The 72089-nt window shown below is 32.4% G+C and overlaps 3 protein-coding genes across 3 annotated transcripts; 2 read left to right on the top strand and 1 right to left on the bottom strand.

Moving 5' to 3' along the window:
• Window positions 1-19193: 19193 nt before the first annotated feature.
• LOC107901721 (uncharacterized) lies at window positions 19194-22136 on the top strand. Its single transcript, XM_016827825.2, has 6 exons — window positions 19194-19508; window positions 20032-20085; window positions 20546-20649; window positions 21498-21536; window positions 21628-21777; window positions 21873-22136. The coding sequence occupies exons 1-5, from the start codon at window positions 19424-19426 to the stop codon at window positions 21769-21771; spliced, it is 426 nt and encodes a 141-aa protein (XP_016683314.1). The 5' UTR covers window positions 19194-19423; the 3' UTR covers window positions 21772-21777; window positions 21873-22136.
• A 31834-nt stretch (window positions 22137-53970) lies between these two features.
• LOC107900374 (sphingolipid delta(4)-desaturase DES1-like) lies at window positions 53971-55964 on the bottom strand. Its single transcript, XM_016825996.2, has 2 exons — window positions 55745-55964; window positions 53971-55066 (listed from the first exon to the last, which is right to left on the bottom strand). Exons 1-2 carry the CDS (start codon window positions 55913-55915, stop codon window positions 54245-54247), a joined length of 993 nt encoding a protein of 330 aa, XP_016681485.1. The 5' UTR covers window positions 55916-55964; the 3' UTR covers window positions 53971-54244.
• A 3767-nt stretch (window positions 55965-59731) lies between these two features.
• Window positions 59732-60061, top strand: LOC107900105 (uncharacterized). Its single transcript, XM_016825812.1, has one exon. It carries the CDS (start codon window positions 59732-59734, stop codon window positions 60059-60061), a length of 330 nt encoding a protein of 109 aa, XP_016681301.1.
• The last annotated feature ends 12028 nt before the right edge of the window (window positions 60062-72089 follow it).

Raw genomic sequence — 72089 nt, 5'->3', positions numbered from 1 at the left:
GGAAAAAGTGAGGATATTAAAGAGATAAGGTAAGTACTTCAAGAATTTTACTTTATTTAACTTAAATCAAGAATAGAGTATGCTAAAGTGGTTGAATTAATTGTGAATGTGAAAATTTTATGTATGAAATTAAATTAGGACAATGAAGATGTTAAGGTGAAATTATAGAAAATAATGAATTTTCATGATGTTAGGAATTAAATTGTAAACTTGTGAAATTCATAATTGAAATAAGAGAAGTTATGATAAAATTATATGTTGATGTAAGTGGGTTTTAAGGACTAAATTGAATAATAATCAAAATTATAATGATTATGTATGATTAAATGAAAGTTAATGCAAAGAATCAAGAAAAAAAAAGTAGACATTATCACTAAAACAATTTTAGACAGAACAATGGTTCAACTTTGAAAATTCACCAAAAATTGTAGAAATCAAATTAGTGGTTGAATCAAATATGGAAATAAAGCTTATTGAGTTTAGTTTCGCATTGTAGAAATGGTGTATGCAATGAAATTGTAGATTATGAGATAAAATAATTTTTGTGAGACAAGGTCAGAATGATTTCGGGATCCCCTGTTCTAACTTTGAAAAATCATAGTTAGTTGTACAAAAATGTTTAGGTGATGAAATTTATATGAATAAAAGCTTAATGAGTTTATTTTCAAGGAAAACAAACAGAAACATATTAATTTTTAGTGAAGAAAGGTCATTGTTGCCTAGAAGCAGAACATGAGAAGATTTGAAGAATAAACTGTATTTATTGGCTTAGGTATAAATTCTGAAATTTTTATAGTAAAAACTTCAATGGCTCTAGTTTCAAAAATAAAAAGCGCATCTTAATTTCAAATTTTGCCGATTGAGATATAAATAAATTAGTGATTGTTACTCAAGTGGACAACTTTGTTAAAATTATGTATTTAGTAAAATTGAAATTAATGTTGCATATAGGCATATAATAGTAAAAGCCATAAATTCTTGTATAAATACACGTACGTAAAGGATGTAGAATGGAAAGGAAGAGGAGGAAAAATAGTAGAAGAGGACTTTTTTTATAAAAATAACCAAAATTTGATTAACTACATAAATGATTGAGTTTTTTTGATTAAACACGTAAATGACCTAAAATTTACAGTGAAAATTGGTGGAGCCAGAGAGTTTGGCGCCACCAACGTGACACGTCAGTAACCGAGATAAAAATTTTATTTTTTTGGTGGAGCCATGTAAAATGGTGTCACCTGTATAAATACTATGAAAATACTGCAATTTCTGAAAAATTAGAGGGCTTTTAAAACATATTTGTTTTTTTTTGTGGAGCCAAATAATTTGGTGCCACCAGTTTCCAATGTTGCGTCAGTGTCTTTTTTAAACCTTTTTGCAGTGTCATTTTTAAAATTTTTTCTTTATTATTTAAAAAAAAAATTAAAATCTATATTCTTTTTGGTGGAGCCATTATAAATGGTGCCATCAGTACATTTCAAGGCTTTTTTTAATTTAATGTTTTTTTAAAATAATATTTTATTTGGTGGAGCCATTCTCTTTGGCGTAACCAAATTGGTATATATAAACCTCAATGGCAGATTAATCTGAGTTGAAGGAAAAAAATTTACTTATACTTTGTTACAGGATGCATGGGAGAGATATGAGAAGCGTTTTTTTACGTATTTGTGTTTTTTTTAATTTAAATGTATGTTTTGTTTAATGATAATCTGGTAGAGCTCCGACACCTGTAAATTTAATGGTTATTTTCGAATGCCAATTATTTATTTGGTAATAGGTTCAAATTGGTTATGTAAGTGTTTCCGTTAGTTGTGGTAGGATGATAACAGGTTCAAATTGGTTATGCAACCAATGGGTGGATTATTTCTGATTCCCTAGGTCAATGGGACATTTGAAGGTTTTAAGGAATCCCAAACCGAACGGCACGGGTGAGATCATCAATATCAGCAGCATTCAGGCTAGAATTTAATAACACTGAGAAAGTCGCTCTTGTTGCGGTTAAACAACTTATTTTTCAATTTGTAAAATAGAATGATGTCAATCTTGAACAAAATTGTTTAAATTTTTTTTTAGTATTGAGAAAGTTGTTTGTTTTGTAAAATTATATATTGTAAGTAGTGAAACTATTTAGAATGTTTGAAATGTAAAATTATATTTTGTAAAATATATTATTTGAATTATGTAAATTGATAGTTATTTTGTGAAATATAATTTTCATGTAAATCATTTATGTAATGTGAAATCAAGAAAATTAAAGAGACATTTTTAATAGAAATAAAAAAATGGAGAACCAAAAAATAAAGAAAGTTTGGAAAAAAATGAGAAAAAAAAGTGGGGGTTGAATTGACTGAAAAAAAATGAGAAAGAATTTATTTATAAAATAATAAACTATGGCATTTTTTAAAAAATAAAAGGGTTAAAAATAAATATATTGACTGATCATATCGCGTCTGTTGCGTCAACAATGTGACTGGTCAATGGTTTAATAATTGCTACTTTAAAAAAAAAGAAATGGAAGGAGAGAAGAGGAGACGTTGGGCTATATATAAAAAGAAAGGTGGGGCTTTAGTCCCCCTTCAAATTTTTTGTAGAATAAGAGGAAGAAGGGAAGAAAAGAGAAAAGCAAATATATAGAATAAGAGGAAGAAGGGAAGAAAAGAGAAAAGCAAATATATATATATGTTTTAAAGTTGATAAATATAAGATAAATACAAGGTATGTATAGTTTTTTTGTGTGCATGTATTATATTAAAAGTAGTTATTGTAATATAATAATTAATTATATTTAATGTATGTAATTTTTTTAAAATTATGCATATATCAGAATGTCTTCTCAAGTAAACACAAATCACTCTTCATCGAGGATTAATAAAACAGTAAAATTAATTATAAATTAAATTAAAAGATTTCGTTTTGGTTTCTCATTTTTTCTTACTCAGTGCTATTTTGCTCTATGTGTTTTGGTTGCATGAAACTGATCTCTGTTTGATTGTTATTAGCACTTTTTAGTCCCTTTTTGCATGAAACTGAACTCTACGTATTTTGCATTCATTTATATGTATTTATCTATTTGGTTGCATGTATTGAAATTTTTTTTGGATACAAATAAAATTTAATAGCTTATATTACATTTTAGGGTTGTTATTAGCCTTTTTTCATTTTAATAATATTTTATCACTCATTTAATTTAACTTAAATAAAAAATATTTTTAAATTAATTTTATGTTAAAAATTAATAAAATATATAATTTCTTTAATTTAATGAGTGTTGAATGTGTGAGTGTGTCCAACATGGTTATGTTAAATTATTTTCAAGTTTCTCATGTATTTGAAAAGTCTTTCAAGGATCTAATTATAAGGTGTTGTTATTAATCTAATCCCCCATTCTTAAGCAAATGGTCTTCTCTTACAATTTAATTTAACATTGGTAACTTGTTTATATTTGTTAAGCTAAGTTTGCTTTGATATGGATGTTTGCTACGTTGGTTTGATTAAAAACATTTCATTGCATTTTCAAAGATTTATTGGGATTAAGGTCAGGCCATTATCTATGATCATCTCTCAAAGTTTGCTTTGATATGGATGTTTTCAAAGTTTGCTTTGATATGGATGTTTATATATGTACTTTTCTTTTACATGTTATAATTATGTGTGAAATATGTAATATGGATAGAACTTTTACTTTTATTATTTATATTAAAGAAATGGCTTAAATGCAAATTTAACTCTCAAGTTTTAACTTTTTCTCACTTAGGTAAGTTCTTGTTTTTTTCAAAAATAGTATTAAACTATAATTTCATGTCCCAACTTTTTAATTTTATGTCTAAACATAAAATTATCCTACAACGAGGATGAATCGAAGAGTATAATATAAGTTTTTTTTTGTTTTCTTAAGCTTTCAGCTGTACTCTTCAATATATGATTTTATGTTTAAATTATATAGATAATGGATTTATCATATTTTTATAAAAATTTTACCATACAGGATGAGTACCAGGTTTTGAGGTCATGGTTTCATTTTCCCAAGTACAATCCGGACGAGCGGGTCATGCCATACTTACAGTTGGCTGGATTTGGGGACGTCGCATTGATCCAGAGGTTTGACCTGAGGGCGAAACTAATATCCACCTCAGTTGAGCGGTGGTGTCCAGAGACCCATACCTTCGTTATGTTGTGCAGGGAGTGCACTATCACATTGGAGGACGTCGCAATGCAACTTGGGTTACGAGTTGACAGTGATGTGGTCACGGGCCAGAGCAAAATGTTGGGACCTTCAGTAGTATGCCACAGATTGCTTGGACGGTCTCCTGGTGATGGGGAAAAGAACTTCACATGCTTGACATTGGCATGGTTGAGAGCAAATTTCAAGGAGTTATCGAGCACCGCCACTGAGCACAAGGTGATGTGCTCTACTCGAGCCTATATTATGCAACTAATCAAGGGGTACTTACGCTAGACAACACGTCTAATAGGGTCCACTTAAAGTACTTGCCTCTATTGGAGAATTTCCATAATGCTAGTACTTACAATTGGGGATCAGCAATGTTGGCCATATTGTACCGTGAGCTTTGTCGAGCAACAAAACACGAGCTAAGTAACATGGCCGGTTGTGTGGGTTTGCTACAGTCTTGGGCTCTGTACAAGATGCCGTTTCTAATGGCTGTTAGGCATAACCATATTCGTGGCCACTTGTTAATAGGTAAAGACAAAATTATACTTAACATTTAACTACTCATAGGTGTGGATAATATTTTCCCAAGTTTAAGTGCTAATGTGTTTGTTTCGGTTTCAGATGGTCAACGTCTTTGGGAATTGGTGCGAGCAAAACATTAATCATATACTGCTAGATGATGGAGGCGTCCGCCGGAGAAAAAGTAATATATATTGATTTAACTTATCCACTTGTAGTATGTAATGTGACTTGACTCATTTTGTTATATTGTGCAGTTCTTGTGGATGTCGTATTCTACATTGAACATTATGACCCTTATTCTATAATAGGTTCATGCCGAAGCCCATGTGTGGTGCATTAACACGCCGGTGCTCACCTTCTCAGCTGTTGAGTGGTACAACGCCGATCGGGTTATGTGACAGTTTGGGTGTAGACAATTTGTGTCGAACGATCCACAACAATTTGTTAATATCCAAGATAAGACCATGAAGGGAAAATATGGAGCGGATTGGAGTATAGAACATTAGTGTTATGTAGCACTATGGAATGCCTAGTACGAGAGGCGGCCTGAGATGCACTCTTGTATGTTTGACTTCAGTCCCTCGATTGAATATATGCAGTAGTATATGACCCGATGGCGTATTTATTTATATGGTGGGAAACTTATGATAGTTTCGGATCACAACTACAAACGTGAAAGTCAACCTATGATGGAGCTCGACATAGAGGATGAACATATGGCGGAGCCCGACCCGAACACATGGGTTGACGCTTTTTGTGAGAGGTCCCAAAGTAGTTAATATCACCCGAAGATGGGCGGTTCCAGTTTAACTAATATGCAACCGCAACCATCGATAAGATTTGATATGTTTGGTGATTCTATGTACTCCACCCCGCCTCAGACCACGTTCGATCTGGTAGCCAATCCTCTTGATGTGAACAGTACACCCTAACATCCCCGTAAATCGCTATACCCTGAATAATGATACCACTCCCAATTCATTTCAATTTTGATACATGTAAATTTAAATGTTATGCCATATTTGTTGTCTTGGTTTTTAATTCCACAACTTATGTATTAGTATTTTTTGTGTAACTTATAATATCTTTTAAAGTATTAAAAGTTGTATAAGTTAATTTTAAATAAAATCTTAACACTAAATAATACAAACTTCATTTCCATAAGACCATAAGACCATAACACCATGAAGATTGGCCAGTATAGATGTTTCCATGGGGACACTTGCTCTGATTGTGGCCGACTGTTCTATATAGTAACGCTTTGGATCAACCTCTTCTCTAATGTCCATGTCATTCTGAATCCTCATTGTTCTCGGTCAACCTTTGACTTTCCTACGTAGTGACCTATCTGGCAACATCTCGAACCCAGGCAGTTGCACCTCCCATGTCGATACATCCCTCAATACGGGGAACTCGTTACCCCATATACGCAACATACTTTCAAGCGTGTACACATTGTTGATATATTGTTCAACATTCAAATTGAAGGTAGCTCACGCTGCAACCACATGCGTACATGGGTATCGTAGTGTTTGGAGCCTCCCACACTCACACCGCCTGTTTCGAAGATCAATTTTGTAGGATCGTGGCAGGATCCCCGATGAATGATCGATGTACTCTGTCACTCGAAAATTTTTCAAGTTTCAGGAATATAGTTCTGCATTCATCGACCTGACCTTTTAAGCATTCTCTTTCATGGCATTCCTGACATCTTCGACGTGTACGTGTCCTGCCTCCAACTGTTTTACTTGTTTCAACCCTATTTTTGGGTATTAATGTTACTAGCCTATAAAACATGGCTAAAAAAACCGTTGATATTTGCAAGTGACACATACACCTCAAGACGGAATTAACAGCCTCAATGAGGTTGGTCGTCATATGACCATATCAAAACCCCTCATCAAAATATTGAGCCCATTGCCACAATTTCATGCTACTCAACCACTGTCTGAGAGAGGGTTCGAACCCCGCCATATCAATCTCTAACCTCACCATCTTATGCCTGAATCGATGTGCTTTCAGCTTGAATCCTACGTACGTATTCCGATAAAACAAGTTACCATTTCATTTAGCAAATGGACTCGAAATATTTACAAATATGAATTTAAATATGATATATTTACCCAAGTCATGATTCATTTGTGCTAGTCTTTGTTCTTATACTCCTTATGGAAGTTGACAGCGATGTGGCAAATACATTAGACGGACCTCCACGGAATCTTGGATTGCCAAATCGCAATAACAAGACCTTTTAATTTGTCAGAGACAATGCAAATGTTGTCTTGCCTAACAACATGCCTCCACAAGTTCTGAATAAAAATACCCATGATTCGGAGTTCTCTAACTCCACGATGGTGAAAGCGATCGGTAGTACATTTCAATTATCGTCTTGTGCAACCGTAATCAGAAGTATTTGCGTGTATTTTTCATAAAGCCATGTTCCATCAACCTGCACTAGTGATTTGTAGTGGGAGAAAGCCCTAACACATGAATCGAAAGTCCAAAACAATCAACAGAAAACTCTTCCTCCTGGTTCCAATTGTCCATTCGGGCCCCTATAAGACAACGTTTGCAAATCCACGACAGTTCTTGGGACGTACTCCACCATCGTCGAAATCAAACCCTGAAGTTTATTATATGACTCATCCCAGTCGCCGTACAATTGTTGTATAGACATTTCTTTTGCTCACCATGCTTTCCTGTACGACACTCTGTACTGGACTCGAGCTTGCATGTCTGCAATCAATGTCGAGACAAGAATGGTTGGACTATCTTTCACTAGTGGCATGATGCAATTGTTGATGCTTTTGGCATCCAATTTCTGGTGATATTGAGACTACGTGCAACAGTGCATGTATGACACCCTTCTAATTTTTGTATTTTTCACTATTGAGTCCTCTATATAAATGCAGTCTGAACCCGCCAGCCACACCCATCCCCGACTCTTCAATATTACCAACATATAATGTTGGTGACTTGGCAACCTTGTAATCAATCGACACCTTCACGCTGTACTGTTTGATGCCAAACACATAGTCCGCCTTGTTCTTGAACTGTTGCCCAATGAACAACTCTTCCAACTGTGAATTTGATGCCAATATGTGAGTAGGTACTATATCAGCGTACTCAGGGAACTCAGATGCATGTGCTGCATCTGGATCTATGCTCAACATGTCACCCCAAGTTTATTTCGTAAAATAATGCCACGATTCAGGTTACTAAATGAAGGGCCGTGAGCATCTTCAACTTCCTCTAGGCCTTCATCGTCAACATCATCTGGAACCTCATCAATATCGAGGTCACTAAAATCTTTAGCGTCCTGATCAAAATCTTCACCATTATTGGTCCCTTCTCTGACGTCTGCCTCGATGCTTATTATTACATCTGGATGTATTTGTAGACGGGGACCCAGGTAGGGTTGTTATACGAACTCCCACCATAATTTGGATTTTTGGGCATTTGCGATATCCTTCCGCATTCTAACTGATATGTCCATCTGACATTAAGTTAAAGTCAAATCCGCAATGTTGACTTATTGGACAAACATTCTGATACGAGTCACAAAAGCCCAAATTCTTGAGGGCAAGGCCCAATAAGAAGATTCCAAGCCCAATCAAGAAATCCACCCATACTTAGTTGAAAATCAGGCCAAATTGTCAAAGTGGCCCAAGTTGTAAAGTTTTATTTTTATTTATTTATTTATTTATTTTACTTAGTTTAAATTTTTATATTCAGTCCAAGAGTCCCAAATAAAAGACCCTTGGCCGAATTTCCATATTAAAATAATTAGGAGTTTTTTTTTTTAGTTTTAGTTTTAGTGTTCTAATTAAATTAGGAAAACATTTGAAAGGCCTATTTATATGGCTTGGCCAGCCACCCTACATTACATTACAATTACATTGAAAATTTCAGATTTGATTTGAGTGAAAATTCTCTTTGAGTTCTTCAAGGATTTTCTCTTGAGTTTTCTTTAGAAGTTGTTTTAACAATCTTTTTTATTGTGGGAGCCATCTTCAACCTTCTTCTTGCCATTGATATTCTTTGGAGGGGAGATTAGAGCCGTTTGAAGGGAGTTGTGAGATCTTTCGAGATTTCAAGGCTTCTTAGGACTTATCTTTTAATTTCTTACTATCAATTCTTTCTTTATTTCTACTTGTGCTGAATCATTATCTAATCTATTTTCTGTTCTTATTGTGTTTTCAGCCTTTTTCTATCTTAAGGAATCAGCCCAAAAATCCCCAATTTCTAGGGTTTTTCCATACTCTTTTTGGGTGAAATTAGATTGTCGAAATTTGGGGAAAACTATCTTGGTGTTCAATTGGGCAGAATCCCAATCTCCTTGAGGGTTTCAAGAACCCTAACACTTATTTCTATTCTCAATTTGATTCTTTGCTGATTTGGGGATTTTATTTCAGATCTGAAAATTCAAAAATCTAATCTTTTAATTTTCTGTTTCGTTTCAGATCTAATTGTTTAGGGTTTTCGTAGGAGTTTCTCGTGACTTGGCAACTCGATCTTGGTCCGCGTGCAATCCTATATCATTTGGTATCAGATTTTGGGCGTTTTGGGTGTTCTTGGTTGATTTCTAAACTGATCTCTATTTTTTAAAGCATAAACAGTAGTTTTACCCAGAAAAATTGTTCAAAAAAATTCATTTGAGTGGATAAACGTTGTCCGATTGATCTGAAATTTTACATACATGTTTTTGGCACTGTGATTGAATATAAAAAAATTATTCCCGCAAAAAAATCAGTCAAAAAGTCAAAAAATCAAAAAAGACGAAATTCAATAAAATTTTAAAAAAAAGATTCAGCGGGTTGAATTTGGTGCCCAAAATTTCCAGATCAAAAATTCAATATATAAGGACACTCCAGATTTAATTTCGTGATTTTTGGAGATAATGAACACCTCGAACGAAGTTGTCAAGTTACTCCGCAGTTTTTCGGGTTTTCTGTTTTCAGCAATTTTTATTGATTCTTAGCTGTAGGTTGTCATTTGTTTACCTTTATTCTTCCTTTACGTTATCTAACACCTTCTTGGTTTTTGTGTTAGTAGGATTTAAACGTGTGCACAACTTCTTCCTCGGTGCAACACGAATCAATTGGTGTCTCGTTAGTTTTTGGCATCCTAGTGCAAATTAGGATTCTTTGGTAGTTTGGTTCACACTCTCTAATTGGTTGATATAAACTCTGATAAAGAACTCACAAGATTGAATTCGACCTCATTGAGAATTTGATTTTTTCTTTTTGAGTGATTAACGGTGAGGTTTGATAACTTTTATTTTTGAGTGTTGAGTGTTTTGCAGGTTTTAAAAAAAATGTCTACAGGTGATAATAATATTGACATATTTAAAAAATTCCAACAACAGTTGGATGAACAGGCTGCTGCTCTTCGAGCCTTGACTGCTACCATCAATGAGGTACGATTGAATCAAGAACCTCAATATCGATATCCAATCAAGGAAGATCGGGATAACCAGCCACATAGGCGCGACCCTCGACGTGTCCCTAGAATGGATGATGATTTTCATGATCGTGAGCAACCTTCTTTGGCAAAACCAAAGAGTGAGCAGCAACGAGAACATCTCTTTCATACTCGCTGCCATGTACAAGGGAAGCTTTGTAGAGTTATTATTGATGGTGAAAGTTGCACGAACGTAGCCAGCACGACGATGGTGGAAAAGCTTTGCTTAACCACTACCAAGCATCCACAACCTTATCAACTACAAGAGCTTAGCAACGAAGGCTGATTTAAGGTCACTCAACAAGTGCGCATCGCCTTTTCTATCGGTAAGTATCAAGACGAAGTTGTGTGCGACGTAATGCCTATTCAAGCCTGCCATTTGTTGCTAGGAGAACCATGGCAACTGGATCGAAAAGTCACTCACGATGGTCGTACCAATAGGTATTCTTTCAAGCATCAAGGAAAGAAACTCACCTTAGTGCCGCTCACTCCGGAACAAGTCCATGATGACCAAATCAAACTGAAAAATTCTGTTAAAACAAGTGAGGAAAAAGAAAAGGAGAATGAAAAAGAGCAAAAAGAGATTGAGAGTGAAAAAGAAATTGAAGAAAGAAGAGAAAATGAATTAGAAAAAGAAACAAAAGAAAAAGACGTGGAAAGGGTAGTGAGGAATGTTTCCACTAACCAAGATATGAATTTTTCTTGTGTTGCTACTTTTCAGGTTCCTGAAAGATCGAAAGATAACTTTCAACTTCAATACCTCTCAAATGAAAGACGCTTTCATACGATCAACTTAAGCAAAGATGAAATCACACTACATGATCCCGAAGGTAAGCGAGGTAAGGAAATTTTAGAAACCGAGTCCAGTGCAGATTTGAAAATTATTGATAAAACTTTTGGTGACTTAGTTCTTAAAAGATCCCCTCATTTTGATCCGATTAATTGTTACTCTTTGATTGTGGTTGATAAAGTCATTACGAAAAGAAGCGTGATTTGTTATTCTCTTGATTTACCTTGTGTAAAATCCTTGAATTTGTCCAAATCTGTTTTGGAGAATAAGGTAACGAAATTTTCCAAATTTGTTTTCAATTTATATTCGTGCCTTAAACAGTTTATGTGGTTGTACATGAAGTTTGAGTTCCATTTGACAAACGTTAACTCAACAACGAAGATTCGACTACACTATGCCCCCGATGAGCGAAGGTTTGTTTTAAATGAAAAAGGTAAAATCGACCCTTATTCTTCTGCTTATCGAGGTAAGATGCTTGAAACCTTTGAAACACTTTTGTACTCCTCGGATAGTGATAAAGATCGTGTTGATGAACACTTAGATTGAAACGTGCTTGATTGTCCTATTTTATTTATTGATGATCTATCTGTTTTGATAGTTGATAAAAAGATTCTTGTTTTTGATAATGCATGTGTGAGTGAATCTATAGACCGTCGATTAATGCATGGTATGATTATGCAACTCTGTGAACCATGTGAATCTTTTCAAATACCTACTTGTGACGATTATGTTTACCAGTTGATTTATTACTCGCAATTTAGTCATGGTTTGTGGGAACAATGCGAGACGACTGAATGCCTTAAAACATGTCCATCTTTGTTTCAAATATTTGACGAGGCAGTGGTGAGTAAATTAGATTGTTTGCATGGTAATCTGAATCTATCCATTCACATGCGTTATACCTGTTCTATTATGCTTATAATTGGACTACAAGCTTATTTCCGTTGCTATTTACTATCTCATGGCTATTCTTCTCAGTGGACTCAATTGCCATTAGTCCCGTTCGATAGAGGAAAGTCGAGTTCATTTGATTTTTTAGATTCGAGAACGAATCTTTTTGAGGAAGGGGGGAATGATACGAGTCACAAAAGCCCAAATTCTTGAGGGCAAGGCCCAATAAGAAGATTCCAAGCCCAATCAAGAAATCCACCCATACTTAGTTGAAAATCAGGCCAAATTGTCAAAGTGGCCCAAGTTGTAAAGTTTTATTTTTATTTATTTATTTATTTATTTTACTTAGTTTAAATTTTTATATTCAGTCCAAGAGTCCCAAATAAAAGACCCTTGGCCGAATTTCCATATTAAAATAATTAGGAGTTTTTTTTTTTAGTTTTAGTTTTAGTGTTCTAATTAAATTAGGAAAACATTTGAAAGGCCTATTTATATGGCTTGGCCAGCCACCCTACATTACATTACAATTACATTGAAAATTTCAGATTTGATTTGAGTGAAAATTCTCTTTGAGTTCTTCAAGGATTTTCTCTTGAGTTTTCTTTAGAAGTTGTTTTAACAATCTTTTTGATTGTGGGAGCCATCTTCAACCTTCTTCTTGCCATTGATATTCTTTGGAGGGGAGATTAGAGCCGTTTGAAGGGAGTTGTGAGATCTTTCGAGATTTCAAGGCTTCTTAGGACTTATCTTTTAATTTCTTACTGTCAATTCTTTCTTTATTTCTACTTGTGCTGAATCATTATCTAATCTATTTTCTGTTCTTATTGTGTTTTCAGCCTTTTTCTATCTTAAGGAATCAGCCCAAAAATCCCCAATTTCTAGGGTTTTTCCATACTCTTTTTGGGTGAAATTAGATTGTCGAAATTTGGGGAAAACTATCTTGGTGTTCAATTGGGCAGAATCCCAATCTCCTTGAGGGTTTCAAGAACCCTAACACTTAGTTCTATTCTCAATTTGATTCTTTGCTGATTTGGGGATTTTATTTCAGATCTGAAAATTCAAAAATCTAATCTTTTAATTTTCTGTTTCGTTTCAGATCTAATTGTTTAGGGTTTTCGTAGGAGTTTCTCGTGACTTGGCAACTCGATCTTGGTCCGCGTGCAATCCTATATCACATTCTCAATGGGCTCTAAGTCCACTAACTCAGCAAATAACTCAACTGGTTGGGGGTTCTCACTCACAGTTGACCACCATATTTCCATCATAACGCCCAAGTCATCATCATCTAACAGTTGCATCTCACAAAATGTCAACGAATCTGTAGAGATTGAAAACTTGTAAAATAATTTAGATGTCTCCCTTCCACAAGGGATAGCTATTTTTGCATTGATCTTCTTTTTTATTTCTTCTAGTTTCACATTTTTATTTAATCGCAACCCTACTGTAACACCCCTAACCCATATCCTTGCCAGAATAGGGTTAAGAGCATTACCAAAAAACTATAACATAAAAATGTTCATTTCCAATCATTTCATTAATCATAACATAATTCATTCAAACACATGTATATTGTCCCTTACTCGAGCCCTTGAGGCCTTAGAAACACTTTAGAAACGATTCAGGACTAAATTGAAAACATTTAGAACTTCATGGTAAAAGATAGAAAAATTCATACTACAAGGGTCACACGACCGTATGACTCACAGAGCTAAGACACATGCCCGTGTCTTAGGTCGTGTGGGTATTCGAAGTAGGGACACTTGACCATGTCCCAACCCGTGTCCATGCTCGTGTAACTCTCTAACTTGGGTCATACGACCAAGTCACATGCCCGTGTGCCGGGCCGTGTAACTCTCGAATTGAAACACATGGCTGTGTCACAGGGCCTTGTGTCACACATGACTAAGACACACGCTCGTGTCTTAGGCCGTGTGGACAAGAAAATGGCCAAAATCAAACCATTTCTTTCACCCTTTCATCATTTCATCCTTGAACTTACAAGTTATTTGCACACATGAACAAAGCATCATAACCTACCAAAACATGCATAAAATGACAAAATCATTACACCATTTATCCATACAACCAATATGCCAATAAGGCACCTCAATCATAACAATCAAACATGATTATACAATTGCTAAGTTTAACCACAAATAACTAAACTTTATAACAAATTTTATGCCAACATTTACCACAATGTTCACATACCAATATCATACTCAAAAACACCAATTTGATTATTCAACACCTATCATCACTACCTTAGCAAACTTGACCATATGTCAACACATTCAAACACACCAAACTAGCCATTTATTAACTCAATGTTCACTATCAATTTCTATACTTCAATGATCACATTCAAGCATATCAAAACAACATTTCATAGCATGCGTTTTATATACCATTCTAGCTCTCAACCTTTAAGTACCAACATGCCAAAATATCAACCTTTAAACATCAGAGTGCCAAAAGCACACCAACCATCAAGGCATTAAATATCATAAGTTTCACAAATTCAAAGCAACATTACATGCCGATATCATTAACTAAACATTAGACATAAGTCCACTTATACATGCCATTATAACCATGATCAAAGCATCAAAATCTACCAGTAAAATTGATGGATAGTGGGATGGATCTCTGACTAGCTTCCAACCCGATCGAGCTTCCGATAATCTGTAAAGTAAAGGAAAAATAACTACGTAAGCAATGAATGCTTAGTAAGCTCGTATAAAATTTAAACATAACATTTCATTTTAATAAATAACTTTATGGGGTAATTATAAATCTAAACCAATCTCACAAAGTTTATCAACTTTATAACCATTAACTCAAGAATGAGTAAATTCTTCAATATTACAAATGTTTTCCATTCCTAACATAATAGGATTTTATAAGACTTTGAACCCTTCCATTTACTTACTTTAGCTCAAATAACAACATCAATTCCCTTTTTATCATATTACAATTCAACCATGACTTATCATTTCATTACTTTTTCTCACCCATTTCAATGCAGAACACAAAACATAAGCATAACATCAACCATTACTACAAACTAGTGCATTTAAACATAGCTCATTTGGGATCAACTACATGATAAACCTCACTTGAATGCATACCTTTCTTTCCCTTTTCATGCTCGTTGAACCAAATAGAGCAACATTAGATAATTGAAACAATATTTATCATACCAATTACCTATATAACATACCAAAACAAAGCTTGCTAGGTTTAAGGCCTAATACAATTACATCGACATGAAGCCTGCTAGGCACGGAGCTCGAATAACACCGGCACAAAGCCTGCTAGGCACAAAACCCGAATAACACCGGCACAAAGCTTGCTAGGCATAGAGCTCGAATATCACCAGCACATAGCTTGCTAGGCACAGAGCTCGAATATCACCTGCACAAAGCCTACAAGGCGCAGAGCCTGAATATCACTAGCACAAAGCCCGCTAGGCACATAGCTCGAATAACATTACAATTCTATTTCTTTAAACATAACTAAATGAAATTCATGATTTAACCAATAATGAAATATTATGAAATATTAAATACAATTAATAATAACCATATAACGAACTTACATGGCTAAATTGCAAAAATGTCAAAGTACAGGGGCTATTTGGTAATTTTTCATTCTCCTAGATTTTTCACTCGATCTTGATCTAAATTAATAATTTCATTAAATTTATTAATTTAAATATTAAAACAAATTATTTTATGCAATTTAGTCTTTTTGACATTTTTACAAAATTACCCCTAACATTTTACTTTTATTCAATTTAGTCCCTGAGCCTAAAACATAAAAATTAACCATTTTTATTGCAATTTCCCACTAGCCGAATATTCATAGCCTCCATTTCAGCCCATTTTTGTAACAATTTCACATCAAGTCCTTAAACTATTACTATTTCAACAATTTAGTCTCTAATCGGCAAATTCATCAAAAATCACTTAACAAAATACTTTTAAATAACAACTAATATCTCAATTTCATCATTTAATATAAAAAAATAACTAGAGTCATCAATGGAAACATTCAAAATCTTTAACATTTTTAAAATCGAAGGTACGTGCTAGCTAGACCTAGTTGCAACGATTTCAAAAATATAAAAATTACAAGAAATAGATGAGAATTAAGCTCACATGCACAAAGATGAAAGAACCAAAGCTTGAAGCTCTCCCAAATGGTGAATTTGGCCAAGGTTGAAGAAAATGAATAGGAATTGAATTAGTTTTTCAATTTATTTTACCCAATTTCAAACTATTTACAATTTTGCCATTAAATTACGTAATATTTTTATCTTTTTCTTTAATAATGCTGTCCCACCACACTAATTAAGGCCTAATTGTCACATAGGTCCTTCTCAATTAATAATTAAGCCATTTGGTCACTAAATGCATTAATTAACAAATTTTGTACATTTTACAATTTAGTCTTTTTTTCTTTAATTAACTATCTAAACGTTAAAATTTCTTAACGAAACTTTGATACCACATTAATGAAATCCGTAAATATTTATAAAAATATTTACAGCTCATTTTATAGAAACGAGGTCCCAATACCTCATTTTCTAAAATCACTTGACCTTAGGGTCTTACCACTTGAACTTAATAAATCGCTTAAATAACATAAATTATCAAATCAAAACCCTTTTAAAACTATATTTGACTCGTAAATATTGAATAATAATATTTACAAACCTACTCGTTGGATTTGTGACCCCGAAATTACTGTTTCTGACACCACTGGAAAACAGGTTGTTACACCTACTCTCTGTCGACCTTGAAATACACAACCAACATCACCTTTTACAATTTCACCATAAAAAAAACGTGCACTAAAAATATCGCGTTATTCATCTTCAACAAAATTTTTTAACTCTTCTACTAAACACAACAATTTCTCTCTTTTCTTCTCTTCTAGTTCAACTCTTACAAAAACGCCTTAATATATCTATATATGTTGAACAACCAAGTGGTGGAGCCATAAAGAATAACTCCACCAAAATAAAATATCAATTTTTAAATTTTTAGATTAAAAAAACACATTTAAAAAAGAAATTACACTGGTAATAAAGTGGTGGCTCCATTTAGAATGGCTCCACCAAATAAAATATTATTTTTTACAAAATTAAATATAAAAAAATAGATTAAAAAAGTCTTGAAATGACCTGGTGACACCATTTAGAATGGCTCCACCAAAAAGAATATACATTTAAAATTTTAAAAAACAAATAATAAACAAAAAGAAAAAAAAGGACACAAATCAAATTAAAAGAAATGATCGTGGCAGACATTGGAAACTGGTGGCACCAAATTATTTGGCTCCACTAGAAAAAGGAATATTTTAAAGCCCCTCATTTTTTAGAAATTATAGTATTTCCCTAGTATTTATACATGTGGCGCCATTCTACATGGCTCCACCAAAAAATGATTTTTTTATCCGGTTGCTGACATGGCATGTTGGTGGTGCCAAACTCTTTGGCTCCACCAACTTTCACTATAGATTTTAGGTCATTTACGTGTTTAATAAAAAATGTGGGTCATTTACGTAATTAATCAATTTTTTAAGGTTATTTTTATAAAAAAAGCTGTAGAAGAGTATGATGCTAAGAAATTATTTTAAGTGATAGAATTATTAACACATAAGAATAGTAAAGTGAATTGTTAAGACATTAAGTGAATAATTATAATATGATAGACTTAATGGAATTGTTTTTATAACTTTGATAGTAGTTTCAATCTTATAAATTTGATTGAGAATCAAATAGTGTTGAAATGGAAATAGAAGCATAGAAATAATAGTGAATTTCATGATATAGTAATTAAATTGCATAAAGTGTAAATATAGTATTTTATTGTGAATATATGATGCTAAGAGTTGAGAATAAGTTATATGATTGAATGATTGATGAATGAAGTAAAAAGTGGAATAGGAAGTAGGTAATAGACTACAATGGAAATTGAAAACTTGGAGAAATTGAGAAAAACAGGGGGCATGTCACGACGTGGCCATCTAACGTCGCGACAATGCCTCTGATGTCAAAAAAAAAAAAAGAGTTTGTAAACAAAACCGATGTGGTTGATAAAACTTAAATAGATCTAACAAAAGCTTGGGTAAAGCTTGAAATGTAATTTATAAATTTAATAGTAACTACAAATTGTTCTGTTAACTTGATTAGGAAGAGTCATTGAATTGAATTTATCTGAAATTGCTTCAGCAATGAATGTAACATTCCGATGCTGGGTCCCGCAGAGTGGGTCGAGTATGAGGGTGTTGCAATAAGGGTTTGTAATTGTGGGGTGAGAATATACGAAGCAAGTTTTATTTTGGTTTCAGCTTTCGTCTTTTCTTCTTTTTGATAAACATAAAAAAGTTTTAACAAATGGAAAACACAGAAAAATTACGTTAAAAGATATGGAGAAGGGACAAAAACAGAGCGAGAAGCAGAAGAGAATGGAAAATAAAATATATGCGTGTTCAAACGGTTAACTGATCAGTTAACCAAATCGAACTAGTGTTAACCGAATTAATTAAACTTTTTAATCCTTTAACCATTAACCGAACCGAAATTTTTTCAAAAAAATTTAACCAAACCAAAATTTTTCAGTTAATTCGGTCAGTTAACTGAATTAATCGAAATTTATATGTTTTATTTTATTTTTTGTTAAAACAAGTATAGAACATATCAAAAAAATAAATTGATAATGTTTATTTGATCGAATTGACCGAATTAGTAATAGTGTAATACATAAAATATATAATATTATTTATTTAGTTCGGTTAATTACCTAATTTCGAGTCGAATTAACCGTTAACCGAAATTTCAAAAAACTTTTAACCGACCTCCGACAAAATTAGACTGATTTGTTCGGTTTTAATCGAAGTTTGAATACCCCTACTTACCGTTACACCGTTAACGACAATTAACGACTTAGTGACTAAAATGTTATAATACATTAAGGTAAGTGACTAAAACGAAATATTTTAAACATAAGTGACTAAATATAACCTACAATAAATGAGAATAATTAGAATAATTATTTTAATAGTTTAGCTATTACCGTGTCTCCTGGAAGTTTGGAACATAGAACTTTCTGCTTCTGCCTTTAGGAAAGGAGCAGAAGCCACAAATGACGTGGAGCCTTACTAGTCGTTGATTTTAAAAAGTATTACTGCACTTTGAAATATTTAAACTCTAAAACCTTAGTGATAATATTGTACAAGAAATAATATAAATATAAATTCAAACTCTAAAAATAAGTAATTGAAAAAGGGAACCACAAATTGTAAGTAGAACATGAAAAATAGTTTCACCATAAAAAATATAGATAATATTTCCGTCAAAGAAAAGTTATAATGTATTACCTAAGTAAAGAAAATCCAAGGAACCAAAATGCAGGGCGGTCGTAGTTCCCAAGACAACACATAATTACCAAACTACCCTTTATTGCCATAGCCTATATCGATGCGATGCCCCAAGCTTTAAAAATTAAAACCAAAGCTGCAAATTCGTCCGGTCGGAGACGCCGCGTTTGGAGAGAGAGAGAGAGAGGGGAAAGGAAATGGAAAACGTGATTCCTCAGCAATGGGCTTCTCCTTGTGGAAATCAATGCACTCACAAATACGCTGCTCTCATGCAAATTCCTTGTATTACTTACTTTTCTTTTTTCCTCTTTTAAACAATACCATTCTTTTTATTATTTTCTAATAATTCGGGATGGAATTGGATAAGCTTGCCGATCCTTTCAATTTGGATTTCATAGATCTTGGTTTTTTTTTTGTGTATTTTTTTAAAATTGTTTACATTTGAAGTTTCTTCATTCAAGGTACCGTTTAATTCGTTAGTGTCTAGGTGTTTTGATGCTTTATTTGTTGTGATTGAGAGGATTTCTTTTACTGTTTTTGAATGGATACTCTATCTCTGTTGCAAGTTTTGGGTGTAAATTTATAATAATGTGAGTTATAAATAGGCTATTATTGTGTATTTGTTGGTCAGATGTCCAAATTACTTTGTTTACTCAATCGGTTGCTTATAATATTAATTTGGGATTCTCTTCATTTTAATCTCCACTTTTTTTTTTTGAATTGTGAGCAATGGTTGATTTATCTGAGAAATCTTTTTGCATGTCATCGATTTATTAACGTTGCTAACTATCACGAATTCTTGTAGGGAGAGTGTTCTGCAAAAAAGGGTGTAATGCGGATGGAGACACTTGGGAAGAGTGTAAGCAGTTTTGTTTGAGCTATTTCTTATGATTTAAGAACCATTTCCGAGGATAGAGTTGTATGTTTCATGGAATCTGGTTTAGTCAGTGTTTTGATGTTCCTTGTTCGGCTTTCTGGTGCTTATTTCATATTTGCAATGAATTAGTCTCGTCAAGGATCTGACTGAAACATGAGTTCCAGTTATGATTTCACCTTCATTCCTTTTGATACGAAAAATGTGCCAACTTGTAATGAAGAATGGACAACATTCTTATCACATGTTCTTGAAAATGATGTCTTGTTATTGATTAAAGTATCAAGCATTCAATTCTCTCTCGATTATTCACTTTAGAAGGATTTCATCAAGTGGAAGAGTTCTTTAACCAACCTTAACAAAAAAGTTGTTTTCTTACACTGGCGAAACAACATATCATTTATAACTGATTATATCTTAATTTTTATGATAATGTACGTTTCAGGTTTAGCAGAGTGCGATGAGATATGCTATAAGGATCCTGTATTAAAGGATCAGCAATGGAGTGCTTACATCGATCGCTCCCCTGGAGCTGTCAATTACTCTCAGGTATTGAATCTTGTGGCCATTCTGTGTGTCCCCTTTTCTCACTTTTAGTGACCCTAGATTTTTGTCATTTAATTCATACATTTTCAGGTCTAATATGGTTGAACTGCTGTTTATTTGGTCATTGGTTGTTAGTGCTGGTTTTTGTGTTTCCTCTTTTTGTTTTTTTACACTGGTTTGCAATTGCTTTTTAGTGTTAGACAGGTTGAGCCACAACAAATTTAGTCTTTATGTGTATCGAGGGTGATATACTCCCGTAGATGCCTTTTAAGGCATTCTGGAGTTGATAACCAGTGATGCTGCTTGATTAAATTTGGAATGATCTTGGAATTGCAATGAATCAAACAAAACGTGGTATATATACTTGAAATTATTGTGCAAAAAAAGGGAAATCTGTTACAATGACAACTTTTCCCAATAGCACCTCAGGTACTGCCTCTGTGCTAGTAAAGCCAACTCTACTTGTCTTGCTTCTAGACTTCATAAAACAGGATATGCTTTTGCTTTTTGCAAGCTTCTTGTCGGAAATGATGAGGATCATAGTCACATGGAAGCTTCTCGAGAGGTGGCTTATTCCATCATCGTGATTATGCTTTGCTTAATTCGGTACTTCCAAAGAGAGATTTATAATGGTTTGCACAACAGTGAGACACCAAATTAAAGGTGGAAAGTGCTATAGTTTAAAGAACAGTAATAGTGGTAGTGAATTCTTGAAACATTTTGTAATTGAAAGCATAAGGATGTATCATTGGATAAATTATAGGAATTCGTAATATGGATTAGTGAAAGAAAGCAATATTTTTGGTCAAACAATATACTATTAAATTCATTGTTCTTTTTTCTTCATACAGGACTGCTTCAATGCTTGTGTAACTGGCTGTGGTTATAAGGTTGGTTCGACACCATGAATTTGAAGGACTTATCATTTGCTTTCTTCACCTATGTTTTATCCGCAATTTGATGCTTCTTTATATATTGCAGTTTGAAATTTGTAAAGAGAAAGTTGATCAAGTCAGACCAAGACCATTACCATCCGAGCCTCTTCCAGAGGTGAAACCACCAACCTCGCCTGCAGCCACTAAACCTGATGAACCCGCTGAAGATGTACCAAGTACTTCAGCGTAGCTAGAGGTGAAACATAAAAGTTCTTATTAGATGAATAGTCTGCTAGGAGAGATTCATAACGTTGCTAACATTCTACTATTGATCGATAAAATCTTGTCCAGGGCCGTTTGTGAAGAAACATATATATTTTTCTTCTGTAGTTTGCCCCTTGTCAGTTGCCACCTTATATAACCCTTCAACATCTCTGCAAATTGATATGGGAAGGCGATATAGGCGTCCAATTTTGTTAATCATGGCATAATGGAAAAGGTTTTTTGATATTTTGATGATTTGGTAATTTTGATATTCTGAATGAAACATTGGAATCTTTGGTCTGCTCCTTTACGAGCCAAGATTGAAGCTCGGAATGCAAGAATTCTTTTAAACTTGCCTTTTGCTTTCTATGCGCTTTCGATGGATCATTAATAGATGGTTGGTAGGATAGCAATGACACCTGACTTGCGTTTTGCGGATTTGGATAAAATTTCTATTCCGATAATTCTAATTATTATTTCGGGTCAATGTGGTGTTAAATTTCATATATCCAAATCTACTTAGAGGATGTTCAAATTGCTTTATTTTTTAAAATTTTTATTTAAAAAAGGCTTATTAGTGAAAAAATAAAAATAAAATCAATTAAGTCTTTAACAAAAGTTGAGCTTTTAATGGATGAAAAATTAAACAATCAAGTCCCCTCATTAATATTGATTAGGTTTTATTTAAGCTTCGTTGATGTTGTTGATAAACCAATTGAGTAGTGACATGTGACAATTATGTGTATATCATGTTGATGTGACATTTTGTCACGTAAACAAATATTTTTTTAAAAAAATAAAAATCATAAAAATAATTATTTTAAAAAATCACATCTAGAATGAACTTAAACAAAATAAAACTTTTTTAAAAAATAAAAATTATAAAAAATAATTATTTTTAAAAAATCACATCTAGAATGAACTTGAACAAAATAAAACGTATGGAAAACTTATTAAAATTAAAATTAATATAAAAAATAATTATAATAAGTTATAAAAACTTATTAAAGTTGATAAAAATTATTAAAAGTCACGCTAGGAATGAACTTGGACAAGCGATTGCTCAAATGCATTTGAACCCAAGCAAATGATTGTTCAAGTTTGTTTCAAGAATGGTTCTTAAAATTTTTCTAAATATTTTTTCATTTTAAAAATAAATTTAATAATTTTTAAATAATTTTGTGCCAAAAATTAATTTCTAAATAATTTTTCTATAATTTTTAACAATTATTTAAAATAGCACATGTAGGATGAACCTGGACAGCCGTTTGTCTAGGTTCATCATAGATGTATTTTTTAAATAATTATTATTTAATTTTTTAGGATTTTCTATTTTTTAAAAAGGATTTGCTGACATGGTAAAATGTGCACATGACTGCTACATGTTTTCGTCCAATTGGTCTGTCAACCACACCAACAAAACTTAATGGTCAAACTTGGTCAACACTAACAGAAGGGCTTAATTGATTTATTTTTTATCATTTACGGGCTCAATTGAATGCTAAATTTTGTTGAGGGCTTAATTTATTTTTTGATTTTTCACTGAATAAGCCTTTAAAAATACTTTTTTGTTTACTAAATCTAGATACTTTGCAAATTTCGATATAGGACTTAATTAATTGGGATTTGGACAATAGTAATACTTGAATTATTTGTGGATAATAAATGGGCTTCAATTTTAAAGTAAATTTTCATATTTGAAATTGGATTTTATTGAAATTGAAAGGTTAAAATATTTTGTTAGTCTTTATACTTTGACAAAATTTGAGATTTAGTCCATTTACATAAAAAGTTAGAAATTAAGTCTTTTAATTGTTTTGATTTTTTAAGGAACTATTTTGATTTAAAAATATTAGTTAATTTATTAAAATCATAAGTATTTTTTTCAAAATTTGTCAATTGGGCATGGTGATTATGTAACACTTTTTACCTGAAATGAATCGATATGTCCCAAGCAAGAGATGTCACATTTGGACACTAAAGCTAACTTGTAACACCACTTACTTGACCTGATCGCTGGATTCGAATAACGGAATGTTACATTCTTTGCAAAAGCAACCCACATGAAATAAGTTCTGTAACACCCTAAACCCAATCTAGACGTCCAGACCAAGTCTAGAGAGTTACATCAACGATACTAAAAATACCACATTTATAACGCAGTCAAAATGAACCATTCATCATATAGAATCCATCACATCACATAACTAAGTATATAATATTCCCAAATACCATGACATCATAAAATATCGAGATTTCTAATAGTAATACTTAGAAGAAAGATAAAAGCTTGACCGAGCTCCCGCAACGCAGACCCGTTCAAGTCTGAAAACCACCTGAAATCCAATCAATAACAAAGTGAGTTGCAAACTCAGTGCATAAAAGAAGTTGGTTTAGCTAGAACACATTTATAAGATAGTTCCTGAATCCCAAGATTTAGTTTAGTAAGATAAGCAATATCAATTTAGATTCAGGACAGATAAGTTGCATATACATAAGCAATTTCAGTTTCATATACAGAACATGTCAGATTCAGATGCAAATATTCCTACCCCTATTCGCTGCACACCGTCTTCGGCCATCCCAACACACCGTTAAGGGCGTTCAATGCTTTCATATACAGAACATGTCAGATTCAGATGCAGATATTCCTACCCCTATTCGCTACACACCGTCTTCGGCCATCCCAACACACCGTTAAAGGCGTTCAATGCCCAACCAACCGTTAAGGGCATTCAATGCCCAACCAACCCTACACATCATAGAGTGTCTGTCTGACACGTTTACAGAGGTGTAGCTTAGCTGCTTGATCGAAATACGACAAAACGCCAAATTCAGATTTATACGTATTGTGGCTTAGCCACTAATTCAAAGCAGATTACTTCCTTCTTCATAATATCCCAACCCATGAAAATGCAGAATAAAAATATTCACAATATGTGTTTAGTCATTTTAAATTATTTCACAATTAGATAGTACAATTTAATATCAGAAATAACTATCACAGTGCACATACAATTATATTGTTCGTATGTCAGTCATAGAATACCAGAGAGTCCTCGTACAATCAAATTCAGATCATTCATATATTAGGGAGGTTAATATTAGTGTTAGGCAACACTCACAGCCTCAAAAACAGAATTCAGACCCTATTTATATGCCACACGGCTTGGACACATGCCCGTGTCCTTGCCCATGTGACTCACACGGCCTGGGGAGACGTCTATATCCTCTGCCCATATGGTTCAAAAATGTAAACAGTGAGTTATACGCCCTGAACACACGCCCGTGTCCTTACCCGTGTGACCCACACGGCCTGGGAACACGCCTATGTTCCTGGCCGTGTGGCCCTAAGTCACAAACAGAGAGTTACACGGCCTAGACACACGCTCGGGTTTGTTGCCTGTGTGAACCCTACACTAACATGGCCACACACGGCCTGGACACACGCCCGTGTGCCTTGCCCGTATGGCTCCAATTCAATGAACAATGAGTTACACAGCCAAGCATATGGCCGTGTGGCGTACATGGCCTGGGTACAAGCCCATGTACCTAGTCGTATGCATCGACAACCACGTTTTCTGGCGTCTAAAATTTGCAGAATTTAAGGTTTTTGGTATGCACCTGAAGAGATTTCGAAGCAACAACAACGAGGAGGATCTCTGAAGCCTAAAACAAGCAATCAATTACACAATTAAGCCATTTTATTGATAATTATTCCCAATTACACACCTAATGCCTAAGTCGAAAGTTTCGACACGAAACCTTCAATTGACCCAATACCTACAAAAAATTCAACAATCGCTGGAATTGGCGTGTTGCTATTCACCACTTCTGATATTTCTGCCTAAATAGCAAAACAACAATCATCTATCAACGATTCTCATAAAACATTTAATACTTAACTTAGAGCAACTTACAAAGAACAAAAAAAAACACTGTGCAGACAACGAATTGGATGTGGCTTACTCAATAGCCTTTTGATTGATACGATTTACAGTGTATAACTTCGACTAGACCGTAATTACTTACGACCACAATTAGAATGAAGAAAAAATAAAAGAAAAAGAAAAATAAAGAAGAAGGAGATGACAAATTTAAAATTCAAATAACTTCCCATCAGACTTCTAACGTTTGGAAAAAATATTCCCTATCGCGTACTCTGAGATTCGAACATGGGACCAGACAATATAGATACTTAATCACAAAAGTAGAGCACAGAACCAACAGGCTCATTCTTAACATAAGTTTACACTGAATTGAACTTAAGTATGTAGTGCCTCATTAAAGGTTGTTTAAAAAAATACCAAAAATTTTAATGATGTGACACTCGAACTCCAGACCTTAAACATAAAAGCAGAGTACAAAACCACAGATATAGTGATTTAATTACTATAAATTCTCACCATTAAATTCTCAAATTTTTAGGGTGTTACAAATTCAAACTTAAATACAATTTATATAATTAAAAATCTCAAACCATACATACATAGTAAATTGAGATCATTAAGGACCTAATTATGAAAATCTAGACATGATGGGATTAGATTGTAAAATTCCAAAGTTTTAATGTTAGTATAAAAATTCATAGTTGGAATCCATACCGTATCGATACCTTATTAAAAATCGATACTAATTTATGAATCTATTTTCTTTGCAAATCAATGTATCGATATTTATCAACTGGTATCGATATTTTATGAAAAAGTATCGATACTCATATAAACATCGATACCATTTTGGCATTCTGTTTACTTTAAAAACTGTTCATATAGTCAAGTATCGATATCAAATGCCAAAATATTGACACTTGAGCTTAGAAATGGTAAAATCCTATCTTTAAAATGTTTTTCATGCCAAAATCACCTAGAATTCAATTAGATACAATCATAGACACAATAACTTCCAACTATGAATAAACCTATTAATAAACAACATAATCACATACTTACCAATTTTACTAACAATTCAAAAACACCAAATACATGTCGAATACATCATTTAAATCAACCAAACCAATATGCCATTAAAATACCTCAACATGACTAACTAAGCATGCATCACTTAACCTTCCAAGACATGATAAAACATTCAAATTCACATATAAGACATACACCAAATATTGCCATCCATTGCAAGACCAAAACCATGTACCAACCATCATTTTCACAACTATGCATTAACCAAATACACACCTAGCATATTAACTTCTCAACTATCAAACCATTATGCACATAACCAAACTACTTTACTAAGATAAAATCAATTTGACCATTTCCATCAACCACATATATAAACACTTATACACATAACATTCAAATACCATCAAGATACAAAATGATCATATTAACCTAAAGAATTCCTAGGTGCATGCCAAGAAAAAAGTTTAAAACATCACCAACACTTGAGTTCGGGATTGTCATTGGATGCTACGTCAACGATCGAATTGTAAAGTGTAACAACCCAATTTTGACCATAATCGGACATAGTGGTTTCGGGACCACAAATCCAAGTCAAAAAAATATTTTAAAATTATTTTTGGTATTTGCAGTATGTGAATTACTATGTGTGAAAATTTCGTATGAAAATTTAATTGTTTGAGTGCTCAATTTGATAAAATGACTTAATTGTGTAAAATGGAAATTTAGGGGGTCAAATTTAAAAGCACCGAATTGTTGTTATCTTTTAAAAATGAGGGTTTTAAATGGAAATTAGGCCATTTAGTTGATAATGGGCGGCAATGGTCAATATTTCCCTTAAGTTATATGTTTTGTAATTTATTTAATTAGGTTAAAATAGTAAATTAAAAAATGCATGATAATATATGTTAATTAAAAAAAAACAAATTACAAACCATGTTCTCATCTTCCCTAAGCCGAAACTAAGAAAAGAAAAGAAAGAAAAAACTCAAGCAAGGGATAGGCTATTAGAAAGCTTGATTTAAGGTTGGTTTTGTTTCGATTTTTGATAATTTTGATGTTTTTGAGATTGTTGCTTCGAATACTTCAAAACCCATGTTTTAATTTTGTGAATTGTTGATGATTTTGAAATGTGCCATTGATGAATGCTTGAGCTTTGTGTTGGTTGATGATGAAATATGAAAGATTTGTGAAAGATTAACATGTTTTATCTTTGAATTTTTGGTGAAATTGAGTAATTAGGGCTAAATTGTGAAAATAAAATTTTGAGGGACTAAAAGGTGAAATAAATGAAACGTGCGGACTTGTATGAACACTAGGAACATTCGACCCTAGTATGGTGTGTTTATATTTTGTGTATTTTGTGTTTTGTGCAAAAAGGACTAAATTGCAAAAAGATTAAAATGTTAGGGGTAAAATGGTGAATTTCCCATTTATGTATTTTTGGATTTAATTGAATGATTTGATGAATAAAAAGGCTAAATTTGAAAATGTTTAGATCAAGAAACGAAGAAAACATAATTAGATCGGGGAAAATCGAAGATAATCGAGTAGTCGATCGTGTTCGTCGATATCCAAGGTAAGTCAATTAGAAATTAAATGTTATTTAAATTGAATAAATATTTATTTATAATACAAATGATAATCTGAAACTTAAAATATGTAATTTGAATAAAATTTTGTTATTTTTCTATTTGATAGCCAAATATATGAGATGGTCTTGGTTGGTTGATTTTAATGATACAAATTATAGGTATGTTAGCTAAATATGCTTTAAGTTCAATGATATGAAACCAGCAGTAGAATATATATATGTACATAGATATGCAAATCGAATGTAAGGCTTATTCCTTGGGTTGAATTTAAAGTTATGAGTTACAAATAAATGGTTCAAAAGTATATTACAAGTTCTCGAGTTAAAATTAATATTATGAATTACTTATATTTTTATGCATGTGGTTCGAACATGTATATATATATTCAAGTTCCTAAGTTGGAAATTAATGTATGAATTTTATTTACATAGGGGAGTTCGAACATAGGTTACAAAACCTTTTGTGCTGAATGTAATATTTTTGAGTTATACCTATGTGGTCCGAATGTAAGTTTACTATGAAGAATCGAATATAGTCCAATGTTACGGATATACAGTTATTGAGCAATATTTATGTAATTATAAAGAACTATACGAAAGATCATATTTGTATTTGAGATTCTCAGGCTTGTGCCTAGCAGGCTTAATGCTGGTGAAATATTTAGACTTTACTTCTAGTAGGCTTAATGCCGGTGTATGGAAGCAAGCTTTAAGCCTAGCAGGCTATGTGCCGGTGAATTTATTCAAAACATGTGTTCAGAAAGTTCTTGTCAATGTAATATTAATTACAGTTGGACATGTGAATGAAATTTATTTGCAGGTATGTATTAGTTAAATGAATGAATGGAAATAAGGTAAGTTGTCTATTTGGAATGAAATAAGTGATTGTAATATCATAAGTTATCATGTTTATTTAGAGATGTAAATTGGCTTAGTTGATAACTAAGCTACCATAATGAAGGCTTATATATTTATATATAAATGAATTAAGGTCTGTTTAGATTAATAGAAAAGTATATGAAATTAAAAGTGTAACCAAGAGATGTATATTATCTTTATAAATAAGTTAATTGCTCTTTTATTTATTTAGTTAAATTTTATTTATGCTATTGATTTACTAAGCTCTCAATGGCTTACTGTATGTGTTTGTGTCTGTTTATTTCTGTCTTATAGATTTTGAGGTTGTTACGAGCTCAGGGATCGTCAGTAAAACTTATCACACTATCGGCAAATTACGGTATCTTAAGCTGAAATTTTCTTTGAAACTATGGCATGTATAGACTAAGAATAGTTTGAAATTGTTTATTTTGAAAGTAGATATGTATTAAAGCCATGCGAATATGGCTTAATTATCTTGCCTTATTCGGTTTTGGATTGGATTGATGATCATGCATATTTTGATTTTGGTTCGGCATTATATAAATTATACAAAGTAAATGAATGTTGTGTGCGGTTTGTTTGAATTAGGTATATGATGAATATAGTTATATAACTTGATTATCGATGGAAATGTGCAATGTTATAGAATTGTATTTAGTCATGAATTAAAATTCCTTGCAAGTGATTCACGAATAGGTAATTATGTGTAAGCAAATTTAATTTTGGTATATATATTTGATAAGTAAAGTTGGTCATATGATTTATGACATTTAGAGTTAAAGTGAATAATTATTTGTATATGTGTTCGGTTTAGATTTAGGATAATGTTAAATATAATGTTTCATAGAATAGATGAGCAATCCGTTTGATATATATTTATAATGGTAATGTTGAATACTTATGTGTGGTAAATGATATGAGATCATTGGATTAATGAATTTTTGATTTGTGCATAGATTGTTTTCGAATATGATATGTGCTAAATTGGCATTCATAAATATCGTATATGTAAATGGAATGTATTGAAATTTGTTTAATTCAAGTATATAGGTGGCTTTGAGATTTATTCGATGTTTACGTTATATTGATAAGCAGGTGTTATATTCTAATTGATGTAAAGGTATATTTGATTAAAACAAGGAAACATAAGTTTAATATTAGTTGATTATATAAATAAATAATTATGTTCGAATATACCTAGATTAGTTAATTTAGTTTGAGTTGATAGGAACACAACCTTATTTAAATTTGAATAGTTCATTAAGTGCATTTAGCATTTAAAGTAAGAAATGCAAATTTGATATAATGTGAATTGTACTTGTGTTTTTAATATTAAATGTGATCAGAACATTTGTGCGTTTCGTAGTAACGACTAAGGTATATATATATGTCATAACATGATTTATTATATGATTAAATTGATAAGTAGTACTTGCGTCATTAGGAATTTGATAAGTTGACATATGTTCTATTGCTTAAATGTAAGTTGTTTGAATAAGTAATTATAATTTTTTAATAGTGTTTTGGTAAATTATGACTTTATAATTAAATCTATTTGTGAATAGTTAAACCAGTCAAAGTAATAAAAGCAACATTGTTCTTGAGTGACTAAGAATATTCAATAATTGTGTTTTAATGTGTTATGTTCAGTAATGCCTCGTAACCCTAATCCAGCGATGGATACGGGTTAGGGGTGTTACATTTTATTGGTATTAGAGCTACGATTTAGTCGGTTCTAGGACTAACGTAGCGCGTGTAAGTCTAGCTATACATGTCATATTTTTTATACTGCGATAGTGTGATGACTTCTGACATCTGAAAATGTGTTCTCGTATAGTAATGGATCCCGATAGAGCTGTAGCTGATGTTGTTAAGAGTATAGCACCTGCTCCCACGCAAGGGGCAGAGCCAGTAGTTTCTAGACCGACCTTGAGTAACTAGGAGGGAGAGGCTAAACAAGCCTTTTTCCAAATGATGAACGACTGGTTTACTCAATATATCCGGACTAATCCGGCTGCACAACAACCTCCACCACCGACTAATCCATCTCCGATACCTGTGGTACCTCAGATGATTGATCTGATGAGATTTAATAAGCCCCCTGTTGATAAAATTAGAAAATGCGTGGCCGAAGAATTCAGGGCCATAGTTAATGATGATGTTGAGTGGTCTAGATTTTGGCTCGATAACACTATCCGTGTATTCGGAGAATTGTCATGTACGCCCGATGAGTGTTTGAAATGTGCCATGTCTTTGTTACATGATTCTGCCTATCATTAGTGGAACACTTTAGTGTCGGTTGTGCTGAAAAAGCTGGTCACCTGGAACTCTTTCAGATTGAGTTCCACAAGAAATATATCAGTTAGAGATTCATTAATCAGAAACGAAAAGAATTTCTTGAACTTAAACAAGGTCGTATGACTATCATTGAATACAAGCGGGAATTTGTGAGACTCAGTAGATATGCCCGAGAGTGTGTTTCGACTGAAGCTACAATGTGTAAACGATTCGAAGACGGGCCGAATGAAGACATTAAACTGTTAGTTGGCATACTTAAGATAAAAGAGTTTGTGATACTAGTTGAACGAGCTTGCAAAGCTAAAGAACTCAGGAAAGAGAAAAGAAAAGCTAACTTTGAAGCTAGAGATTCCCATAAAAGAACATTCAGTAAATCATTTCAGTCGACCTTAAAGAAATTCAGAGAGGATCATAACCGATCTAAAGCTACTGCAGTGTTTTCTAGACCAGATCGAGATCGACCTCTTGTGAGTTCACGAGCCACTTCAGTTGCTAGTGTTGGCAATGTTCGACAGAATAGATCAGAGTGCAAACATTGTGGTAAATGGCATCCTAGAGATTGCAGATTGCATGATCAGTCTTGTTTTAAGTGTGGATCAAAGGATCATTTTATTCGGCAGTGTCCAATGATAGCCGAGCAAAACACTGTTCAGAGTACTAGACCGAGTAATGTGTCAGTACGAGGTAGACCACCCAGACATACAAGTAATGCAAGTGGTAGTCAGAGAGGGACAAAAGACACGACAGTTAGATCTGAAGCTCGTGCACCTGCAAGAGCATATGCTATACACGCTCGCGAGGAAGCTTCTTCCCCAGAAGTCATTACTGGTACTTTCACTCTCTATGATACTAATGTTATTGCACTGATTGATCTTGGTTCGACTCATTCATATTTGTGTGAGACTTTAGTATCCAGTAAGACTTTGCCTGTTGAGTCTACTGAGTTTGTAATTAGAGTATCAAACCCCCTGGGATGGTGTGTTTTGGTTGACAAAGTGTGTAAGAATTTTCCGTTGATGATTCGAGATTCATGTTTTCCGGCTGATTTGATGTTGTTGCCATTCGAAGAGTTTGATATTATTCTGGGTATGGACTGGTTGACTTTACACGATGTTGTGGTAAATTGTAAAAGGAAGACTATTGATTTGAGATGTCAGAATGATAAGATTATTCAGGTTGAATCTAATAATTTGAATGGTTTACCAGCTGTGATATCTTCGATGTTAGCTCAGAAGTATGTGAGAAATGGCTGCCAAGCTTACTTTGCATATCTGATTGATAGTAAAGTGATTGATAAGAAGATTGAATCAGTACCAGTTGTGTGTGAATATCTGGATGTATTTCCTGAAGAGTTGCCGGGGTTGCCACTGATTAGAGAGGTAGAGTTTGGGATTGAGTTAGTACCAGGGACGACTCCGATATCTATAACTCTGTACAGAATGACACCTACAGAACTAAAGGAATTGAAAGCTCAGTTGCAAGAGTTGATAGATAGGGGTTTTGCGAGACCGAGTTTCTCTCCTTGGGGAGCACCAGTTTTGTTTGTAAAAAATAAAGACAGAACGATGAAAATGTGCATTGTTTACTGGCTGCTCAATAAGGTGACTATAAAGAATAAATATCTGTTGCCACGTATTGATGACTTGTTCGATCAGCTAAAAGGGGCTTTAGTGTTTTTGAAGATAGATTTGAGATCGGGTTACTATCAGTTATGAGTTAGAGACTCCGATGTGCCTAAAATTGCTTTCCAAGCAAGATACGGACACTATGAGTTTTTGGTTATGCCTTTCGGACTTACTAATGCACCCGCTATTTTCATGGATTTGATGAATTGGATCTTCAGACAGTATCTAGATCAATTTGTGGTAGTATTCATAGATGATATTTTGATCTACTCTCGTGATGAAACCGAGCATGCCGAACATCTGAGACTTGTGTTACAGACTTTTCGAGATAAATAGTTGTATACAAAGTTCAGTAAATGTGAGTTCTGGTTACGTGAAGTCAGCTTTCTAGGCCATGCTGTATCAGCATTGGGTATTTGGGTTGATCCGAGCAAAATTTTAGCTATATTGGATTGGAAACCTCCAAGGAATGTCTCAGAAGTTTGAAGCTTTCTGGGGCTCGCTGGTTACTAGAGACGGTTCGTGAAAGGATTTTCTATGATTGTAACCCCGATGACGAAGCTATTACAGAAAGATGTTAAATTCGAGTGGTCAGAAAAGTGCCAGAAAATTTTTGATCAGTTGAAAGCCCTTTTGACCGAAGCTCCAGTACTAGTTCAGCCAAAGACAGGTAACGAATTTGTTATTTTTAGCGATGCATTTTTAAACGATTTGGGTTGTGTTTTGATGCAGGAAGGAAAAGTTATAGCTTATGCCTCGAGACAGTTAAAGCCACATGAAAAAAAGTATTCGGCGCATGATCTTGAATTGGCCGCTATTGTGTTTGCTTTGAAAATATGACGCCACTATTTGTTCAGTGAAAAATGTCATGTTTATTCTGATCACAAAAGCCTGAAATATTTGATGACTCAGAAGGATCTGAGTTTGATACAGTGATGGTGGTTAGAGTTGCTAAAAGATTACAAGCTTGTGATTGATTATCATCCGAGAAAAGCTAATGTTGTTGTTGATGCCCTAAGTCGAAAATCACTATTTGTTTTGCGTGCAATGAACACGCATATAGCTATGTCTGATGATGGTGCGATAATATCTGAGTTAAAATTAAAATTGTTATTTGTTCAACAGATTTGTGAAGCTCAGAAAGCCGATGATGATTTAATTGCAAAACGGGCCCAGTGTGACTTGAATGTTGATTCAGAGTTTCTAGTTGATGCTGAGGATTGTTTGAGATTCAGAAACCGATTATGTGTTCCAAAAAATCCAGAGTTAATTCAGATGATATTTAATGAAGCTCATAATAGTCGATTATCTATTCATCCGAGTAGTACAAAAACGTATAATGATCTGAAACAGCTTTACTGGTGGCATGGTATGAAACGAGACATTTCTGACTTTGTTTCGAAATGTTTAGTCTGTCAGCAAGTAAAAGCCGAGCATCAGGTACCTTCTGGATTACTTCAGCCGATCATGATATCGAAATGGAAATGGGACAGAGTCACGATGGATTTTGTATCCGGTTTACCGTTGACACCGAGCAAGAAAGATGCAATCTAGGTTTTTGTGGATAGGTTGACTAAATCAACACACTTTCTTCCGATTCGTATAGATTATTCGCTTGATAAGTTGGCTAAATTGTATATTTCTCGGATTGTGAGGTTTCTTAGAGTGCCTATTTCTATTGTTTCAGACAGAGACCCGAGGTTCACTTCGTGGTTTTGGAAGAAACTGCAAGATGCTTTAGGTATGAAACTACACTTTAGGACAGCTTTCCATCCTCAAACAGATGATCAATCTAAATGAATCATTTAGATACTTGAGGATATGTTGAGATGTTGCATTCTCGAGTTTGAAGGTACATGGGAACGATACTTGCCTTTGATTGAATTTGCATATAATAATTGTTTTTAATCTAGCATCAAAATGGCACCTTACGAGGCTTTGTACGGTCGTAAATGTCGTACACCATTGTATTGGACCGAGCTTAGCGAGAATAAGATACACGGGGTCAATTTGATTAAGAATACTGAACAAAAAGTGAAAGTGATTCGGGACAGTCTGAAAACAGCATCGTATCGTCAGAAATCGTATGCAGACTTGAAAAGAAAAGATATAGAGTTTCAAATTGGGGAAAAAGTGTTTCTGAAAGTCTTACCGTGGAAGAAAATACTTAGATTCAGTCGTAAAGGCAAATTGAGTCTGAGATTTATTGGACCATATGAGATTAAAAAACGTATTGGGCCGGTTGCTTATAGATTGCTATTGCCACCAGAGCTACAAAAGATACACAATGTATTCCATGTTTCGATGCTTCGTAGATACCGATCCAATCCTTCACATGTAATTAGCCCGACAGAGATTGAGATTAAGTCCGATATGTCTTATGAAGAAGAACTGATTCGTATTCTAGCTCGTGAAGTTGAAGAATTACAAAATAAGAAAATTTCGTTAGTTAAAGTACTGTGGCATAAACACGGAGTTGAGGAAGCAACTTGGGAGCCATAGGATGCAATGAAAGAGCGTTACTCGAACCTATTCACCGATAAGATTTTCGGGGATGAAAATCCCTAAGGGGGAGAGTTGTAATAGCCCAATTTTGACCCTAATCGGACATAGTGGTTTCGAGACCAGAAATCTAGTCAGAAAAATATTTTAAAAATATTTTTGGTATTTGCAGTATGTGAATTACTATGTGTGAAAATTTCGTATGAAAATTTAATTGTTTGAGTGTACAATTTGTTAAAATGACTTAATCGTGTAAAATGGAAATTTAGGGGGTCAAATTTAAAAGCACCCAATTGTTGTTGTCTTTTAAAAATGAGGGTTTTAAATGGAAATTAGGCCATTTAGTTGATAGTGGGTGGCAATGGTCAATATTGCCCTTAAGTTATATGTTTTGTAATTTATTTAATTAGGTTAAAATAGTAAATTAAAAAATGGATGATAATATATGTTAATTAAAAAACAAATTACAAACCATGTTCTCATCTTTCCTAAGTCGAAACTAAGAAAAGAAAAGAAAGAAAAAACTCAAGCAAGGGTTCTGCTATTAGAAAGCTTGATTCAAGGTTGGTTTTGTTTCGGTTTTTTGATAATTTTTACGTTTTTGAGATCGTTGCTTCGAATACTTCAAAACCCATGTTTTAATTTTGTGAATTGTTGATGATTTTGAAATGTGCCATTGATGAATGCTTGAGCTTTGTGTTGGTTGCTGATGAAATATGAAAGATTTGTGAAAGATTAACATGTTTTATCTTTGAATTTTTGGTGAAATTGAGTAATTAGGGCTAAATTGTGAAAATAAAATTTTGAGGGACTAAAAGGTGAAATAAATTAAATATGCGGACTTGTATGAACACTAGTAACATTCGGCCCTAGTATGGTGTGTTAAAATTTTTTGTATTTTGTGTTTTGTGCAAAAAGGACTAAATTGCAAAAAGATTAAAATGTTATGGGCAAAATCGTAAATTTCCCATTTATGTATTTTTGGATTTAATTGAATGATTTGATGAATAAAAAGGCTAAATTTGAAAATGTAAAAAGGCTAAATTTGAAAATGTTTAGATCAAGAAACGAAGAAAACAGAATTAGATCGGGGAAAAACGAAGATAGTCGAGTAGTCGATCGTGTTCGTCGATAGCCGAGGTAAGTCAATTAGCAATTAAATGTTATTTAAATTGAATATATATTTATTTATAATACAAATGATAATCTGAAACTTAAAATATGTAATTTGAATAAAACTTTGTTATTTTTCTATTTGATAGCCAAATATATGAGATGGTCTTGGTAGGTTGATTTTAATGATACAAATTATAGGTATGTTAGCTAAATATGCTTTAAGTTCAATGATATGAAACCAGCAGTAGAATATATATATGTACATAGATATGTACATTGAATGTAAGGCTTATTCCTTGGGTTGAATTTAAAGTTATGAGTTATAAATATATGGTTCAAAAGTATATTACAAGTTTTCGAGTTAAAATTAATATTATGAATTACTTATATTTTTATGCATGTGGTTCGAACATGTATATATATATTCAAGTTCCTAAGTTGGAAATTAATGTATGAATTTTATATACATAGGGGAGTTCGAACATAGGTTACAAAACCCTTTGTGCTGAATGTAATAATTTTGAGTTATACCTACGTGGTCCGAATGTAAGTTTACTATGAAGAATCAAATATAATCCAATGTTAAAGAAATACAGTTATTGAGCAAGATTTATGTAATTATAAAGAACTATACGAAAGATCATCTTTGTATTTGAGATTCTCAGGCTTGTGCCTAGCAGGCTCAATGCCGGTGAAATATTTAGACTTTACGTCTAGTAGGCTTAATGCCGATGTATGAAAGCAGGCTTTAAGCCTAGCAGGCTATGTGCCAGTGAATTTATTCAAAACATGTGTTCAGAAAGTTCTTGTCAATGTAATATTAAGTGCAGTAGGACATGTGAATGAAATTTATTTGCAGGTATGTATTAGTTAAATGAATGAATGGAAATAAGGTAAGTTGTCTATTTGGAATGAAATAAGTGATTGTAATATCATAAGTTATCATGTTTATTTAGAGATGTAAATTGGCTTAGTTGATAACTAAGCTACCATAATGAAGGCTTATATATTTATATATAAATGAATTAAGGTATGTTTAGATTAATAGAAAAGTATATGAAATTATAAATAAGTTAATTGCTCTTTTATTTATTTAGTTAAATTTTATCTATGCTATTGATTTACTAAGCTCTCAATGGCTTACTGTATGTGTTTGTGTATGTTTATTTCTGTCTTATAGATTTTGAGGTTGTTACGAGCTCGGGGATCGTCAGTAAAGCCTATCACACTATCGGTTAACTACGGTATCTTAAGCTGAAATTTTCTTTGAGACTATGGCATGTATAGACTAAGACTAGTTTGAAATTGTTTATTTTGAAAGTAAATATGTATTAAAGCCTTGCGAATATGGCTTAATTATCTTGCCTTATTCGGTTTTGGATTGGATTGAAGATCATGCATATTTTGATTTTGGTTCGGCATTATATGAATTATACAAAGTAAATGAATGTTGTGTGCAGTTTGTTTGAATTAGGTATAAGATGAATATATTTATATAACTTGATTATCGATGGAAATGTGCAATGTTATAGAATTGTATTTAGTCATGAATTAAAATTCCTTGTAAGTGATTCACGAATAGGTAATTATGTGTAAGGAAATTTAATTTTGGTATATATATATTTGATAAGTAAAGTTGGTCATATGGTTTATGACATTTAGAGTTAAAGTGAGGAATTATTTGTATATATGTTTGGTTTAGATTTAGGGTAATGTTAAATATAATGTTTCATAGAATAGATGAGCAATCCGTTTGATATATATTTATAATGGTAATGTTGAATACTTATGTGTGGTAAAAGATATGAGATCATTGGATTAATGAATTTTTGATTTGTTCATAGATGGTTTTCGAATATGATATGTGCTGAATTGGTATTCATAAATATCATATATGTAAATGGAATGTATTGAAATTTGTTTAATTCAAGTATATAGGTGGCTTTGAGATTTATTCGATGTTTACGTTATATTGATAAGAAGGTGTTATATTCTAATTGATGTAAAGGTATATTTGATTAAAACAAGGAAACATAAGTTTAATATTAGTTAATTATATAAATAAATAATTATGTTCGAATATACCTAGATTAGTTAATTTAGTTTGAGTTGATAGGAATGCAACCTTATTTAAATTTGAATAGTTCATTAAGTGCATTTAGTATTTAAAGTAAGAAATGGAAATTTGATATATTGTGAATTGTACTTGTGTTTTTAAATATTAAATGTGATCAGAACATTTGTGCATTTCGTAGTAACGACTAAGGTATATATATATGTCATATCATGATTTATTATATGATTAAATTGATAAGTAGTACTTGTGTCATTAGGAAGTTGATAAGTTGGGATATGTTCTATTGCTTAAATGTAAGTTGTTTGAATAAGTTATTATAAATTTTTAATAGTGTTGATTGGTAAATTATGACTTTATAATTAAATCTATTTGTGAATAGTTAAACCAGTGAAAGTAATAAAAGTAACATTGTTCTTGAGTGACTAAGAATGTTCAATAATTGTGTTTTAATGTGCTATCTTCAGTCATGCCTCGTAACCCTAATCCGGCGATGGATACGGGTTAGGGGTGTTACATAAAGTACCTAACCTACACACAGAAAGTAAAATTGTATGCTGAGTCTTGTTGGAACGTCGGCACCCCTACAGCACAGCGGAAAAAATATAACACCCAACGATCCTAACCATGGATCCATGTTTGAGGAACGAATTGGGGTGAAAAAGGGTTTCGAAATTACCGAATGGTGATTCTGAGTAGACAGCGACGCCTCGACAATGAGTAATCTGATCTACTATCAAACCAAGCCGCAATCTTTGATGACTCCGACCTCTACGTAATCCACCCAGTTGACTATGAACGGAAGGAATCCCCAAACAGTTTTGGAGAAGACTTTGCTTTGATGACTTCTAGACTTACCAAGCAAAGAAAAACGGGATTTTATATCTTATTATTTTTTAGGGTTTCTCAAAACTAAATAAATATAATAATGTTTAAAAAAACCAAAAATTATAATTACATCAATTATAATAAAGATTTCAGTAAACTATATTTATTTATATACGAACCAAAATCATATTCTTATTATGTGTATAAGAACCTTGTACATATAATGTGTTCGATATTTTATTACCCAATTAAATTAATTCTATAATTAATTTAATTCATACGACAACCAAACACAATACCAATTATGTTTTATTCCGTTCAGTTCAACTATAGGTTGTGACCCTATAGGTTCTTGTAACGTTAGCAGTAATGTTAGAACGATTCCAATGTTACAAACAATGAGTGGCACCTAGCAATGCATCATTACTACCTAAGTCACAAGAAATCATGATTCGACATAACCTTTTTATGATTAATCTTTTCATGCACTAATCCTTAATTCCTTTATCTTTGGATTGAATAGAAGTCATGGAATAGTCCCACTTGTATAGTCCATTCCATGGTCCTTGCTATCTTAAGTAGACTATGATATACAAATAAGTATGACATCTCATATCAGCTTATTTGAGCATGGCCATGCATTTCTAGTCTCACTCAATCAAGTGGCCTAAGATATTGCTCCCATTATGTAGGAGGGACTTATCCTATACCGATCAACCATATCCCTCTACATAGATTGTGGTATATCCAACATCAGCCTTTATAGAACAACCAGTTACGGTGTACGTTTGACTGTATCAAAATATACAACTCACGATGTTGGGATTATGATGATCTCAAGTCTGAGGATCATATACATATTAATCACTATGAGTAATGTCGTGACGATTACATAATAATCCAAGAAACATACTCATAACGGGTCAGTCCAATATGTTGTTCTCTAACACACATATTCATGCATCGATTCTGACACTCCATATCAATGACAACTCTTTATCATCAATCAACTACATGTTAGTCTTAATGCGTTATCGTTGTCCTATCCAACAATAATACTTGACTAAGGACCTTTTAAAAACAATCATATTATTCTCAGGACATTATTATAAAACAATTTATTTATACACATAGAAAAGAAAATGAAATAATATTGGTAACGCCTTATATTAATAAACATGATAAATCAAGTATGTTATTAGAACCATTTCATGATTGATCTTTGTGCATACTCTAACAAGTATAACTTAGTGGTATTTCTATAATCCAAACGTTAAAGAAATCATAGATCATTTTAAACACATAAAATACATGTAAATGTTAATATGCAATTAACATGCCATTAATGCAAATTCAAATTTATTCTATCTTCAGTCTAACATATATTGACAATATATTTATATGACAATCTAATTCACATATCATTTGATATCTCAATTCCTAAATCCATAATTTCAATGAACATTTCAGTTAATGTTCCAACTCATTTCACAATTGAATAACCCATTCCACATTTCATTTCCGTTTCATATTCCTTTTTCCATTTCAATAACAACAATTGCATTTCATATAGTTTCTTTCCAATCATATGGATTTTGAGGACTTATTCAATATCACCATTTCAATCATAACCTTTCATTTTTATCTTTTAACTCCCTATTAACACGACTCGGACTCGTACGAATACATGGATACAACCAACACACCAGTTTGGCACCCAATGTCTCATTGGATAAATCCAAAGCAATTAGTTGCGCCCAGCGCTATAATTAAGTTGACACCCAATGTCTCATTAGTTAAACCGAAGCAAATTGGCACCCAGTGCCTCATCGACTCATGGTGAAAGTAACCCTAACTCTTCTTATCCTATGACATGCCATCTATATTCGACTTAGCCTGAATAGTTAATAGGGTTTTCATTATTTATTTCATACTTAATCAATATATCAATTTACATCAATTATATCATGAATTCATTTATTAAAACATATGAAAACATCAAATATCTCATTATGCATTCAATTCAATAACTATATAAACATTACTCATTTTGAAACAACCCAAATACATCTCACTATCACAAATTGACTCACCGTATATTCTCACCATGCACATACAATTCAAAATGCAACAATTTACTAGTAGTTTGGATTATAGAAACACAAACCGTAAACTCCGAGCTATTCGTCGATGATTTTGTCCTTTCCTTTCTTTTTCAAGGAATCCGAGTCGACGTTAGCAATGAATAAAAAAAATGATCAATACACAACCAAATTCACATTCAATTTCTAATTTATGCAAATTTTGCATTTTATTCAATTTAGTCCCTAAAATTGGGACTATAACTTTCAAATTAAACCCCTAATTCTTATACCAATTTCACTCTAGGCCTAATTAAACTTCCTATTTTACATTTCTATCACTAAATTCAAAATTTATGCATTTTAGTCCCTGTTGCATAAAATCATTAATTGGCTTTACGATTTAGTCCTTTTTCAATTCTAAACTTAAAATTTATCAAATTAGTCCCTAAAACTTCAACTACCAAACAATGATAACATCTTTAAACTTTAAAAGTACCAAAAAACATGACATGGGTCAACTAGATTAAACTATGGGGATTCCGAAAACATAAAAATTACAAGAAAGTAGACTAAATTGACTAACCAATTGAAGTCAAAGAAATTGAAACCCTTAGAAGTCGAAACTTCTCCTCCGTTCTTCTTGCTTTAGTTTTCTTTCCATGAAAAAGATGAGAAATCTGTTTTCCTTCTCCACTATCTTTGTTTTTATCATATTTATTATTAAGTTTTATTTATTCATTTATTTTAATTATTAACTTATAACATATAAATGATATGTTTCATTTCCCACCGTCTAGCATCATTACTAAAGTGTTATTATCACCAATTTAGTCCCTAGATCATGTTCTAATTAAAGATTTAATAGAAATTTGACTTTTGACACTTTTACAATTTAGTCCCTACACATTAATTAAACATTAATTCGACGAATTTACCCGACTGAAATTCAATTCACTTCTAAAATAAATCCATAAATATTTAATAAAATTATTTACGAGCTTGGTTTACAGAAATGGGGTCCCAAAATCATACATTTCGGTACCATTAACTTTCGGGTTGTTACATAATTGAATTCGAGCATCAATTTAAATAATTTATTTTAACATAAATAGAATTATTTAAGTCATTTCTAGGCTTCCTTTTAAAGTTTGATTACAAATGAGAACCGTTTGGGGTTTTTTCAAGTCAAAATAAGGTAAACAGGGTCAATGTCGCAGCATTAGAAAATGGGTGTTGTGACACTAGGAGCAAATTACTCTTATGACTCTAATGTCACGACACTAAAAGTTGGATGTCGTGAAATCAGAGACAAATTACCCAAAACATAGCTGAAACATCTAAAACCAAGTTTAAACTAACATCAATCATTCCATAACACATCTAACATTATAAAACATAAATCTTATCTATACACCTTGCATTAACCTATGTTCATGTCATAATATAAAACCAAAATATCCAATTCACACTCTCTTTCAAACCTTTGGTGATGTGATCAGATGCATTGAAGTTGTGACTTGAATTAAAAGTTTCATTTCGATCTTTCACCTACGCGTTAAGCTACGTTATAACTTAATAAGTACATTAAGAATTTAAACTTATCATCACATCAACTAAATTTAACATGTAAATGCTTTAAATATAACATATTTAATTTAGCTAAATAATCATTATGTAACATCCCAAAGTAGGGCCTAGAAGTTTGAGCCTAGAGAAATGTGATCGCCAATAGGTTTGGCGAGCTGGTGTGTGCCAGTAGGTCTGACAAGTTGGTGTTTGCCAGTAGGCTTGGCGAACAATAATCGCCAGTGGGCCTGGTGAACTGGGGTCGCCAGTTAGCTTGACAAACTATGATAGTTATTATGGGTCAAGAGTTAAAAATAGGAGTAGCAAATGGTAATTATACTAAAGTTAGGAAGTCAAATTATTTCACACCACTATCCATGCATGTAAGTATTTCTTAATTCTACTGTGATTAGGATATCCTAAGAACACCAAAACACTCAATGCTTATAAATTAAACCCTTTCCATTAGAAATTTCATATTCTGTTAAACAACAAAACTCTCTCAAAATCTTCATTGATTATTTTGTTATTAAGCTATAGAAACCTAGAACTTAGCTCTTAGGATCTAAGGTAAGACTCTGTTCCTTTAATGTGTTGATGTTTTGAAGAGTTCGCAACAAAGGAAACTAGGTTTGCCAAAAGACCAATATGTGCGAACCTAGGTTCGCTTGGGTTTATGTATGAGTTTTAATGTGCTATGTTTGTTAGTGACTTGTGTATGTTTGTGAAATTGCGAACTTGACAGAACCATCTACAAGCAAAGACAAGGGAAAAACGAAGCTTGTCTAAAGTTTTAAGCAAATTGGTAAGTGTTCAGGGATCGCAACATGTATGGGCGAACCATAAAGTTAATCAGGAGCTTGGGGTTTTAACCTAAGTTCCGAGAGTAAGCTTATTCTAAAACTCTATTTTGTGAAAGTGTTAAATATGTGTTTTTATAAACAGTGAAATGCAAGCTCTTTATTGCGAGCTCAACATGAACAGTATTTTACGAGCTCCTCATAATTGGAGAGCTTTATGTTTTAAGTAAATGTTTTAATGATAAAATTTCTGAATTATTGGATATAATGGCATGCCATAGGACTGTGAGTACTCACCTTTATGTTTTGTGTTTTGGGCAAGAGGTCTTAGGACAGGTTGTAGAGATAAGGGAGTGTCAAGCCAAGCTCCATTCAATGGGACATGTTAGTGTGTTGGAGAGTGCTTAGCTTTATGCTACACTTATGGGACATGTTAAGACTCATTAAGTCATATTGTACCTTTCTATTCACTGTAGATAACTAGATCGCAAGGTGAGCAATAGCGAGGCGAGTGATCCAGACGAGGTACATGCTGTAAAGGTAGAACAAGCAAACTCTAGATTCAAGGCAATGTGGGAATTCTTCTTGGGCTTAGAGATATAATTCTGTTGACTTCGCCAATTGTTTTAGGACTTAGTTATTTTTATACTTTTCTTTATGTCCATAATTGCGAACCGATAATGTTTTATAAACACATATGAATTTTATGTATATAAATATAGTTTAAATTTGATTGATGTTTTCTTAATTTTACAATTTCACTCTTTAATATTTAAATTTTAACATAGTGTTTGCCAGAAGCAAATGCATGAAATATTCTTAACTGACAAACTATGCAGAGCTCGCCAAAATTACAGTGAACTAGTAGGGTTGCAAACTGTGTTAAATGCGAATTCCAATGATTGGTGAATTGCTATATGCAAACCTTTAATGGATATTGATATATGCTATAGGAAAAATCCTATGAATCGTGCTGGCAATATTCAAAGCACATAGGGGTAGTTCGCGAGACTTACCCTGTTTTAAGAAATTTATTTTACGAAGTATATGTTTTGTGCAAGCTATGTAGGGGTGCGAACCCCTATGTTAAATAGATGAACTGTTGTGCTTAATTCCTTTCTTCAATATCTATGAAAAGAGTAGTTAAGTTTTCGCATGCAAAGTAGGTTGGCATATTATTTCTGCTGCATAACATGAAGCAAGTGAAGTAAGTTCGCGAGCTTGTGCTTTCTTATACTTATATATGTTTTATGATTTAACTTGTGGTGTGTTGGAGGTTAGGTTGGGTTCTAATGGAGAGTCACTTAGGTGGCTAATGTGACGTTCCCTAGCTCGGGTTCGGCAAGTAGACCGAGTATGGGGTGTTACACATTAAATGTTTATCTTCACTTGCAATCTCACCTCATATCACTTACCGTACTTTCATCATACACTTATCTTTTATATATTGCTCACGTTTTCCATTGTAGACTCGAGTGAACAAGAAGGATAAACGAAATGAAATCATAAATACACGAGCATATAAGTGCTAAATCATGAGCACTAGAGTGCAAAATTTCACGAGAACGCAGTATTCCTAATGGCATGTCATCTATATCCAAAAAGTTCTAATCTTGTCTACATGGGCACTAATAATAATATTTGTATCAAATTCATTCATAAATTCAATTTCAACTGAAATTTTACACACTTTCCAATTTAATCCTTAATAACATAAATTTAATCATCAACACTATGCACTTGATTCACTTCCATATAGACACTTCACTTAAACCCATTCACGTATTTATTTCAATTTATATAATTATTTTTATACTATTTACAATTTAGTCTTTATTATCACATTATTCAATAATCATTGTATTCTCACTTCAATATACATTTCACTTCCATAATTGCTTCACATAAATATGTTACTTCCAAGTCTTAATACACTTAATCACTTTTTTAATGCTTTACCATTTAATTTTTTAACATCAAATAATTCACATATATCTCTTCTATATCACTTGTGTAACAGCTCGTTCTTAGTGAAATCAAAACAGTAGTTGCGGGACCACAAATTTAACGTCAAAATATTTATTTTGTTATTATTTTATTGTCTACATCATGATAGTAATACCGTATAAAAAATTTGTTATGAAATTTTACCATTCACATGCTTAATTTGATAAAAAGGACTAAATCGCGTAAAGTGCAATAGTTGTGTTCTAGTAGCTAAAGGTATTAAATAACTCTAGAACCTTAAAGTATGAGTCCTTATATGGTAATTAGACCATTCATTTTGATAGTGGAATGTGATGGCTTGGTATTATTGAAATTATGTAAGTTTTAAAAGGTTATAAAAGTAAATTAGTAAATAAATGATAAATAAAATAAAATAAAACAAAGTATCATCTTTTTCCATCATCAAATTTAGGGTTAAGAAAAATCCACTAGAGAGCTTTATCATTCGATCACTTCTCTTGCTTGTGTGGTAAGCTTTTTCATCTCGTTTTTAATGATTTCTATGTTTTTAGGATCGTTATAGCTTAATCTAGCTAGCCTGGGGACTAATTTGTGAAACTGTTAAACTATTAAAGTTTTTCCATGAATGAATGTCTATGAGTTTTGATGATTCATGGAAGAAAATAGTTAGTTTTTGTAAGATAAATAACTTTTGTTAAGTAATTTTTGGTGAAATTGTCAAATAGGGATTAAATTGAAAAATAGGAACATATACATGGTGAAATTATGAAATAAATGAAATATAGGGCTTTCTAGGGACCTATTTGATATTAGTTTATGATGGGTTGTGGTTAAATTGCATGAATTTCCATATTTATAAGCTATGAACTAAATTAAAAAGAAATCAAAAGTATAATGGCAAAATTCAAATTTTGCTAAAATGTGAATTTGGGTTAAATTGAATAAAATAAATATTGAATTGAGCTAAATTTATCCGTTTAGATCAAGGCAAATCTCGTACAGCTTTAGATCGAGGAAAATATAAAGTTTTGGATTAGTAACCTCCGTATCTATGTTTACTCGTCGAGGTAAGTTCATGTAATTATATTGTGTTTATATGTTTTCAATTGAATCATACATGTGTTGTGAATTGCCATATATATATACCGAATGCATATCCAATGACGTACGATGATTATCGAACCCCGTTTGAACCTTAGGAATTCGTAGGATACAAATGACATGTCATTAGGGTTTACATGATTTGGGTGTTGGTCCTATCGATTGTTGAGGTCCGACATGTGTTGCGGATACTCCATAGCTCGTGTGAGTAGCATCGTGTAGCTACATTTCGACCCACAGCTTGTGTAAGCAGACCCATTTTCACAACTCATGTGAGCATGCCCATTTTCACACATCGTGTGAGCATACATGTACAAGAATTAATGGATTACAGTTATATGAGTTAGCACACTATGTATGAGTTATCCTGGGTATCCAACGGTATTCTAAACGGTTTAACGGGAATTATTCAGATACGAGATGGTAAGAGTTCGATATGGATGAGCACAACATTTAATCATGTATCATATACATATATCATCCATCCCAAATCTCAATATACCATGTATTACCATTTCAATGAAATTCACATGTTTCCATATCTTAATTGCTAAAATGTGATTTTGGGTTAAATTTAATAAAATAAATATTGAATTGAGCTAAATTTATCCGTTTAGGTCAAGACAAATCTCATACGGCTTTAGATCGGGGCAAAGATAAAGTTTTGGATTAGTAGCCTCCATATCTACATTTACTCGTCGAGGTAAGTTCGTGTAATTATATTGTGTTTATATGTTTTCAATTGAACTATACATGTGTTGTGAATTGCCATATATATATATCAAATGCATATCCAACGACGTACAACGATTACTGAGCCCCATTTGAACCTTAGGAATTCATAGGATACAAATGACATGCCATTAGGGTTTACATGATTCGGGTGCTGTTCCTGAACGTCCTACCGATTGTTAAGGTCCGACATGTGTTACAGATACTCCATAGCTCATGTGAGTAGCATCGTGTAGCTATATTTCGACCCACATCTCGTGTAAGTAGACCCATTTTCACAGCTTGTGTGAGCATGCCCATTTTCATAGCTCGTATGAGCATACATGTACAGGAATTGACAGATTACAGTTATATAAGTTAGCACACTATGTATGAGCTATCCTGGGTATCCAACGGTATTCTAAACGGTTCAAAAGGCATTATTCGGATACGAGATGGTAAGAGTTCGATATGAATTAAGACATGGACACATGTGAATTTCATTGAAATGGTAATACATGGTATATTGAGATTTGGGATGGATGATATATGTATATGGCACATGATTAAATGTTGTGCTCATCCATGATTATGTTGTCTTTATTATATGTTTAAATGGCTAATATGTTTGATGTACATGCTTAGGCTTTGGCCAAGTTGTGGTTGGATTATGCCATGTTTAACTTACCTATTATGTGTTGAAATGGTAAGTTGTGTTTTACATTATACGAACTTACTGAGCATTTATGCTTACTTTGTATTATTTTCTGTGTTTTATAGTGAATCGGAAGCTTGTTTGGGTTGGAATTTTGTCGGAGTTATATCACACTATCCATTAGCTATATCGATACTTTTGGATGTTTCTAAGTTTGGTTATAATGACATGTATAGATATTTTGGTTGTTGAAGTAGCCATTTGTTTTGGCCAATATGTTTTGGCTTGAGAATTTTATATTTTGAATGTTTGAAATGGTTGAATTTATAGTTTATGGATGCTTAGATGGTGGAAGTGAATATAGTCATTTTGGTATGAAAATGTAGTTGGCATATATGAGTTATGATGCTATTTGCTAAATGGTAAATTTTGTATTTGTGAGTGTGAATTTAGTATGTGATCAAAGTGATAATTGTTGGTTAAATGATGCACATGGTTACATATGTTTATATGTTGTCATTGAGGTGCCTTTGGGCATATTGGTTTTATGCAAATGTATCATATTTGGTTAGCTTGATTATGCATGGTTTTGATGCATTTTAAAGGCTTGATTTTATGTGCAAAAGTGATTGTAGGTATATGCATGAATGGGTGAGAAAAATGGCTTGAAAATGGCCTATTTTTTGTCCACACAGGCAGAGACACGAGCATGTGTCTCAGTCATGTGTGACACACGGCCAAGCGACATGGCCATGTGTCCCCTGTAGTTATCAAAGGGTTGCAAGTCAGGCTGTTACATGTCCTAGCACACGGCCTGGCATACAGGCGTGTGGCTTGGCCTTATGACCCAAGTTAATGAGTTACACGAGCATAGACACGGGCTGGGACACGGCTGTGTGTCCCTACTTCGAATGCTCACACGACCTGAGACACGGGCATGCCTCTTGGCCGTGTGACCCCTACAGTTTTGAAAATTTTCATTGTTTTTCTGAAAAATTCTATATGTTTTCGATTTACTCCCGACTTGTTTCTAATGTGCTTTTAGAGCCTCGAGGGCTCGTATAAGGGACGATATGCATATTATGGTTTAGCTTTGATATGATTAATGACATGAATTGAAATGTTTATAAATTTTGTTCGTTTTGAAATGAAAACTTCGGTAATGCTCCGTAACCCTACTCCGGCGATAGATACAGGTTAGGGGTGTTACAACTTGCATTCAATCTCACTTACACTTAACCCTTCATTAAAGCTTTTTATCATATCGTTTTATTTCACACATAAGCTTTGTACACTTTCCAGTCTAGTTCTTTTTACTTTAATTTCACTACACTTAGTCTATTCACTTTATTATTAAAACCAAGCTTATATATCTATTTTTTATAATTAATTTCATAATAAACATTAAAATTTTCACATATATATAATTAAATCTTAAGAACCTTAGCATAACAATTTAATTAAAAATCATACATATTTTAATTAAATAAGGTAAGGTTCTTGATATACTCACTTCTCTTTTGTTAAAATTTCACTATTTTGCTTTGAATTCTCTTCCTTCCTCACTTTTGTCACCACCTTCACTTTATTTCCAACACTTCCATCATTTTTTTTTCTTTTTTTACTTCATGAACACATCAAATACATAATCAATTTGTTTACTAAAAATCACTTTCTCATATCTCTACTTCAACTAAACATAAATTTCATAAGAAAACACTTGAATTCTTACCTTGTCTCTTTAATCTATTCACTTCCTTCTCTACTTTCTTCACTTGCACCTCCAATTTCTTACTTCCAAGATGATTATAAAACTCTTTAGATCCCTATTTCACTTTTTTTTTGGTGACTATGGAAATTCTCAAGAATTTTTAGTGAAAATTGTGACATTGATGAAAAAGGACTAATTTGTAAAGAAAAGAAAGTTTCTCTCCTCTCCATTTTCTCATTCACAATGGAAAGATAAGAACTTTCTCTTTCTTTCCTTTCTTTTATACTAACTTTACATATTTAAAATATTCATAAAACATTTAAATAAAATACTATTAAAATAATAATAATTAATTAATTAATTAATGTAAAATATCGCCAACATTATGATTACAATCCAAGAGCTCATATTTTATACTACAAGGCTAAGCAAATCCAATGGTCACAATTCATCCACATTTCCAAGGGCATTTTGGTAAAATTTCCCAAAATTATATTTTTTGGTAAATGACCATTTTACCCTTGGTCAAATTTTATATTTCCATTTGTCTTTTCCACTTTTGGTTATTTTCTTTTTAGTCTTTCAAATTTTCAAATTTACACTTTAACCCCTCAACTTTTTAATATTCACACTTTGATCCCATCACTTTTTACTTTTTCACAATTTAGTCAATACCTTGAACTTATATCTCACAATATAGTACTTGTTTCAACTTTCTCCAATATCCAATGCCTTCCTCTACGAACATTAATGTTCCTTATTTCATTTACTTAATAATTCAATTATACACATTCTGAGTCTTACACTTTCCAAATTTAACATGATGATTTTAGGGGCATTACAAATTAAGTTGTCCTCATGTGACATGTCATATGATTGATGGGAACAAACATGTTAAGTTGACATTTTTAACAAAAACAATCAATGGTAATAATGATTGAACTAAAACTTTTAAATTTTTTGGATTGAATTTTTAACTTTTAAATTATAAAGATTAAATCTCAAATTCTATAAAATCATAAGGGTTAATAGCAAATTTTGACCAAATTGAAAATGTTCATTATCCAAACAGCTTTATTTAGCCAATTTGGATAATAGATGTTCAAATCTACTTTTTTTTTATATTTATTTAAAAAATATTTTTGTATTTACTAAGACCCTATTTAATATAAAGTGTTCAAAAAAAATCAATTAACTGAAAATTAATATTTTCAAAAATTTAATTTTTTTAAACGCATTTGATAACCCACAATGAAATTTATTAAATATAATTTTTTACAGAAAAAAGTGTGGAAAATGATAGGTAGATAAGACCTACTTATCACTTAATAAAAAATAAATTCAATTTTTTTATTTATTCTATTTCTTTTAAGACTATATTATCATTTATCAAATAATCTAATTATAATGAATATTTAATTTTAAGTAATACACCAAACATATTTTATAACTTATATTCAACACTTAATTTTTTAATATTTAATTTTCAACACTTATTTATTTTTTAATTTTTTCAACACTTAATTTTTTAATCTATCAAAGAAATTGAAAAATTAAATCAATTGAAAATATTAAATTTTCAATTGATTTAATTTTTTACATAGGTTTGATAATTTAAATAAAACAATATGTTAGAATCTTTTTTCTATAAAAGAGTGTGGGGAATAATAAGTAGATAAGAGCTACTTATCACTTAATGGAGAATATTTTCAATTAAATTTATTTTATTTTATTTATTTTAATACTATATTATCCTATATAAACTTTACGTTTAAAATTTAATTTTTGTTTAGAATAAAATAAAATGTTTAAAAATTAAAGATAAAATTTAGAATATGTTATAAAATAAAGAGAGATGGAGAGAATAAATAAAATATGAAAGCAATAGAGAATGTATTTTATTGATCAAAAGTGGTGCTTACAATGTTTCATTAGAGTCTCTATTTATAGGCATAAGAAGTATAAAATAAGTAGAGATCTAATTCTAATAACTATTAGAATTTAAAGTACATTAAAACTTTATCTTGATCATGATGGACATCCACTTAATAAGATATTCATAACACTCCCCCTTGGATGTCCATTGGTAGATAATGTGCCTCGTTAAACCTTATTAGGAAAAACCCTGTAGGATAAAAACCTAATGAATAAAAAAGAGTACACAATCTATAATATGCATAATATGCTGTCTCATTAAAAATTTTACCAGGAAAGCCCAATGGGACAAAACCTCGGTTAAGGGAAAAAGAGTACAACACGTATTTACTCCCCCTCATGAAAACATCACATACTTTCTCATATTATACGTATTCAATCTTGAATACTAGTTTTTGAAATGACTAATTGAATGTATTCCTAAGCATTTATATCACCATTCTTTTGAAAATCATGAGTGAGGGAAAATTTTGGGGAAATATATTTTGATCTTTTCAGGAGTTTCAACAATAATCATAGCAAACTTTAAACATGATCCTTCTATAAAAATACAAATAAATATTTTGGACCATTTTATAATCCTCTTTCAACTACTATTGAGTAAGTCAAATTTACCACATATGTTCAATTATTTCAATTCATATAAATGAACAATTTCTCGAGAATTTCAATATGCTTCTAGCATCCTAAATCCTTCAAGTATTTTAATACAAACTTTACTATATAGTGATTCATAAAAGGTTGTAACAATAACCATTAGACGCAAGTTAAATCTTTTATGAATTGTCAATTTAATAATATATCTAAAGGTTATTGCATCCACTACAAAAAAATATTATATCTTTTCATAATCAATGCCAGGACTTAGTGAAATACTTCATATTTTTATTCTGCTTTTGCAAAAATACTTCAATTGCACTCTCACTGGCTTTATACCTTTAGATATTTGAACTACTAGTCCAAAAACTCCACGAATTTAATTGTACTTGAGTAGGAACTATCACTTTGAGCAAGATCGTGCTGATAACTTGTTATCAAATAAAGAGAGATGGAGAGAATAAAGAACAAAGAAAATATGAAAGCAATAGAGAATGTACTTTATTGATCAAAATGGGTGATTACAATACTTCATCAGAGCCTCTATTTATAGGCATAAGAAGTATAAAAGAAGTAGAGATCTAATTCTAATAACTATTAGAATTTAAAGTATATTAAAACTTTATCTTGATCATAATGGACATTCGCTTAATAAGATATTCATAACAGAATATATCTTTTTTATAATTTAAAATTTATATTTACCAAACGATTTAATTATATTCCGTAATTAATTTTAAGTAATATATGAAACAATTTTATAACTTAAGTTTAATACTTAAATTTTCAATACTTATTTTTTTAACACTTAATTTTTCAACTTATTAAATAACACCTATCGGGCATAATTAATTTAGATTTGGATAATAGTAATACTTGAATTTTTGTGGATAATAAATTTATTTCAATTTTAAAATTTTCAGACTTGAAATTGGTTTTATAGTAATAGAAAGGTAAATATATATTGTTAGTCCTTGTACTTTGACATAATTTGAGATTTAGTTTCTATACATAAAAAACTAGAAATTAAGTCCTTCAACTGTTTTGATTTTTTGAGGAATGAATTATTTTGATTTAAAAATCTCAATCTAATCATTAAAAGGATAAGTACTTATTTCAAAATTTGTTAAATACTACTAACGACAATAATGATTGGACTAGATATTTTAAAATTTTAACTTTTAAAATATAAGGACTAAATCTTAAATTCTATAAAAGTAGATTGAAAAAATTCAACCCGCTACCAAAGGAGAGAAGCAGCGAGTCTGATATTATTTGCAAGAAGAGATATGAAGAAATGAAAGCAGAACCGAGGAAGGGGAGCCCTTCGACCCATAGCATCAATGTTATTATTAGCTTGAATGATTAGTCAAGTTTATCATCTAAATTCTAAATCTACGTAAAAGAACTTTGATTGCTCAAGAATGTTACAAAGAATACTCCATAATTTAACCAAGAAGGGTGAACAACAAAAGAGATTGCAAAATGGGAAATGCCTATGCGGATTTTTTCGAGAGCTTCCTCTTCATTCGGCTAAAAGGGCCGATACTCCGATCCATTATATACATGTAAATAACCTGGCTCCATGATTTATACGAATCCAAGCCTTCGTAATATTCGGGAGCAATCTCCTTCACCTTGTGCAGTTTGTTCCCAGGGATCCTTGGGAAATCATGGTGTTCATTGTGATACCCAACACACCATGTCATAAGATTGAGCGGACCATAGTAAGAATACGTCTCTTGCTCAGGATTGAATACATAATGCTCGGAGATGAAATGACCTGCCATCGGATGCATTCCACCACCAACGAACGTTGAAAGGATCAAATAAGCAAAAGATTTCCAACCCCAAAAGTAAAGTAAGATCCCATCCAGAACAACCTGAATAGCTAAGTTGATGAACTCCCAATAACCAGGGGGTTTTGGTTTGAGAAAGAGAGGGCGGAGCGCGTAGAAGAAGAGTTGGAAGATGACCCATATGGCTTTCGAGATAGTATTAGTTACGAATTGGGCTTCGGTGCAGCTTGGGACATCCATGTCGATGCCATCTACCCCTTGAAAACGATGATGCTCAAGGTGATACTTTTGGAAAGTAATAGACATCGGCACACCAATGGGGAGGTTAGCAAATATCCCGAGCCAACGGTTATAGACGGGGGTGGAGAAGGCAAGATTGTGGCTGAGCTCATGGATGGCCAAGAAGAGGTTGTGGTTGAGGAAAGAACCGAAGAAATAGGCAATTGCCAACATTTTTAGCCAGCCAGCATCATGGAGAATAATTGCGGTACATAGCTGAAGTGAAACCACCACAGCAATCTGCAAAAACAATTAACTTCATTTGAATGTTTCCATAATAGAGGGAAAGCAATAATAATGACACCAAATAATCGACATACTTTTCGTAAAAACTTGATTTTGGACTCTAACTAAACCTAATGTCAACCTCCGCACTTGTACACCTGAATAACGTAACAAGGAAGAAAAGAGTGATATAAAATCACAACTAATCCAAAAGAAAAAAAAAAGAAAAAAAAGGGCAAAGCTGCTCAAGTGTTTGATATAAAATCTCACCCACTCAATAAGTTGGCAAAGCAAATGAAATTGAAAAGAGTGATATATTTAACACCATGTTTGATGTCAATTTCAGATTAGGAATATGAATTTCAAAATTTAAATTTAGACTTCATTTATTATGTAAATGATGGATATAATATGAGCAAATTAGTTGAGATTCAATACACAATGATAAAAGCATGAATTTATCAAATCCATTCCTAAACAAGTATCTAACAAATCCACGAATATTATATTTTTAAATATTTTACTACTCAATTTATACCATTTTTTAAAATTCAATCTAAATTCATATTTTAAATCTCGAAAAACCCAATGCTAAATAACAAATCGAAATCAAAACTGGATTAAATGTAGTTGCATTTGCGTTACCTCGGATCTAACAGCAGTAAAAGGAACAATTCAAACAATGTGGGATACCTTAAAGAAAGCAAAAGGATCAGGGCCAAAGAGCTCTTTAATTTGAGGGTATTGAGAGAGGATCTGACGTCTCCTCGAAGCATGAGGCTCATCTGTATATGACCAGAAAAAGTCATTCGCCATGCCTACCCCTTCATTATCTTCCTCTCTCATTTCCCCTCCTTTCTGCATCTCTCTCTATCAACCTTTCCTGTTTTGTTTTTTTTACAGTGGTTTTGCTTTTCTGTCATTAACAACGAAGGATATATAAATAAAATTTATATATTTATATATTTGTAAATTACCAATTTATCAACAAATTGAAAATTTAGGAGCGTTATATGTATGGACGGTGTTCGTGCAGTTCATGGTTCCAACTTACAAAATCTAGCTTCCAATTTAAACCTTTTATTTTCTTTTTCCTTCTTAATCTTTATATCATATTTCTTCTATAAAAAGAATGAAAGGAACTTCATATACTATTTCCATGTCTGGGTCTTTCCTTTTTCTTTTTTTGGCATTTAACCCTTTTTTTAATATAAAGCCAAAAAATTCATTAACGAAAGAATAGTACAGGCAAACAAAGAGGTAAACCAAAACAATGTAAACACCTCTAAACAAAATCCTTGACTTTCGAGGAATTGACAAAGACCAAATAGTATGCCAAGAACCGTCAATAGCAGTGTGTAAAACATGGGTGGAAAGCCTTTTTAAGTCTAGAAAATAGCTCAATTTAACACTATAAGCTCCATTATTAGAATAGTGCCAAATAATGTGATCTTCTAGTCTATGGGAAGTAATACGAATCTTAATAATTCTTTGAAAATCATATGGAGCCATGATGCCCTCAACTATATACTGTCCCAAGTATGACGATCTTCATGTAACATATCTAAATTCTCAAGTGTTCCATACCTGACAAAAGAGTGCCTTTGACAAAAAAACTTGTCATCATCACACAAGCAAGGGTCACTAAAAACCTCAATAGAAGCGCAATTGCCAATTCTCCAACGAGTTTCCAAATCCCTTTCTCTTGAAATATCGCCATTCTTCTCATTTTTGTTTTTCAAGTTTCGGAGGTGCCTAATCAGACTTGAAACCTGTCATCATTTGCCTCAAGAAGCTAGCCGCTCATCCCTCTTGTTTGGTCAAGAATCCTCACCATTCTGACCTTCGATAGGAGATCTCAAATGGTGGATTCTAAGATGGAGATTTAGAGCTCTCCAAGGCTATCATGGTGGCCACCCACTTGGCTGTTGAGTAGCTAGTCACAATCCACTCTTATCATATTTGTCATACCATCACCCGACCATCGACTAGTTTTCAAGTGTTATGAGGACCATGTGTGGAATAATAAATTTTGGACGTAGATTCGTCGTTTGCCTTCCTCAGTAAATGCTATTATCTTGGTGTTCGCTCTTCGCTCATCCTTTTCCGAGATTATGTCTTTTGCTCAAGCACAAAGTCTTTTTGTTTTGCTGATGATGGTCTTTGCTTGGCAAGTCTTTGATGACTTGTGTTTTGTTTGATCTCTTTTAGGTTCCACACAATTGTTGGTTCTAGTTTTGAGGCCAAGACTTTATCACTACAGGAGCTACAACATATGAAAGGGATTCATTGCATCAAGGTGATTATTCACTTTGATGGTTTTCTGCCAATGTAATGACTTTGATTTAGTGGTTTTTTTCATTCTAAGGCTTTGAATCCTCCTTAGCTCATATTCATGTTTAGCGATGGAGGCTTGTATCAAGTGTAGGATCCTCCTGAGATGGTCGACTCAAGCTTAGTGTAGAAGAGATGATAACAATTAATTAGATTATTGGTGATAGTAGTTAGTAGTTAGCTGATTAGTAGCAGTTAAATTAAGTAGAAATGCATGCACAATGTAACTTAAAAGGTGTAGTTTTATTCTTTATAGCAATAAAACTAATATTTTCTCTAAGCTTCAATATTAGTTACAAGAGGTTGCAAGAGCTTAACACCTCGTCACCGCCAGTATTTCAACATGGTATTAGAGCATCAGGCATATGTTTCTGCCCGTGGTAGTTGGTCGTTCTTCTTCTTCTTGTCTGGTCATTGCTGGTGGTAGTTGTAGAAGTTTTCTGTCTGTTTTTTCTATTATTTGTTTCTAGATTTCTTCCTATGGTGAATTCAACTGATTCTTTAGTTTATTTCAACAATCCATTGTACATGCATCCTTCTGACACTCTAGGTGCGTTGCTTGTTTCCTATTATTTTTATGGTATCAAGAATTACAGTGTTTGGAGTCGGTCTGTGCGGATTGCATTGTTCGTCAAAAATTAGTTAGGATTTGTAGAAGAAACTTGTTCTAAAGAGTCTTTATCAAAGGTGTTTCATTTTCAATGAGAACGTTGTAATGCTATCTTTCTATCTTGGATTTTGAACACAGTGAGCAAAGAACCATCAGTTGGCATAGTTTTTGCTTTTAGTGCAGTTGTTGTTTGGAATGATCTTACTGAAAGGTTTAACAAAGTTTATAGTTTGCGAATTTATTTTTTGCACCGTGAAATTACATCTCATCAACAAGAAACATATTCATTATTCATATATTTGTTAAAAACTAAGTATTATTGGATAATATGTACTGATATAACAAATTAAAGTGTTTTTGGATAAAAGTAAAGTTCAGCAATTTGATAAAATCAAAGTTGAAATGGTTTCAATTGAGTCAAACATTTTCAAATATGGTTTAACCATTTTCAAACAAGTTAAAATTGCTCCAGGACAAAAAGTATCGATACTTTTTGTCTAAGTATCAATATTTTACAAGATATCGATACCTCGGTGATAATCGATACGAAATTGACATTCTATTTCTTTCAAACCCTGGTAGGTATCGATCCGGTGTTGATACTTTTCTTAAGGTATCGATATATTTTCTAAGGTATCGATATTCTTGCTCCAACGGTCATTAAAAATTGCATTAATTACAGAAAAAATCAATACCCTTTTAGTAGGTATCGATACTCATTGTTGCTGGTGCAGTTAATGACCTGATATTTCATCCCTAACGGATATATTTACTTCCACAACAACCACAACAACTGGAAATCAATTAAAGGGTATAAATACCATCTTCCAAAGATCTAGCAACAACAAGAAACATGTGCAAAACTTAAAGATCAATTAAAACAACCTAAAGCTTAATTCTTTCATACCTTTTTTTGTAAACACTTATAAGCTTTCATTGTAATCTAGCTGAAGTGTTCTTCTTTGTATTTGTGCTTCATTGGAAAACATCCTAATCTTGTAATGATTATTTCTTTGTTTGCTCATTTGTTTCTCTTTGAGAGAGAGGGTTAATCCTTAAGGTTGGGGTAGAAATGATTTAACAAAATGACATCTTCTTTTGAGATAAATTCCATCGTATTGGGAGAAGGGCATTCCATCATGAGGCCTCATCTATTCAATGGACCAAACTACTCATATTGGAGAACAAGAATGAAGTTATTCATCTAAACCAACGACTATGAAGTTTAGAGGATAATTACAAATGGACCATTCATTTTAATAAAGAGGGTTGAAGGTGTTCTTATCCCAAAGGAAGAGAGTGAATGGGATAACAATGATATCAAGAAAATACAACTAAATGCAAAAACTATGCACAAGCTATTTTGTGCTCTTGGTGCAAATGAGTACAATAGAGTCTCCTTATGTAACAATGCCAAAGAAATATGGGACAAGCTTGAAGTCACCCATGAAAGGACAAATAGAGTTAATGAGTCCAAGATAAGTCTTCTCACCATTGATTATGAGTTGTTTAAAGCAAAAATGGAAGAAGGAATCAATGAGACATTCGATCGCTTCACCCACATCATCAATGGTCTCAAAGCCCTTGGGAAGATCTATCCCAACAAAGAAATGGTGAAGAAGATTTTGAATAGTCACCCAACATCTTAGGAAGCTAAAGTAACGGAAATAGAATAATCAAAAGATTTGAACTCACTCTCCCTTGATGAGCTTATTGGTTCTTTGCTTACATATGAGATGAGGCTTAACAAAGGGAGTGAGGAAGAAAGAATTATGAAGAAGAATGTTGGTAAAGCTCTTAAATCCACCACTAATGAAGATAGTGAATCAAGTGAAGAGGTGGATGAAGACAAAGAGATGGAGATGTTTGCTAGAAGATCCAAAAGATTCAAGAAGTCTAACAAAGGAAGAGAATTTCAAAAGAAGGAAGGACTCAAGCTTGAATCTATCAAGGAGAAAGATCTCATTATTTGCTATGAGTGCAAGAAACCAGGGCACATCAAGTATGATTGTCCTCAACTTAAAAAGAAGGGGTCTAGCAAACAAAATACCTATGTTGCTGCTTAAGGTGATGAAGATTCATCCAATGATGAAGTAGCCAACTTATGTCTTATGGCCATCAATAATCCTAAGGTAAGGTGCATTGCTTCAAGAAGATCAAAGGAAAATTCTATGTGATTGCACCTTAATGTTGATTGGTATATGTTTTGATATAACAAATTAAAGTGTTTTTGAATAAAAGTAAAGTTCAGCAATTTGATAAAATTAAGTTGAAATGCTTTCAATTAAGTCAAACATTTTCAAATATGTTTTAACTATTTTCAAACAAGTTATAATTGCTCCAGTACAAAAAGTATCGATACTTTTTGTCTAAGTATCGATATTTTACAAGATATCGATACCCCTTTAATAATCGATACCGAATTGACATTTTATTTCTTTCAAACACTGGTAGGTATCGATCCGGTATCGATACTTTTCTTAAGGTATCGATATATTTCCTAAGGTATTGATATTCCCGCGCCAACGGTCACTGAAATCTGTATTAATTACAAAAAAATATCGATACCCTTTTAGTAGGTATTGATACTCATTGCTACAGGTGCAATTAATGACCTGGTATTTCATCCCCAACGGCTATATTTATTTCCAAAACAACCACAATGGTTGGAAATCAATTAGAGGGTATAAATACCATTTTCCAAAGATCTAACAACAACAAAAAACATGTGCAAAACTTAAAGATCAATCAAAACAACCTAGAGCTTAATTCTTTCATACCTTTTCTTGTAAACACTTGTAAGTTTTCATTGTATTCATCTAGCTCAAGTGTTCTTCTTTATATTTGTGCTTCATTGGCAAACATCCTAATCTTGTAAGGATTATTTCTTTGTTTGCTCATTTGCTTCTCTTTGAGAGAGAAGGTTAATCCTTAAGGTTTGGGTAGAAACCTTTAAGGGAGTTGTATCTTAAGATTTTAGGGCATAAATCTTAAGAGAGATTGTGAGGTTAAACCTTGTCCTGAAAGGTTGTCAAATTAGTGAATTTGAAAAAGATCCTTAGTTGTGGAAAGATAAGGTAATGGAGTAGGCAATTGAGGCCGAACCACTATAAATCCTTGTGTTCTTTGTTGCATAATCTTTATTGCTTCCTCCACAACATCTAAAGCCCGATTCAATCTCCCTATCGATGATCTCAAGTTGATCCTTTCAAGCTAACAATATTTTACCAAGTTATGCTTGCTCTGGGATAAGTATGAGTATGATGTTCTTGTTCCATTTTCATCTCGTGGTTGTGTACAATCTAGGTCGAATGTGTCACACTCCAAAATTGGGCCTAAAAGTTTCGATGGTAAAATGGGGATTTTAGCTTTAGTGAGCTTGGGAATTTCGTTAGCATGGTATTTGAAAATGTTTTTGTCTATGGCATTTTAGAAATTAAAACAATTTTTGAAAAGACTTTCAATTTTAAAATAAGGACTGATTTGTAAAAGAGTCTAAAATTATGAGTTTTTAAAAGACAATTAAACCAAATTTTAGTTTCCACCCTATTTCTCCTTCATCTTTCTTTATAAAACCCACATTAGTCTCTTCTCTATTTTTTTTGGTCGTCCATTGCATTCCAAAGCTCCTCTCATTCAATTTTGATTCCCAAACTTAATTTCTTAGATTTCTATCATTCCTCTAGCCATAAATCTCCATAATATTTTAAGAAAAACATCCAAGAACACCATAGATTTCTCTATTGTTGATTTTTTGTATTTTTCGGGTTTTCGATCAAACGTTTGGTTTTTCATCAACTAAGGTAACAATTCGATTCATTATTAGTTTTTGATGTTATTTGATCCTTTAAATTGAGTTGTTAACCGTTAAATTGCATGTTTTAAATAAAAGCCAAAATTTGGATTGTTAATGGTGAATTTCGGGATTTTGGGTAAAAAAAATTGGTTTCAAAGTGTTTTTCAATTATTTTTGATGTGATTAGAAGGTTTCTAATCTTACTTTAAAGTTTCTTTAAGGATTTCTAAGGATTTAAAGAATTTTCGTGAAAATTGCCATGACTTGTCGAAAAATTTTGATACCATGAACTGGGTATTTTTGTATAGTTTAAAGGTTGAGAATCTGTCACAGGTGAATAATTAGATGAATGGAATTCGTTTTAGGAAAAAAAGATTAAATATAGACTGATATATTTGAATTCCAAGTTTGCTATGTCGAAAGTTTTGATTAAAAGAGAATTTAGCTTAGGCTTGTGTTTTGATTGTTTGAAATGAGTTTTTGGTTGATTGTTGAATGTGTTGTTGTGTGATTTACCTTGTTGAAGCTTCAGAATCGTTAGGATCTTCAATGAGTAAAGATGAAAGCAAGGAAAATCTAGTCTAAGCTTTCGACAACTAGGCGAAAGCACAAACGGTGAGTGTTTGGAATTGCTACTTGTAGACATGATTCATAGTGGTAATTGAGAGCTTAGGAATAGCCTAAATCTTTATCTTAAGTTTCGAGTGTAAGCTTCCTAATTCTCTTCCTAGTTCATAGTGGAATTTTTACTGCATGTTTTAAATAAAACCGCTTATTTCAGTTCCTAATGGGTTTAAATGAATCTTACAGTGTTATTCAGAGACATATCCTGTTGATGAGTCTGTTCCTATCTGTCAATTGATTGCCTCTCCTTTGATTGACGAGGGAGAGATAGAATCAACACTCAGGAACTAGAATAAAATATAAAAATTGTCGCTTTACTGCAAGTGTGATAGGTCAGTTGTAATATTTATAGTGTTACAATGAAAAACTATAGTATTTCAAGGATTGAACCCAAGAGAGTCAGCTATTTAATGATTTCTATTCAAAAGTGCATGAAAGAAAGGAGCCTAGCTAGCTACTCGCTAATTGCTATAGTATGGAAAACCATTAATTTGAGAGAAATTAAACTAGTTAATAACCTAAAACAGAAAATGACTAAATTGTAAATAATACAAAATATAAAACTACCAAGTACAATAACAAACAACGGTTTGTTGATTTCCATATTTTTAATTAACCTTTGAATTAGGGGTCTAAATTGTTAACACTCTTAAATTGGTTCCATTTTACCTTTCGATCTCAACTTTACCAACTTTGACACATTAGTTCAGTTTATCTCTTGATCTCACCGGCTAACCCTGGACTAATGAATTAATGCCCAATAAGATTACCTCTCGGTCTCACTTATCTTGATATTCCTTAAGGTCGTCAAATCCTAAGTTTTGAAGTCTATTCAATTTAGTTTAGTTTTGCGATTTAGTCCCCGAACCCAAAAACTAACCAGATAACATTTCTATCAACCAACCACTTAAGTTTAGTTACCCATTACCATATTAAAGCTAATGAACATGAAAGAAACAACTATGGAAGTCGTTAACATAAACTTGAACAAAAAGATTAAATCTTTGATTTTTAACTTAATAAACTTAAACGAAAAGCAACTAACATAAAGAAAAAGAAACAAGAACACTAAATATGAGAGGTTTAACATATGAAAAGAAAAGAAACCTAAATAGTGTTAAACTAAAGTTTACAATGTGATTATAACCAATTTTAAAGTACTAAACATGCAAATAAACCTAGCTACAGTGATAACTAAAGTAACTAACTACCATTAACACTGAGAAGAACAAGAAAATGTGTAGGAAAAGTAAACCCTAAGCTATGGAAAAGAAAACTAACTTAAACTTAAACTAAAAGATGAAAGAAACCCTAAAACTAAAGCGCTTTCTAACCGAAAATAAAGCCTCCCTTTCTTCATCTAATTTTTGTCTTTTTAAAGTTGATCACAACCTAAGTTTTAGTGGCCAAAATTCCCCTTGACAATGTATTTTGATTTGTGTTGGACAAAAACTACCCTTGCAGTCATTTTTCTCCACGTCAGGCAGCAGTGTCATGATACCCAAGCTTAGGTATCGCGATACCCATGATGGTCATGAAATGGGGGTTCCTTTGGGGGTTGGATATCATAATACTCATGCTTGGATTTCACGATATCACTATGAAGGGCCTTGATCCTCTTCAATTCAGCACTGTATGGGGTATCACGACTTTCAGGCTTCGATATCGCAATAGCCCTTTTCTAGACGACGTTTTCGCTCAAGTTTAGGGGGCTAATTTACTTTTGTTCTTTCATGTTTTTAGATCAGGTTTGGAGTTGTCTTTTTCATTTTTAGGGTTTTCAAATATAAATTTGGGGTATTAGTTAGGTGTTATTTACCTTTAAGTACTTGGACTTTGCATTGTATTTTCATTTTCATCCTAAGCTTTTAATATGAGTTAGTCCTATTTTCAGTTTCTTAGATAAAAATATGATATTTTGTGTTCTTGTGCATTATCTTTGCTACCATTTTCATCTACTTCAAGCATATTTCAAGATAACCCTAAGTTTTCTTAACCTTATCTCTTACACTTAATTTAATGCATGCTTTGGGTGTTTATTTGATTGTTGTTTGTTTAGAAATGAGGATGAGTGGCTAAATCTTAGGTGGTTGGTTGATGGAAGTGTTGTTTAGTTATATTTTATTACAAGGACTAAATCCTAAATATTAGACTAAATCGAATAAACTTTAAAACCTAGGATTGACGACTGTAAGGGAAAATTTTGATAAATGAGACTGAAAGTAGATCTTATTTAGCACTAATTCGATAATTTTAGATTAGTTTGGTAAGGTCAAGAGATAAATCGGGCTAATTTGTCTAAATTGGTAAAATGGAGATCGAGAAGTAAAATTAAGCCAAATTAGGAGTTTAGTGATTTAGATCATTAATCCAAAGGTTAATTAGCAACATGGAAGTCAACCAGTCACTTCTTTTCATTTAATTGATATTCGCTTAACTTTGTCTATTTTGCAATTAAGTCGTTTTTAGTGCTAAGTAGTTAATTAGATTAATTAACCCTCAAATTGAGTATTGCCGCAATATACAAATTAGTGAGTACATAGCTAGACTCCTTCATTGCATGTTTATCGAGTAGGAATCATTAAATTGCTGACTCTATTAGGTTCGATCCTTGGAACACTCGAAGTGTTCCTTGTACACTTATAAATATTACATCTGACCTATCACACTTGTAGTAAAGTCGCTAGATGTATTTGTATTACTGTTGATTCTTAGCCCCGGTGCACGCATGTTGGGGCGGCGGTCAATATGTGATTGAGGCTCAAATGATTTGTAATTAAGTTCCAGCTTTTCGCCTATTAATTATAAACTCATTTAGTCATGAAGACACTCTGCTATAGTATCGTGACTAAGCTCTCCCCAACGACATAGTATTACGAAAGAAGCTCGATCAGTTCTTGTCCAATGACCTTGTCATAAGTGTGTTGCCCTAATTGGATATCTTTAATATCTGTGGGATAATATTCATTCTCCTAATATGATCCTATTTTATCTCATAGTAACCATTACATTTTCTTTCATGAAAAGTGAATTACTATCAATAGTAATCAAATCATTCATTGACAATGACTTTCTAGGTCTACAACCCAAGTGTAGGTTATATTCAAGTAATAAAATCTCGAGAGCCCGAGGTCGATCCATAAAAAAAGTTGATTAGAACTTACAAGATTACAAGTATTATGCTAAAGCATAAATTTAACACTTAACTTTGGAATAAGCATTGATAATGAAAGTAGTAGCTAGAAACGCTAGAAAAAAAGTCAACGCAAGAAATTAACTAAATATAATAAAAGGAAAATACCTGGAAGAAAATATGCTAAGGTTAAAGGATCAACTGTTAGTGTCATATTAAGATTAAATTTTAGTACTCAATATTATTACTCAATTAGAATCCACACATAAATGGAGGTCCTAATCAAATGATATTGCAATGTACGTCCACTAATTAAGCATATGAATCCATGAGCAAAGGTATGTCCATCAATGGCATGTCCAAAATGATTGTCTAATAATTCCAAGAGTTTCGCAAATGAATCCATAAGCAAAGGATGGTGTAAGATGACAATTCAACTATTTAAGTTCAATCCAAAAATATAACATGTGGTATTATAATCACTTGATAATTTCAAATATTTATTATACCAATTTTTATGTCTACAACAAATCAAGGTTAATTTATCTAAGCATTCATTGTGCCATATATTGTCTATAACAAATAAAATATCTTACTTTACAAGTATGATTATAACAAGTGGTTGATAATTAATTTTAGCCCAAATGATGAGTATGGAATTTACCTTAATATCTCCCAAGAGTTTCACCCTTTCACCTCAGTATTAAAAACCTAAAATAATATAGCAAAGGTAAACAATTCAAACTTAGATGAAATAGACATATTAGATATAAGAAACTTGAAATTTTTCATGAACAAACAAAAACTTAATAAGCAAATGATCTTGAACTGAACTTCAAGATGCCTCTTATGCTGAACCCAATGGCTATTTATAGATATTTGTGAAGAGGAAAATGACAATACAAAGGACTTGCAAATAATAAATTTCTAGGCCTACTTCTTTATCATCTTTTGAGGCAATTTTCACATGTTAAAATATGACTCCTTTTTTCCAAGTTAACAACTCTCAATGGGAAAAGTCCAAGAGAGTTGATTGATGGTGTAACACCCCTAACTCGTATCTATCATCGGAATAGGGTTATGGAGCATTACCGTAAAAACGTAACTTAAAAAATTCATTTTCAAAACATTTCATAATTCATATCATAGTCCATTCAAACACATGCATATCGTCCCTCATTTGAGCCCTTGAGGCCTTAAAAACACTTTAGAAACAATTCGGGACTAAAATGAAAACATTTAGAACTTTATGGAAAAAGATAAAAAAATTCATACTATAGGGGTCACACGGCCGTGTGGGCATTTGAAATAGGGGCACACGGCCATGTCCCAACCCGTGTCCGTGCCCGTGTAACTCTCTGACTTGGTTCATATGGCCAAGCCACATGCCCGTGTGTCGGGCCATATAACTCTCGAAATGCAACCTTTCAAAAACTACAGGGGACACATGGTCATTTCACGTGGCCGTGTGTCACACATAGCTGAGACACACGCCCGTGTCTTAGGCCGCGTGGACAAGAAATAGGTCAATTTCAAGCCATTCCTTTCACCTGTTACAAACTCACACCTAAAAGACATTTGCACATACTATCAAGCTTTCAAACATACCAAAGCATGCATTTAGGACCAATTCAATAGGTCATTTATCCATACAACCAATATGCCAAAATACACCTCAAACATAATCATCAAATCAACCTAAACATGTGCACATTTACCATTTATCAACTATTTTGTTTCCATGCCAAAACATATCACAATTGATACATATCAATCATACCAAATTAATGTCCAAATGGTCATAATTCAACTAAACATATTTGATTTAAATTCTATATCAATACATGCCATAAATGATCATTTTGCAACCATGCCAACAATTATCACTTTGGTCACAAATCATACATTGATTTAATCTTATAAACACCAATCATCAAGGCATCAAAATAACATAAGTTTCACAAATTCAAAACAACATTTCATGCTAATATCACACACAAGCATACCAATTTGGTCATTCTAAACATATCATCACTAAATCAATTCAACATTAGCCATCAAGCCCAAAAATGCCAAAATGTCATCAATCATAAACTATATTTACAAGCCAAACATAGTGGCCATATTATCAAGCACAAAACATATATACATGCCATTATAACAGTGACCAAACATAAAAATCTACCGATAAAATCGATGGATAGTGTGACGGATCTCCGACTAGCTTCTAACTCGATCAAGCTTCCAATAATCTGTAAAGTAAAGGAAAATAACTACGTAAGCAATGTATGCTTAGTAAGTTCGTGTAAACTTTAAGCATAATATTCTATTTCAATAATAAACTTTATAGAATAAACATAAGTCTATACCAATGCCATAAGATTCATAAATCGATATGATCATCAACTCACAAATGAGTAAGTTTATTAATGTCACATACATTTATCAATTCCCGACTTAGTGTATTTATCCATGATATGAGTATATTCATCCATAGCATATGTAAACTTCTCACATATAGTACATCATTCAAACCCATTGCTCCTTTTTCATCAAATTTCATTTCAACTATGAAATTACCATTTCATTACCTTTCCTCATCCATTTCATATGCACAACACACAATATATACGCATAATATCAACCATGACTACAAACTAATGCAATTAAACATAGCTCTTTTGGAATCAACTACATTATCAACCATTGCATAAGAAATTACATACTTTGATTTATTCCACCTTTTCATGGACATAAGCACATTACCAATAGAGCACTTACCATTTCAATGTATTTCATTAAGATTAAACATGATATAATTCAATCATAAACTTGGCACAAGCCTAAGCATCAACAACAACACATGTTAGCATAATTGAATATAATTCATTTGAACTTAACATAGATAATCATTATACTTGAGAATGCTCCAATTTTATTTATCAACCTTCATAACATATCATGTTTTCCATGTATCATGATTTCAATAAGTTTCATACACACATGTCTTGGTTCATATTGAACACTTACCATTTCATTTGCATAACACAAAAGACATAAACATAACATTTATCATAGTCACAAGCTAGTGATTAAACATATAACTTAGCAATATCATTACATGGTAAGATATGGTACATAAACATAGCATCACTTAAATCATACTTTTCATAATCAAGAATATTCATACTTTGATCATTGGTACATCATACCTTTCCATATTTTTCGTAGTGAATTCAATCGAAACCCTTATCGGAGCTCACACAAGTGTGCTAAATTATGGTCGAAACCATCCATTTTCTTTAATCGATGATCGAAACCATCTCTTTTCATATTCAATGGTTGAAACCATCCCCTTTCATATTCGATGGTCGTCACCATCCCTTTTCATATTCGATGGGTATCGATACTTTGTTGGATTTTTCTGTCAATACATGATATGATAATATAACATGATAGCATTTAAAACAAAAATTTAAAATGATATTTAAACGTACGAACTTACCTGGCTAAATTGCAGAAAGGACAAAGTATAGGGGTATTTTGGTAATTTTTTATTTTCCTCGATTTTCCACTCGATCCTGATCTAAATTAATAATTTCATTCAATTTATTAATTTAGACAGTAAAAAAAATATAATTTTATGTAATTTAGTCATTTTTTACATTTTTACAAAATTACCCATAACATCTTACTTTTATTTAATTTAGTCCCTAGGCCTAAAACATACAAATTAACCATTTTTAATGTCAATTCACATCAACCGAATATTCATAGCCTCCATTTCATCCCATTTTTGCAACAATTTCACATCAAATCCTTGTACTTTTATTATTTCAACAATTTAGTCCCTAATCAGAGAATTCATCAAAATTACTTAGCAAAATACTTTTAAACAACAACTAATATTTAAATTTCATCATTTAACATAAAAAATCACTAGATTCATCAATTCAAAAATTCAAAATATTTAACAGTTTCAAAACCGAAGGTACGAGTTAGCTGGACCTAGTTACAACGACCTCAAAAACATAAAAATTATTAAAAACAAGTGAAAATGGCTTAGCATGCATGAAATGAAACATGGTCGAACCTAGCTTCTTCATAGCCATGACTTTCAATTGAAAAAAAGGAGAAAGGAAGATGAAAACCATTATCTTTTACTTATGTTTTATTTAATTTAATTAATTATCAAATTACCACTTTAATCTTGATTAATAAATAAATAAAACACCAATTCCATGCCCATAATTGTCCACTAACTCTTTAAATGGTTTAATTACCATTTAAGTCCCTTTTCCTTTATTCAATAAACCATTTAATCACCCAGATCAAATAGTGATCAAATTTTATATCTTTTACAATTTAGTCCTTTTTAATTAATTAACTATCGAAACGTTAAAATTTTTCAACGAAACTTTAATACCACCTTGATGACATTCTGTAAATATTTATAAAAATATTTACAGTTCAGTTTATAGATACGAGGTCCTAAGACCTCATTTTCTAAAACCACTTGACCTTAGGGTCTTACCACTTGAACTTAATAAATCACTTATATAACATAAATTATCAAATAAAAAACCTTTTAATAAATTACTTGAACTTGTAGGATTTACTGGTCCCGAAACCACTGTTTTCAACACCACTAAAAAATGGGTTGTTACAGATGGTCTGCATCTTGTTTATATGCTGTAAAAATTTCAACTCCAAACTCCAATTGTATTTGGAGATATGAGCCAGACATGAAAATACATCAAAACTGTCCATCAATGTGAAAATTGTAACTTTATCTTTACTTTTGGATATCTTTTTGATGCATTTTTGTATTGGTGTTCCAATATTTGAATAGATATTCAAATACCCTTTTCGACAATATAAGGTATGCCCAAAATGGAGTCCTGAAGATCGAGACATGATTGAAACACTAAGAAGTGTTTTGACTGAAAGTTCTGAAAGTGTTCAAATTACAAATTTTTAATCTTTTGAGTTTTGAACTTTCACTCATCATCTTGGATCAACTTTAAGCTTAGTGCATTTAATCTAATGGTTCCATGTATTGACATCTTCTTCCCAAACATGTTTTACCTGCAAATTCCACATGGAATATTTTATTCAAACTAAATGCATGAAAAAAAACTAAAAATACATTATTTACAATACAAAAAAAAATTCAAATCACTAAAATGAATTTAAAACATAGAAAAATGCTTAGGAAACCAAGCAAATGTAAGTAAGATATAATCCAAAATAATCATATGATGATGACTCATCATTCATCACAAAGGCGAACAACCTGTGGCCATGTTACTTTTCATCAACTATGTAATGCCAATAAGAGGATATCATTTACTCATTCTCGGGCTATGAATTCCACTGTTGTGAATGACACTACATAACGCAGAAGTTGTATACCTAATGCACCAACTTTCGGTTCCTTATCTATTTGAACTTAAGCTTTTACTTACATCAAAGTATATGAGTCACGCGTACATAGTCCGTCATCCACTCAAGATTTATGTATGCCACACTATGAACCTCACAAGTGAATAAAACCATAAATGGATTTAGGATTTATTCTTTTTGTGTCTAGCCTAATGTCCAGTTAGTCTAGTCTGATGTCCATTCAGTCGAGTCAGTCACATCTATGTCTTTATCTTCTATGAGTCATTCGCTTCGATGCCCAAGACCGTGTAATACTGTTTAGTATTAGTTTAAACATTAGGCAACCACTGAACCATGATTTGCTTTTATTTTGCTTTGGTGCAAAAATCATATGAGGACAATTATACAAAGTATATTAATGTAATCCATGAAGTTGTTTTATTAACCAATTTTTTTGAAAAATTACAAGTTTACAAATGAATATACTACACTCAAGCAAGAGATTCAATATTACAAGCCGACCACATAACACAGCTTAGTATTAGTTAAACATTAGATAGTCGGTGAGCTAATATTTTCTTCTATTTTGCTTTGCATGAAAAAATCGTTGAGGACAATATACAAAAGATATTAATGTAATTTATGGATATTTTATTAAACCAATTTGTTCGAAAACTACAAGTACAGATAGACGAAAATACTATACTAAGGGCACTAGATCTAACAAGAGGCCTATTTGGTACTTTTAACATGAGATGTTTGAATATTTACTTTGCATGCATGCATATAAATCTCATCTGTCATAAGCTTGGTTTAGCTGAAAATTTAGCTTGTTTTGAATTATATCATGAAGTTTTATTATGCTCTCCTTGATTTATAAACGATTTGACGAATGACATTATTTTGAGCATGTTTTATGAAGAACTTTTACATGTATATGGTCATTGTTTAAGCATGCTTTTTTTATTTTTATGTTTAGAGGTGTATCGATGGATGTTTATGGTGTTTTAAAATTTATTTTTGAGTTATCAATGTCCAAGTTTTTGTACTAAGCTTTCAAGTATGGAAATAAGTAAGTTTTAAGTCATTTTTTTTGGCTCTAGGGGCCTTGATATAAATACTTGGCCCCTGTGATATCGCAACAAGTAAAACATGT

The sequence above is a fragment of the Gossypium hirsutum genome, chromosome D06 (genome assembly GCF_007990345.1).
Source record: "Gossypium hirsutum isolate 1008001.06 chromosome D06, Gossypium_hirsutum_v2.1, whole genome shotgun sequence".
Classification (NCBI taxonomy): Eukaryota; Viridiplantae; Streptophyta; class Magnoliopsida; order Malvales; family Malvaceae; genus Gossypium; species Gossypium hirsutum.
Note: the sequence above shows the minus strand (reverse complement) of the source record. Positions and strands in the feature narration are given on the sequence as shown.

What these genes read in the sequence shown, in the direction of transcription:
- LOC107901721 (XM_016827825.2), top strand. Translation starts at nt 19,424, where the DNA reads ATGGAAAACGTGATTCCTCAGCAATGGGCTTCTCCTTGTGGAAATCAA. An exon ending in TGGAGACACTTGGGAAGAGT is followed by an intron (nt 20,086 to 20,545) that starts GTAAGCAGTTTT and finishes TGTACGTTTCAG; the next exon opens with GTTTAGCAGAGTGCGATGAG. An exon ending in TAACTGGCTGTGGTTATAAG is followed by an intron (nt 21,537 to 21,627) that starts GTTGGTTCGACA and finishes TATATATTGCAG; the next exon opens with TTTGAAATTTGTAAAGAGAA.
- LOC107900374 (XM_016825996.2), bottom strand. Translation starts at nt 55,915, where the DNA reads ATGCAGAAAGGAGGGGAAATGAGAGAGGAAGATAATGAAGGGGTAGGC. An exon ending in ATCCTTTTGCTTTCTTTAAG is followed by an intron (nt 55,067 to 55,744) that starts GTATCCCACATT and finishes TTGTTTTTGCAG; the next exon opens with ATTGCTGTGGTGGTTTCACT.
- LOC107900105 (XM_016825812.1), top strand. Translation starts at nt 59,732, where the DNA reads ATGAGGCTTAACAAAGGGAGTGAGGAAGAAAGAATTATGAAGAAGAAT.